Source organism: Lepeophtheirus salmonis, chromosome 6 (genome assembly GCF_016086655.4).
Source record: "Lepeophtheirus salmonis chromosome 6, UVic_Lsal_1.4, whole genome shotgun sequence".
NCBI classification, from domain to species: Eukaryota; Metazoa; Arthropoda; class Copepoda; order Siphonostomatoida; family Caligidae; genus Lepeophtheirus; species Lepeophtheirus salmonis.
In genome coordinates this window covers 5122624-5194712 of record NC_052136.2, presented here as the reverse complement: position 1 = coordinate 5194712, position 72089 = coordinate 5122624, and the positions used below count along the sequence as shown (strand labels likewise).

At 30.5% G+C, this 72089-nt stretch overlaps 3 protein-coding genes and 1 long non-coding RNA gene across 7 annotated transcripts; 3 read left to right on the top strand and 1 right to left on the bottom strand.

Annotated features, from left to right (window-relative positions):
• The first annotated feature begins 26873 nt into the window (after positions 1–26873).
• On the top strand, positions 26874–29169 carry LOC139905809 (uncharacterized). The gene is made up of 3 exons (XR_011780877.1): positions 26874–26911; positions 28083–28397; positions 28556–29169. It is a non-coding gene; the product is annotated as an uncharacterized lncRNA (long non-coding RNA).
• Positions 29170–38610: 9441 nt separating this feature from the next.
• Positions 38611–41442, top strand: uri (unconventional prefoldin RPB5 interactor). Of its 4 annotated transcripts, none has more exons than XM_071889778.1 (3): positions 38633–39163; positions 40171–40406; positions 40464–41442. In XM_071889778.1, the coding sequence occupies exons 2-3, from the start codon at positions 40178–40180 to the stop codon at positions 41345–41347; spliced, it is 1113 nt and encodes a 370-aa protein (XP_071745879.1). In that variant the 5' UTR covers positions 38633–39163; positions 40171–40177; the 3' UTR covers positions 41348–41442. The 4 variants fall into 4 exon arrangements, with proteins under 4 accessions (XP_071745877.1, XP_071745878.1, XP_071745879.1 ...); XM_071889779.1 differs by having other exon boundaries at positions 38684–39570; XM_071889776.1 differs by having other exon boundaries at positions 38611–39163; positions 40171–41442.
• LOC121119724 (tRNA-specific adenosine deaminase 2) lies at positions 38652–39161 on the top strand. Its single transcript, XM_040714487.2, has one exon. The coding sequence runs from the start codon at positions 38652–38654 to the stop codon at positions 39159–39161; it is 510 nt and encodes a 169-aa protein (XP_040570421.1).
• A 2433-nt stretch (positions 41443–43875) lies between the features above and the next one.
• On the bottom strand, positions 43876–54421 carry mwh (multiple wing hairs). The gene is made up of 3 exons (XM_040714991.2): positions 52686–54421; positions 46817–46980; positions 43876–45011 (listed from the first exon to the last, which is right to left on the bottom strand). The coding sequence occupies exons 1-3, from the start codon at positions 54291–54293 to the stop codon at positions 43979–43981; spliced, it is 2805 nt and encodes a 934-aa protein (XP_040570925.1). The 5' UTR covers positions 54294–54421; the 3' UTR covers positions 43876–43978.
• Between the last annotated feature and the right edge of the window lie 17668 nt (positions 54422–72089).

Genomic DNA, 72089 nt, shown 5'->3' with positions numbered 1-72089 from the left:
CAAACATTTTACATTTAATTTTACAAATTGCTTTAGAATAGTTAAAGACAGACAATCTACAAAAGCATGGACTGTGTCATGAAATATTTTACCACAGTCCTTACAAGGCCTTAAGAAAAAAATACAATTAGTGGAAATCTGTAATTGGACTGTTAATTTTTTTCCATCATTTATTACTCTCAACGATGACTTGATTCTGCTCTTCCAGTTTTCAGGGAGACTCAATCGTCTTCTAAGTAGATAACATGGTATATCCATCTCACCTTCAAAATTAGGAAGAGTGAAGACTCCTCTATATGAACCATTCCTAGTAATAAAAAAAAAAACACCAAAAATGTTTGGTAACCAAATAGGACAGTTACTATTATACGAGGAAGAGTTCTTCAATTTAATGTCTTAAAGACAACTGATGTCAGGATCTAATGACATCAAATGATTCATAAGTGCATGTATGGATCTTTATCCCCTCAGGTATTCAGAGAAATTATCCGGTTAATGCCCATATTTAATTATAATTCATTGGAAATTCTGACGGGAAAGAAGTCCAAAATTTTGCTTTGTATTTTTCTATTTTGAATGGGAGGCTTCATTTTAATATATAGGTTAATGCATAACTGAACAAGCTCATTTATTTTACTCCTACTACTAAATAATATACCTTTTATTTACAAGACATGTTGTGTGCCCATTTCTGATACATCTTCCGAGTCTTCTTTGGATCTCTTTTCAATTGAATCTTCAACTGGACTTGATGATCTTTTTGTAAATTTTTTAATCAGTGGTTTTGGACTTGAAGTAGGCTTTTGGACCTCCTCTTTTCGATTTCTTAGTACCCTTTTCCAGTCATCTCTCAGACATATAGCGTTTGTAGATTTGGAAATTGAATAAGTTGCTTCCTCCTGTATATTTGAATAGTATTTTGTATTCTCTTTTTCAGGCCAAACTATAATTTGTTCTTGAATATGAGTTAATTCGTTTGTTTCACTTGATTCAGTGGAGCCAACTATATCTAGGTTTTCCGTTGACTTATTGGATCCCTCAGGCTGCTCAGCGTCCAACACATCTGTAATAGGAGCTTCATGGCTTTGTTGTCCAGACTGTGTCTCTGGATCATCTTTTGTGGATGTTTCGTTTGGGAGTGGTTCTTCCCTACCAGTAGGATTTACAACGGCGATACAGGCTCCACATTCCCTTGAGTATTACATTTTTAAGTTTTTCTACAAGAAATCGTTTGTATTCAATTATTTGGAGTCTTTTCCCATGCACTTAAGTCGAAAATGACCAAATCTGAAACACCTTTGGCATTTTTGTCATACTCCGGGAAAAATGAGATTAGTAAGATTCTTGTTGACTGGAATTATTTGGGGAATGTTAAACAGGTCACCCACAACCTCAAATATATAATTCGAGGTCCTCCATAAGTTTTTGTAGCTCTTGAAACATATTTCTGCTTCCAAGTCTTCTGGATTAGGTTTAGGGTAGGAGTCAGCGATCTCAACAAAAAATTTTATCCATTCCTTTAACTTAGATTCATCAACCCTCTTAAAAGTGTGGATTGCTGTTACTTTAAACGTTTTCTTATTCCCCAATTCAAAATTATCGATGTTTTTAATCTTCATGTCAATAGGCATCATGTCTCTTTTAGGTCCTTTAACTTCAGTAATGTATGTTTTTTTCAAGTGTTCCAATCTCGGGTAAATGTCCATGGGGACTTTTGTGTAAAAAGGTGAGTAGCCGTACCTATACAGAGCTTGATCTCCTACAATTTCATCTTCAGTAAACCCAAAGTGGAGGTCTGCTCTGTATAATATCAATTGCTTCATATTCACGTTATTGAATGCACGATTGTTATCAAACTCTGTTAGAGTAAGGATAAATATTTCCTACCTGTATTTTGAGCTCAAGTCAATTTTTCCCACGGCTTCTTTGACCTTTTTCTCTCTTAAGTGCAGGTCATTTTCTTTTTATTTCCAGTTTGATTAAGCTCAGGGGGTCGATCCGTAGGGGATCCTTCCATCTCAATATAAAGTAAGGAAGAGGATGGACGAAGAATAAAAATATCTTACAGGCAGTTTGTCGATGTCACTCACAGCCTGAATGTCGGAGAAAGAGAGCGCTTCAAGATGAAATGAAGAGGAAGATCCCTATATAAAGGGATCCTTTAATTGGATGATGAAATCACTAATTAAGGTCCAATAATAGCACTTAACACTATGAAAAGACACTTAAATAAACACTTGTTGTTTCACTAGACATTAAAGATCGATTCCAATGTTAAAAATAATCTCTAATCTTCCTAATTCTAATTTATTTTTTTTGCAACGAAGAAAATAACTTATTGTTTAACATATAATAAGGATGAGGCATAGTACATTTTAATCTACTAAAATAAAAAAGAAATACTTAATTTAAATTATAAGTACAAGTATTATACTTATTTTTTGGAGCTATTTAAGTAACTTACACGTATGTACCTGCAGTGTATTTAAGTAAAAATGTAAGTACATTGAAAAATATATAGATTTACTTTTTTTTATCCCATTTTATGAGTAAGGGTACTTTTGTAGGTTATAAATTACTAGAAATTAGCTTAGAAATTCCTTGCAAAGAAAATAATTCATCGTCCTAAATGGGGAAAATATGCATAATCTTAAACTGTGAATTTCATCTTGTTATATCGTCAGATTGAAGCCGTTCTTCAAATTTCAAAAAATCGATAGCAATTGTAGATTTTCTAAACCATGCAGCTAAATAGTAGGTTCAGATTCAAAGACTCCCTATATCAATATATATTACTTTAGAGTACATATCAGGATTGATAAAAATATTATGTGATTTGTAAAATATTTTTAAACAAAATAATTATTTTTTTATATATTTATATAATTGTCTGGCGTAAGTACAAAAGTATTTAGAAATACTACTTTTTAAATCAATTATCATTTGTCGTGTTTGATGAATACTTCAGTTTAGTACTCAAATATAGGATATACAGATACTTAAATACGAATGAACTGGGCTCCATCCTTCTGATACCCCAAAATTCCAACCGGACATAGAAATTTATCCAATTACAAATACTCTTGCAATAAAGTACAAGGACAGGAAGGATTATTGGCTTTAAGACTTTATGGGTGAAACAGTTCTAGCATGTTTGAGAAACCTTGTCTTAATTATATACATATAGATATACAAATATCTCATTTTTAAATTGGTTTCCTGCAAAATATCGGTTCATATTAATTCATCATTTATATTAAGGGTTTTCATCTTATCGCAACAATTTCAAATATTAATATTTTACCACTCGAAAATAGAAATATTAATATTGTAGTTTACATGATTGTACGTAAATTTAAAATTTAAAACAACAATAATAGATCATATGCAACAATCAAAATATCTACTCAATGCAAAGTATTATAGGATAATACTTCAGTGTGAAGTAAAAACTGCATAAAATCTGTTAATACTAATGAGGTTCAATACTATGCAAACATACTTCTTTCTGAACTTTTTTTGAATGATAAAAAAATCAAATGAGTATTAATTAATAAATGCATAGAATCTCTTGCATAATAAAGTAAAAATGATATTATTTATGTGCATATAATTATTCCAATTGCCTATTGCTCAAAATAATATTTTCAAAATAAATAGGAAAATAATTAATCGTGTATCTGATACCGAGTGGTCCATTAAAATCTAATCACTTTGAATTGAATTTTAAACTTCAACAAGATATACATAGTTTATTAATTACTAATAGAATTTCAAGAAAATTAATATTTTTAATGGATGTCTGTCTGAGCTCTCCCAATCATTGATGTAGCCTTTTTAAGCGGAAATTATGGCTTCCAGGCTGCAGTAGAGGGCATGGCACCCGCTGGGTATATGTTCTTCTGTCATGGTGTCCCAGTTCTGGCTGGCAGTGGCTTTGAGGATACTGATGTTCGGATAACAGACACTGCAAGCATTTCCCTCGACATGCACTCAAATGTAGTCAAAGGGGTTTTTATCAGGACTATACAGGGTCCAAATGTGTCAAAAAAGATTTCAAAATAACTTAAAACACTCATTCAAAATAGTCCTGCCACGGAGGAGATGGGTTTCTTAGATAGTTGACGTTAAAAGTTGCCTCTCCACCATCACAAGGCTATTTTCACTCACATTTTTTTATATCTTTCTAGACAGTCTGGTTTGAAACCCCGAGATCTCATGCATAGGCCCTCGTGGACTTGAGAAGATTGGCCTTGGCTGTTTTTGAAGTCCTCCACATCCAGTTTGGCCTTTTTGATAGAGTTTTTCTTCATCTTCAACGTTTCGGACTTGCTGAAGGCGTAGACAGTGGTCTTGGAGACGTCCAACTGCTTGGAGCGTTGGGCGAATGTACATTCATGAGTCATATTCTCAACTTATACGTAAGATAGAGAGCTCAGGTTAGTTCAGTTTTGAAACTAATTGTTTATGGTTTAATATATCGAAATATCAATTGATTCCCAGACTCAAACATAATTGATTATTGAATTAGTGTACAGAGAGCTATTAAAACAAGAATTAGAAAAAGCCCTATGATGACGGAAAAGCCGCTTTTAACACCAACAATGTAAAAACCCAATTTGCTTCTTTGCAAGACTCTATTCAATGAGTCTTTTGAATTTTAATTTTATTTTATTACAACATCCACATCAGGTACTTCCTTCTGCTGCCACAGCTAGGAAGCAATCATTTCCACTAAGGGCGCCTAGAATTACATCTATTTATAGTATTAAGTTTGTTGAAATTCTATTGTTAATAAATTAAATTTTAAAAGTCAACTACTTTAAAGTTTCCAACCGTACAAATTTTAATGGAAAAATATATAGGTCTAACAAAGGATTTTTAGTATTTTCATTAATTGTACATTAATTATAAATTAAATATTAACAGTCGATTGCTAAATTTAAGGAAAATCTGAGGAATTTGACAAGATTGGTGACTTTTTATTAAAGGATTCTGACATACAAATTAGTTTATATGGATTAAATTTTTTTATCTAGGGAGGAAGGAGACTCCTGGTAGAGTTTTATTTATCATTTGTATCGCAGTACACATACTGAATTAACGTCATCAAACATTCTTACGATTTACAACTTCACATATAAGTATACTTCTTTGTATTCCACCAAAAAGGTTCTCATGAATGAATTATTTGTATGAAATACTATCTTTTCTGTAGTAAAATAATATTTTCCATTTTATATGAAATAATATAAGTCAAATCTATATGCAATAGGCATAAAATATATATACAAGTTTTATTAAAAAATGGTTTATGCATTATATTAAATATTACCATCAATAATAGTTTACCATCTTTTGTTATATCCCCCTACAGGGCTCAGCTTTATTTTTCATCTATTTTCCTCGTCAGAGTTTTTATTATGATGAATTATATTTACAAAAAATCTATCAGAATAAACTAAAACAGCAAAATCATTTGAACATATCTCTAAACGTAGAAAACTAAAAGCATTTTGTATTGAAAGAAAAACTTTTCTTTTTCAGCATTTATTATTATTTATTTCTCAAAAAAAAAAAAAAAAATCATCACAATATGTAATCAAATATCAAATCTAAAATGTATTTTAATGCAAAAACTTAAACGTCATATATCAATTTGGTGTTTTAAATTTACTAATTGTATTCTTCTTTTTTTATTTTGTTAATTAAGTAATCTAAATTAGAACAAAAACTTCTCTAATATCTTTTTTTGTATTTTTTTCTTGGCCTTTATTAGGATACATTTTCTATGTATCCTAATAAAGGCCGAGAAAATGTTACAAACAAAAACAACGAAATCAAATCAAATATATCATAATAAAACATATCAGGTAGAAAGTTAAAAGCAATATTAAATTAATATTTCAAGTTGAATACAATTTAAAGTACTCGAGTACAAAGTTGAAAAAGGAATTATTCAATTTAGATAATTGTCTTTTATCGTACTTAGCTTATATCAAATATACTGTGGCTTGGTGATCATGGCGTCGATTTTAGCGCTTTTACTGGTTGTCAGAAAGTCGATCCTTCCAAGTTTCTTACCATGTCACTCTTCAATGAGTTGGATAATACCCATGTAGGTCAAATGTAGTTGGATGCATTCCCACATGATGTGATCTATCGTTTCAGGCATTTCTTTCCAGAAGTAGCATAAATTTCGCTCGTCTATGAAAAACTTGTCAGCCACTTTATGTGTGCCTGTTAGTAAACGATATTTTAACCATTTTTCATGAGAACCTAGGAATTTAATTCTTATAGGATTTATACAATCTGATGGGCTTCGTTGGGATATATTTCTTCTTTTTAAATAATTTTGGGAGGGCAGAAGGAAGGAGTTTTGGAAATGTTCCTTAGGAAGGCCGTTGAAATTGATGAAATTCTTAACCTAAAAGGCACAATTGGTCTTTGGAAATTTACATAAGAGCTGAAAATTGAAGATAAGTGTTTAGAGGCAATTTGATTGATCAAGGACTTAGACAATACCTGCAATATCGGAACATATGGTTGTTGCTTCCGCAGCTTCAATAAATTTGAAGGAAGAGATAATAGACAAGAGAGGTTTTGTAGCTCGAGGCTTAGAAAAAACCTGAATTAAATTTTTAGTCACGGCTTCATTTAACTTGATGTTAAAATCTTCTCCCAGAACAACCGCTCTGTGAGATAATATTGACACAAGCATGGTTTTGAAAAACTTTGGATCATCAATATTTGGCCCATACAGCCCAATTACATCATAATTATCTTCAACTGTTTCACATCGCGCTTTCACAATATTTCCTTGTGAGCATTTAAACTCAATTTTTGGATTTAGTGATTTTTTAATCAATAATGCTACACTTCTTTTAGGATTTAAGAGGTATTTATTTAAAGCCGTATAAGACACATAGCAGTCTGAGAATGTAATGAGTAATGAAAAGTGGTTATCCAAGTTGAATCTTGTATCACATAGCATCAGGGTAGTTCATGAATTTTAGCAATTTCGAGAGACGATATTTCCTCTCCAAGGTTTGAAAGGAAATAAAATTTAAATATGAAAATCAAATTATAGTTGCTTAGACTGTTTATGGGGTTTTTATTCGCCGTTTTTTTCTTGTGTCAGTTCAGATTCAGGTCTTTTGGGATTGGAAGAAGATCTTGATCTTACTATATTTTCAGTAGAAATGCCACATAGGTTCCTTTTTTGATTTTCTACGTGACAAAGGACTCCTAAAAAAAAATTCCCCCGTCATTCATTCTCAATCCAACTGTTTGGTTTGTTTCAATTGCATGTTCCTTGATCATCCTTTGATTCAAGTCTTCCTGTAAATTTTCGTTTTCAGCATTAATTATTAAAAAATAAAAAAACATAATATGTAATCAAATATCGAATCTAAAATGTATTTTAATAAAAAAAACCTTGAACGTCATATATCTATTTTGCATTTTAAATTTACCAATTGTCATATTTTTTTTTCTTTTTTTAATTAGTCTAAATTTAATAAAATACCTCTTCAATAATTATTTTTGTATTCATAGTATTCTTATAAAATCATTTTTTAATTCGTTTTTTGGATTATGTTTATATATTTTTTTTTTCTTTTTTCATCAAATAACGTTTCATAAATTATTTGTTGTTCCAGAAAATTGATTTTAATTGATCACAATCAAAGTTAAAGGTGTCATAATTAAATCATGTCAAAAAAACGGGTATTAGTTATATGAACTAAAAAAGTTATACTCTTTACTAACATTACTTAAATAAGTTTGCTTTTAGAAAAAGAATCAAAAATGCACAAATTGTTCGTCCAATTTCAAAAATAAATAAGTGTATGTAGATTAAGTTCCGCATTGTTGGACTTTCCAAATTATCAGACATAAGGGTTACTTTGCAAAAATTCTTTAGTACTTAAACCAAGGATATCAAACAGATTGTTATGTAAATCTTCACACATTTCTAAATAATCCTGTAAATTTTCAAATCGATTGATGATATTTGTTTTTGAGAAACAAATTTTTAAAATTCGAACTGTAATTTTAAAATTGCAGTTAAAATATAACAATGCTATATTTTCTGGTGTGTGATAATGTAAGTATATTTTGTCTCCATTTGGTTATGTGAGAACAAAATTGTCATGTTTGAGTTCAGTAGGAGTTTTGACATAAGTTTTTTATTTACTAGATGAATTTTTGTCATATTTTTTGCAGAATAATCATTGTCTGATAAAAATATAAACTAAATAGTTGAAAAAATTATATTATCAGACAATATCTGTAATTGAAAAAATAACAAATAGCTAACTAAATAGACAAATAAATATCTATATACCAAAAAGAGAAAATCATTCAAGGTCCTTCAGGGAGGAGTAGACACACGGTATATAAAATAGAATGAGAACACACACGGTACATTAAATAGAACAAGAACACTTCCTCACGCCTCACCCTCAATCAAATTAATACAAGTGATAATATTTATATCCGTGCATCCAACTCCGTCTCACGAAGGAATATAACAAATCCAATTCGGCAAGATAATGTAATGTAATGGATACCTCCAATATTTGATTGGCGGTTAAAACTCTCTCTGAATGAGAACTCTAGCGAAGTATCGTATGGAGTCTCTTCGAGCTGTAGTCCCTTCACTTCAACTCATCATCTTGAGGAATAATCAAGATTTCGTGCACAAGCATAAATGATTTTTTTGGATCCACTAACAGATAACCATAGCAATAACATTAAGTCTAACTGAATTAACAAGACGATTTCACTTGAAGCAATATCAATGTGTGGAGTAGAATCTTGAAGTCATTTAAATAAATACTTTTTATTAAAACAGAAGACTATTTATTAAGATTCAATATTATGATCCACCTCTCACAATGGCTTATTAGCCAATCAAGGCGATATATTCGAAATAATTAGTCAATTAAGAACTCAAATTAATTCATATATGAATTGTATATTGTAGTATTAAATTTATTGATTAATAAAACTATAAATTATACAATTATAAATAAAATCTTAAAATATCGAATCAATGAGAAATTGAATTTAGCAATTACAGAGTGTTAAATTGTAAGTTGTTAGTTCCTAAATCTTGGAAGATCTATGGATTTTGTATTCTTAATAACATTATGAGCAGTCGAGGGGCGAGTCACTTATTCCAAAGAAATCTCTTGACTTGCTTCCTTTTTAATAAGTCGAATCAAATCGAACATGAATCTTCAAAGTTAGTGAATGAAGCTTTTCCCAACAACGAGGATCACTTGGATTTTTTAGAACGGTAATGAAAAGATGTCTAAAGGAGACAGGGATATCTTTGGTAATTACTCCTTATTGTTAATAAATGAAACCAAAGAATGTAAAAGGCCAGAACATCAATATCATCTATCGGAATACAATGATAACTCTTGATTGTTGGAGTAAATGAAAAATTTAGAATTGGAGACAATTTCTCTTCAGAAGTGATCCAACATAATTTCAGGATAGCATAAATTTTGACATGAAATTTTGAGTCTCAATGAAATTTAGCATCATTTTGGAGATGATGATTCAACTTTCTGGGGTTGACGATAAGAGCAAACAAGATCCGAGAATTATAGCACATCTTTGAAAAATTGATAATTTCCAAAGGTTCCATGAATTTAAGTGAAGCAACTCGGAGAGACCCCAAACAATATTTGGCTAGAGTTAGAGTCCAAGTAGAGAATTAACATTGAATGGGATATTGGAGCTAGCCATGGAATACATGGCATCAAATCGCAGAACTGGGTCCATTACATTCCTTCCTGAGACGGAGTTGGAAACAGATATGTGATCCTATATAAATTATTTTAAAGGGTGAAGGAGGTTTTTTCTACTTTATGTCCCGTGTATCTGTTCCTCCTTTTCTTCTTTCTCATAAAAAAATATGTGATAATTCATCTCAAGCATTGCCAAATAATCAGCGTAGGTACGGTGTATATTGAACTTTATCCACCCAAGAGATAAGTATTCAAAGCAGCATTTACACTCGTGTTTATGTTAGGTTGTTTCTTATTTTTGTTTTGTTGAAATATCCGGGTCCCACATCAAAATCCCTTCCTTTTGACAAAAAATATACAACTAGCAAAGTCTAAGAAAAATTGAACAGTGTTTAGAGGTAACTCAACGATGCCAAAGTTTTGAAAATTGCCCATTTAAAAAAAAAAAATGACTTATTTCTAGCGTATCGTGAAACAGTTAAGGACTCAGCTTTTTCTTCGTTTATAACTTTTTCAAGATGACTTAATTTACTCTAAGAAATGATAAAGTTGTTTTGAGAATAAAAATATTGATAATATTAATTACAATACAAAATAATTGAAAACAAATCTACTACATATATAACGTGTTGCGCACAATGTTTTTGCATTTTTTCAGATTAAGAAATTTATATTCATTCGGTATAAGGCTATCCTCGTACTGCAGTTATTATCGAGTTTTGGAGGAAAAGCTTGCTTGTGAGATACACCTTCTATATAGGTTCTATACTTTAAAAGATTCCGAAATAGGTGGCAAACGACACTAGTTATGGCCTGGAATTGTAAATTGTGAAATAGTATGTCAAACTGTAAATAAACTACAATAAATTATCAATTTTTATGCTAACAGACATTAACGAAATGAAGAGCACAGGGGTAATTTTTGTAATATCATCTTCTTTTTTTTTTACTTTGTCAGAGAACTCGACATAACCATTAGAAATTTGAGAATTAAGATTCGCGCTCTTAATGGATAAAAGTGAATATAGAATAATTCCATCTCATATTACACAAAAAGGCAATTTTACACCTTCATTCTCTCGAAGGTCATTGATATTCGGTGACCATAAGAAATTTTATCCAAAAAACTTTAAAATTGAGTGATTAGTTATAAAGTTACTTTTTTGTGATCTTAGTTAAAACTATGTTTAAATCGTTGTTACCTCAGCCCTGTCAATTAGCAAAAATTTGGTTCAGCAAGGTTTTGCTGACGTTAGACCTCAGATCGTTGACAATCCGTTTGCCAAAAAATATTGCCTGACACCACGGAATTATTTTAGAATGTGTGGTCATTAAATAACATTATGCATTAAAGGATTAATGTCACAAATATGAATAACCCTTTTGTGTTATGAATTATAGTTTAACATCCAATATATCAAAGAAAAAAGGAAAGAACGGTCGGTTTTAAAAACAAGCGTAGTAAGCAATATTGAGTTTATGGTATACCCCTGGCTGAGAGAGGATAAAGGTTTTATTTATCAATATGAACAATATGTATCCTATTAATAATTTTGCACACATTTGGTATTGTACATAACAATCAATGTTCATAATGTATCGAATTTGGGGATAATCGGATATTGATGTGAAAAATCAATACTTTATTATTTAAGGCTAAATTAAAAAGTTCGGAAGTAATTATATTCATATTTCTTCATTCATAGTATTAATTTTCGTCGATAAATTATTATGCTCCCTTTACTCATTTATAAAATTGGATGTCTTTATAAAAAAAATATACCAAACGTCTGATTCATCATTAAATTTCTTAATTTTTCATATTTTTATACCCATAATGAAATAATAAAATGCATACAATTACTGTTAAATAGATGATTTTTTATTTATTTTATATGTTAGTATCATATGTACATTAATAATGCATTTCTAAAAAATATCGATTTAGCTTAGTCCACACTGCAAATAAAAAAAAATTCGATAACACGTAAATATTTTTTTCTCTTTTTTGCAAATATGAAACGTATTAACATTGACATATTTCATGTAATATTCTATAAAAAGTTATCTGTCTACTGTCTCATATTTTTTTATTACAAAGAACAATTTGAAAACATTTGGCCAAAACATGACATTTAATTAAATGATATATGCAATACATATATCATTTAATTTAAAGAGGAATAATATGTATTGCTGTAAAGCTCTTAACTTAATTTGCTATAGAATAAAGAGTGGTCTTTTGCTGAATAACATTTTTTAATTAATTACACTCATAAAGGATGTTTATATAAACAAAATACAGAAATATGTGGTTTGAATGCAGTTCAATTCCTTTATCTTTAATACTTTAAATACATTGTTTAATATGTTACTTTATAATCAGTAGCGTCACAACCAGCGAGGACATTTGTATCTCACTTTCTTGGACTAAGTATAATATTTAGATAATAAAATTATAAGGTTGCATGACTCTGAGGTAAACATTTTGTATATTCTTCTCTGCAACTGAATCCTTATTAAAATCACAAACCATTATAGTCCAAGGAATAAATACGAAAATGAAGAGCTATAATCCTTTATAGTTAACTTTATTTTCTCCCACCTACCGAAAAAGTTACTTAAGTAGCAATTGGATTTAAGTTTTATTCAACTGTGTTGTGTTTTTATCATGATCTTTAATGAATATAATTAATAAACAATATTATTCTTTTCTTACGGTGAAAATGTGTAACAAAATCAATTAAAGGTTAGATTTCCTTTTTTTCAAAAATTACTTATTCTAACTTATGAAACGTTATTCACTCTATGATTTTTTTCAACAAAAAAATAGCATTCAATGGTTTATTTAAAACTAAAATATAATTTTCATTTGGAAGATATTTTATTTATAAAATAAGCATAGGTACTCTTTGCAAGCTGCGGAATGTATGAAACCCAAATGGGAAAGTAAGTTGTCAAGCATCAATAAATGTGTACAAATCTCAAACGTATTGTTTATGAAAGTACCAAAGTTTGACTCGACTAACAAGGGTATTTTTAGACTGATACCGATGCCAAGTTTTTTGGGGGAAAACAATAACTCATTCATTAGCCAATTACTTTCATAATTATTCATTAAAAGTCACTTGACTATATAATTACAACTAAGTCCATGCATGTCAGAATTTTCTGCTTTTTCTAAATTAGAATCCGTTTCTATTCATAAGAAATAAAATTATTCTTTTTTAAAATCAATAAAAATCGAAGATTTCTAATTTTTTTTTAAATCACGATTTTTGATTTTTGGTTAGAAATCAATAAACTTTTTTTAATTAGACGTAACTAACTGAACGTTGTTGCTGATATTATAAAAAAATTATTTTTTTGGTTTTAGCTCATTTTGGATGAGGAAATACGTTTGGTGCACTAGAAGGTACAAGTAATAAGTAAAAAATTAGCATTGATTATTTATTTTAAATTGTACCTATGAAGTTTTGTTGGCAAAAATGGTCAAACTTCTCAAATTGATGATTCCTAATCTTATGTATCAAATATTATGATAAAAGGATAAACATTGTGTTATAAGCTTAAAAATAGTCAAGCAAAAGTTCAAGGTATGGCCATTTGGTCAAGAAACTAATTACAGATATTTTATTTTATTAATAGGATACCAGATATTTATAGATATTTTTATTCTATGGCCAATAAATGATCAAATATGATTTTAAAAAATTATATATTTTTTTTAATCTAATGGCTTTCAAAAATGAAAAGAAATGACCCCCTTTATAAAATACAATTTGATGGCAATAAAAACAGTAATATTTTAATAGTATCAAAGTTATAGATAGGTAGTGAAAATTGCTTTGACATAGCTTAATGTATTCAAATAATAATGGATTAGTAATCCGAAATGTGTCATTATCCGTGAAAAATATCTAACTCTACCAAAAGCAATAAATAATTTATTGGCTACAAAATATGAATGCAAATGTTGGATCATGTAATGACATATTTCTTTATACATATTACGACCTGGGGTATAATTAGGAACAGATTATATTTTTGATAGACAGTGAAAGCCTTTATTTTTGTTGATAAAATTATAACACCCAAATACTGAACAATAACACAAATCAATATTTTACTTTATAAAAAAGAAGAGTTTATATTATTATAAAGTTTTGGTTATTTTACCTTCAAGATGGCCGACTTCCACAATAATCACATCACGTGAAAACGGCCCTATTATACACGCATGAAAAAAAAAGATAGTTATTTTCTTTTGAAATATTACTATACCGCCTCTTAAGGTGTATCCCTATTTTCATTTTTCGGAACTAAATAAGGGAAACCTCATATACTGAATTTGAAAGACATTTCAGATGTAGAAATACTTATTTTATTTATTTTTGTTATAGGTAACAATTATTTAGTTTGAATGAAAGACTTCTATTAATTTTGAATTTTAATATATTCGGTCACAAATTAAAGACATATTTCTCCAAACATTTTCTATCAAATGCAGAAGAGGGAAATTAATTTAATTCATATTCTTATGTTTCAAGTATATGCTCCTCCATTTTAAGTGGTATTACAAAAAAAATAAAACCAACCATCACCCTACCAGATACGTGTTTGTTTTTAATTTAATTCCCATAATACGTCCTACTGACTTCTGACATAACTTCGACATTAATTGCTCGTTATAAGATGTTGAGTATATACAATATATTATTATTTGTTAATTTTGAGTGGTTTGTTTTCAAAATTGGGACCAAATTAGTTTGATACTATAGATGAATCTCCCTTAAGTAAAATACCAAAGGGTCCACAAAATTAATCCAACGGAACAGAAAAGTTTGTTTCTTAAATTGATTATATTAATTATAGACTTATATAAATGTCCACTATAAAAGAATATCCGTAGTACGTGTTGACACTTTTACCGGATTCTACTGTAATTCATACAAATTACTTTTAAAAATAGTTTAATTGAAGAAATAAATCGTGGTGTAACTAGGGCTTTTAATAGTCTAAAACACAGGCTGACGAACGGTTACTCTTATTTCAAGGAATTTCTGTTATTTCGTAATAATGTAGAATTATAAATTCAACATTTTATTTGGGTAATTTTTTCTTTTTAGAGGATAGAACAAAAATGTAAAAAAATACCATATATATAAATCCCTGCTATGGGGTTTTTAATTGATACATTTTCCTTCGTTTTGATCCAACTTATTCTTCCAAATATTATTCCTATAATGGGTTGCTACTGGGTTTTTTTTTGTATTAGTTATACCTATTATATGGTACATTTTTCTATGAATTATTAAACTACTCTTGTATAAAACATTTTCTAATTCTACATGGTCCAACTGTTGTATGATCCTAATAAATCATGCAGACTATGAGTTACTTACAAAAAAATATTATGCACACTCCAAGAAAAAACAAAAGTTGTAGCAACACATAAATAAACAAAAATTATTAGGTATAGTTTGAAGTAAGTAGATCATGCATCGTTCCTTAGAAAACAAGTTCTGCTATATTAATCTTTTCTGCCATATGTTTATAAAATATATTTACATTCTGTCAAAAAAATACCAGGAAAGTTTAAATAAAACACAAATTTCAAAACCTGACACCATTATGAAAAACAGTGCAGCCGACCTGGAAAAAAATAATTTTTGAAATCCCTTCCGCGCAGGCAATTTAAATTAACAATTCTTGGTACTTTTTCGAGAGAATGTAAAACATAATTAGCCTGGTGCGTAATTGAAAACTAGACATTTTAACAAGTTTAATTTCGACAACTATGTAAGCTTCTAGTTAATTAACTAAACTTTGTATATATGTTGCCATTTCTAATCTTTAATGTAGACTCCATAGACTTTGGTAATGACATTTATGCCCCAATGGAAGCTCTGACAGGTTGGTAACACTGTAATTGGGGCTCAAGGAGTTCCAATACTCATTAACTGAAGCCTCTAAAGCTTCGAGATTCGGCTTCCATTTCCGGCAGGCCCTGGCCTCGACATCCAGAAGACAGTTTGGGTGGTTTGGTATCTACAAAGTATGGTGGACACATTGTTTTTGGACAGAACTGAATATTGGTATCCAAAAAGGACTGTGTAACCTTTACTGGGTGTACCCATTTACTATCTTGCTGAAGTTCATCTCGATCTAAATATCTTCATTAATGACCTTTTTTACATTGGAAATGGGTACCTGCTTGCGTAAGTGATGTTTTGAATCTATTTTGTTGTGTGTTCCATGTGAAGGTGAGCAGCAGTCTCGATTAAATTGTCTTTTTGGGAGATTATTTTCCAATTTATTGTGTGCTTCTTTTTTGTTTAATTTTTTCAAGAAGGAGTCGATATACACAGTTTGTTAGGTGATGGGAGGAATTATCAATTCTTCTCATGTGCTTTTCTTATTCTTCCATTTTATAAGTACCCAGATTTCAACTACGCATCCGTTATGTAGAGCTACTGCACCTCATAATTTCATAGTCTAAAACTTCCAGTGCCGTAACGACTAGAGAGCCGTGCTCCTCTTTCCAACTGAAATAAATATAAAGATGGTTTATATTTTATTCTATTAAAACTGCAGTGTTAACCACAATTTAAATTTTTATTTGTTTTTAAATTTGCCCAGAGACCTGTGACACCTGAGGGTTGTAATAATAAACGTTAAATATATTTATTTTTTTAAATAAAAAAGCAATTTAAAAAAATTAAAGAAAAAACAAATAAAAATGTCATCTCAAGATATTCGATCCTTTAAGGAAAAACCTAGTTACGGTCCCAGCCCCTCCAAGAATTTGAAGTGCCTCCCCTTGTGTCTTGCTAAGGGATTTAATAACTTCCGATTATTTGGACACATGTTATCAGCTACAAATTGATACTATATTAAGTGATTTTTGGGTCCTGTATTTAGTAGTAATAATAAATCTATATCAAATTCAGTTTTTTTAAATTTTATAAAGTTAAAAAATATCAAATATAAAATTTCTAGCGCAGCAGCAATATCAATTTGATTTTTTTTTCTTTATCTTTTTGAAGCAGAAATTTATTGAGGTTAAGAGTTGAATTTTTTTAAATTTTCTTATGTGTAAAAAAAAATCAATCCAAATTTAAACAATGGAGGTTTTTATACTTCATCAACCTGTGATTGATTATTTCTTTTTATAAAAATCCTATCAATATTGCAGTTAAAATAAACCTTCTAGAATCAAATATTATTTTGTAAATGAAACCATTATTATTCATGCTTAAAGAAAAAAGAAATTGAAAAACCTGTTGTTTCTTTTTAAACAAAAACCTTAGAAAAATATAGTTTTTTAACCTTTAGTTTAAATTTTTGGAGCGTTTTGCAAAGTTGAATGGGGACATTTAAAACGTAAGCAAATATCTAGAATAAACATTAAATTTTACAATGACTAAATTAATTTATGTGATAATTATATATTTTTTTTAATTTCAAAAGTTGACTCAAATCTATAAAAAGTGTAAAAACACTCCAAAAATTTAATCTAAAAATTCTCAAAAAACAATTTGATACAAAAAAAAAAATAACAGATTTGTGATTATCGCTTCAAGTACTGTTAATATATTTTTTTCAAGAGCACTCTGGACCGATATTTTGTCCCATATTTAAATCGTAGACCTATTTTTTTAATCCTTTAAACATATTTTTTTTTAGGATCGAGTATATTGTATAGACCGAATTTTACTATTCCTTAGTGATTTTTCTCACTTTCAATTAGGTTTTTGAAAGATAGTGCAAAGAAGTTAGTTTAAATCATATTATATCATCTAAAAATTTGTCAGTAAAAAAATATATTTAGTAATGTTTCTTTGCCGCGTTAATTCTCCTTGGTTGTCTACGTTACACGTATGAATTACAGAAAAGTTATATTTATGATTCAATCTAATGGGGGCTATGCTTCAAAACAATTATTAAATGAGTCTAATAAGGAGTATGAGATGAATTTCAAATACAGGCTGTGACAACATAACTTCCTTTTTTATAATGCATGGCAATCAGGCTATATAAGTACTAGCGAATCGAACGTGGTTTCATTCTAGAGGTGAGATTATAAAATTTTCTTTATAATATAGTAAGTCAACATCTATCATGCCTGGGGGTGCGTTTGCCGTCAAAAATAAATATTACCAAAAACCAGTTTGACAGAATAATTTATAAAATTTAACTAATAGTAATTTAGCACCTAAATGTTTATTTGTGCGATTTATAGAAATCAATTAGTTGCTTTAATTTATAATATTAAAAAAAAACACATTTTTTTTCAATTTATTTTCATAATTTGAATTTTACAAAATTATTTGAACACAAATAAAATCACGAATAGGGATGTTAGAGAGCTATAATAGTTGTAATCAGATTTGGTGTCAAGCAAGAATTCAAAATTTGAACAGTTTGTTCAAATCAGGGAACAGATTTATTTCTGAAAACAAACCATTTTAAGATCTTTGCAAAATCACCAATTTTTTATTATTTAATCAACTAATCATACACAACTACAAGTAAGAGATTTTGTTAATTTAATTTTACATCAATTTGAAAAGGATAAATTTCCTTTTAAAACATCTAAATGAAAAGTTATTTAAAGAGTAGAAAAAAAAATCATCGGGTATTAAAATATACAAAATTTTGGTTTATTCAACAATAGGAGCAAAATCGGAGAAAATGAGTAATATAGTTGTAAAACTTAAATAAAACTTTTTTGAATTATAAAACTTGTTCTTTTGCCTTTTGGAAAAAGGAGATTATGTTGCCGCAATTTGTAAATGCATTTTTTTAAATATGTTTTTAGACAGTACGTTATGTAGGCAATTATAACCTGTTTACATATTTTTTAAGATTTATTAATCATGGTACAAAATCAGTCAATTAAGATTCAATTTTGGTGACATAAGCCTATTTATAAGTGTACATACAATTAGCACACTAAATTGGATTCTATATTTAGAATAATCTTCTTCTTTTTTTTCAAGGAGTAGAATATTTATTATAATGTAGGGATTAAGTAAAAGTTACTCTTGATAGCAAGGAATAGGCAGTTTCTTATATTTAAAGAGGTATGTAATTTAATAATTCGGTTCAAAAAATTATTATTATTATTTTTTCAAGTAATCTATTTCAACGAAGAAACTGAATGTTACAGTGAAATAATTTGTTAAATATCAACATTTTAGACATGGGTAAAATAATACATATTGCAAAACAGGATCTGCTTTAAATTAAGAACTCAATAAAATTATGAAACCATTGGTACACAGATTTCTTAAGAACAAATAACTCATCAAAAAATGAAAACGAGTCATTCTTCGTGATATAAAACAATGCATCAGCCCATGGCTGTAATAAATGAAGTTTTCTATTTATTTAAAAAAAAAATGTTTATAGATGGTCAACCAATCAATTTTAAATGTGCTGTGGTATATTTCCTTCATTTTGTTGATTCAGACTTTAGATAGAATTTTGAATCGTCAGAAGGGTTGTTTGAGTGGAAGCTTCTAGTATCTGCCGTGGATAATTATCCATAATCTTTGCTGAATGCTATTTTTAAACATATTCTATGTAAATATATCAAACTGGGTACTGACCTTTAAATTAAATTTCCTTAGTTTATCTCTTGATTTTAAAGTTGACAAAATGTATCCGTGTCTTTGGTTATACCCGTAAACCTAACAAGAATCCTCTGAAACTAGTTTCAACGCCCTTTATACAGATTGGGAATGGCATGAATATTTCTCTAATTTCAAAGGCTCATTCTTTGCTTTCATAAGATATTTATCTGACCAATATAGTAAGATTGAAAGAACTGAAATTACTATGTTAAACCAATCAATCATATTCATGAAATGATTTGATTCATAGTTCATTTTATTATGAATTGCCTATGGATTCATATAAAATTTTTGCATTCAAGACTTTGTTCAATGCAAATATACGTACTTCTGAACCTTCATTTACCAATATAACTTCATCAATTTGTTTAACTTTTCCAACAACAGGCCTGAAATTGACGACTGACATTTTTTGTAAATCTTCATTTATTGATTTTCCAATTGAACCCTATAAATACTTGGCCCTTAGTGACTACCATCAATTTGTTTGAATGCCTCCTTCAATGTCAATTAATCATGTGAAGTTGACACACCAGCCATTGAAGGAGTCTTTTGAGGGGAAAGTTCAAGTCTCCTTACAATGCCAGATCAAATTCCTACAGTTGTGTTCCAACCATCCATAGCATCTATGGATTTTAAGCTTTCATGATCTTCTAGAACCGATAATATTTCTTTAGCTTGATACTTTGCTTCCCCACTTCTTGGTGAAACATGGTCAATGTATTCATTTTGGGGTTCTTAAATAGGGGAAAGGCCAACATTAATTTGTTTGTATAATTTCAAAAAAGAATAAGAATGTTTATTCATGTTAATTTAAATTTTTAGTTTCAAATCATGAAAGTTACAATTCCCCAGTCCAATATATTTTATACGAATAAAAATTAAAACAATTTCATGTTAGAGTACCTTTAATAATGACTATACGCTCCTGTTTTTCTGTGCAAAATATATTTTTTGGTAGGAAGCTGTAATTGCTTGTCTCTTGATGTTCAATACTTTTAACCATTTTGGTAAGGGGAACCTTGCCATCAAGACCAATGCATTTGATTTTCATTGATTCTTCTTTTGAAGATTTTGCATGAATTTTCCTGTACTTCAGTCTTTCCCTTCTAACTTTTTGCCTATCTAGTTCTATGTTCTAAAAGAAAATTACATATAGCAGCTACTGCTGCATCTGACAACCTATATCTGTCGACCATTATTGCAAGATTAGGGTAACTCCCCTTATTATGCTCAGATTTTTTGAATTGCCTCACAGATTCTTTTTCAAAGTCCAAATTTTAAGGACTGATTATAAGAATTTTGGTCCATCAGACGTTTCTCTTTCTTATTCTCAGGCTCAATTTGACATTATCTCTTGCTGGCAGTATCCGAATTCGTTCTGGTGGTAACACATTCAATAGGTCCTAACATCCCCATCTTATTTTTGGATCAATATATGCCTGCCACTCTTGAAGGGGATCTTTCTTTGACATTTGCATTTATCTCTTAGAATTTTAGTATCATAGCATTGACATGAAGCAATACCAAACATTTCTTCACATTCATCAAATAACTTTTTGACCCAAAGATTATCAGTTGTCAACCAATTTTGAGAAATCCTGTCAACTTTTTTGTCTATTTTTTTAACTTTACCAGCAACAAAGTATATTTCATTGCAGTAACACTGAATTGCTCCCATATTGACAAAACTAAATCAGCAGTTGTTAAATAAGCCTCTCTTTTAAATCCTTTACCAGGACGAGTTTTGATTAAAGTCTTGCTTTACAATTAAAAGGGAGTTATAGACATCCTTTATAGATGTGAGAATTACTGGATTTAGATCATGGTACTAAACAAAAAGGAAATACAGAGTTAAACTTCTTGTAGCCATTGTTGTTTCTGCTTGAATACTACTTTGTGAAAAATCACTTGCATCACATTTATAATTAAATGGTTCGATTTGAAGTTGTTGTATATAATAATTCTATTTTTCAAAGAAGTAATAATAAAGAATGTTAAATTTTGATTTCTGTTCCAAATGTACAAAGTAAATTTACTTTACAAACATTTAGCATTTATGCTATCCAAATTATTATACACTAACTTATATAGAATAGAAAAAATAAGATATTGTCTGAATTTTCTCCTTTTCATAAGTAATTTTTATCTTTTTGGTCTATTTTCGTACTAAATCCGGGGGAGGGGGCGCTACGTTTATCTGGCTGTAGAAGTAAGGGATTTAATTTTAACAAAAATTACATATGGTGCAATATCATTTTTTAAGCACATAAAGTTTTTTTATAAATAATAAAAAAAAAAAAATTATAATTTTTTTTTACTTCATACAGAAACCTTTCCGGACAAAAAAGGGGATGGGGTAAATTTTTTTGTACGGTTTTTTTATTATTAGTAAAACAGATTTCTATTTACCATCTGCAACTTTTGAGGGCTCAGAATGCGTGATAGCTCAATTTCGGGCTCCCGTGATACCCCTTAATGCATACCCATTTATTTCCAACATCTCATCTATTGGGTTAAGTGAGACTGTGTTTGATGAATTGAAACGTATGGGCTACAAAGGAGACAAGTCTGTTTAAAAAACCACCCATGCTATTCATGCTTGGGACTAATTAAGTTTGATAAGGATATTACTCTAGATAGTGAAATAGTTGAATATAAATTTTGCTTGTAGACTTAAAAGGATTTTATAAATTTTATTAATATACTTTTTTTATCCAGCGGACTGAATATATATTGCTACCATACATTCAGTAAAATTATAAATGGATATATTTAATGACGATTTATCATCATTTTTATTTATTTCCTTTCAAAAATTGTCGGATGTTTTCTCTCAACTTTTTATCATAAGAACAATAAGGCATCCGAATTTTTGTTCCTTATTAAACCAGTTTTGAGGAGTAATTTTCTATTTTTTGTCCATAAATATCAACAACCATTTTTAATATGACAATGAAAATGATAATATCTCATCAGAGTGATATTATTTACTACAGCTAAAAACATTCAGGTAGTCTCAACTGCACTTCAATTAATAAAAATAGCAAGGACTTCAAATTATGACTCAGCAACAAGTTCTAAAGATTACTTTCCATCGTATATGAGCACACACGAATGTTAAAACAGGTTTTGAATATAACGGAATGTAATAAAAAAGAAAAATCACTACTTAGAAGTTAAAATATAGTGACAACGGCTGAGGAAAAGAAATTTCATTCTTAAGTTCGCCAATCAAAAAAAAAAACAAAAAAACAGTCTACTTGAAAAATACATCGGATAATGAAAACGAGTTATGAAACTTTATATTTAGATGCTCTATCTTCAAGAATTAAATAATAAGATTAATAATAAGAATAATGTATTTCACCCCACCCCCAAATCAAAATCTTAGCTCCGGCCCTGAGGGATTGCAATTTATTGGCATCAAGGCAAACATTAAAGACAAGACTCTGCGCTAATATGTTTTAAACGATCGACACAAAATAAAAGGGAAGATCTAAAATATGATTTCTTAAAAAATATATAAATAATATATGATTTATTTTTCTTGGAATAATCACCTTAAATTTGTATTGTAAGTAGAGCACTTTTACTTGGTTTTATCGTTTTTAAATTCGGCCATCTTGGAGGCACATTTTTTAGAATTTTTTTTTAAAGACATTTTGCAATCCTAAAACCGTATGTACTCGTTATTGTATCTCCCAACTTTTCTTCAAAAATAGGAAAAAAAAAATTATTCCATAACAATCATTACCTTATGAGATCATTCATAAACTACGTGATTACTTTTCACATAATTATATGACGCCCCCGCGTGGACTAACATGATTTTTGTTCAGCACCCCTCCCCAAAATCAAGTGTGTTTTTTTCTTTTTTTTTTTTTTTTTTGCTCCCTCTCCCTAAAAAATTTAATTTTTCCCATATTTATTTTAACGACTTTTTTTTTATAAATAAAATGTTGTATTTTATTTCTAAACTGAACTTTTTCCAGATAAAGCTATACCTTCTAATGGCCTTATAAAAAGGTGTACCATATTTCATTGAATGACGGGTTTTTTAAACATTTTTATAAAGTTTTTGTCTCATCTTCCCTATGACGTAATTTATGCCATTTTCTACCTTGTTTTTAGTTACAACTTCTCCCTCTCAACAAAGGTTTTAAGCAGAATCCCCCTTCCTATGTGGCCACGTGGTTTGTTAAATGATCCTTAGTATAGAATTGTTACTGTATTAAATAGAAATTATTCAAGTTTCAGCAATCAACTTTCTAAATATTAATAAGGAGCAGGCTTGTAAGCGTTCCACTTTTTCGGCATTCCGTTCAGTTTATTTTTAATGGTCATCCGTGGTTCCATTCATAAAATAGAAATAATAACTTGGAGTTTCAAGTTATTTTTAAGGCTGAATAAGTAAATTGAATTATTCACGTCTATAAAAATTAGTGAAATAAAATTATACAGCTAATAATAAGTTTTTATTTTAGGAAAAGTCGTAGTTTGTGATGAATTTGGAATTATCCAAACAAATCCTAGTTATATAATTTTATCAAGGGAACCAATAAATTAACTTCGATTCATTTGGTTAAAATAGGGTGTTAGGAATATGGAATCATGCTTCTAGTTCGAATGTTAATCGATAATTAAAGTTCCTAATCAAACTCCAGCAAATATATTTTTAACACCACTTCAATGCAGTTGTTCCAGTTTAGCGTTCAACTACTTTGTGAAAAAAAACAATATTAACAGACTAAATATAGTCCTGCTTTCAAAGATATGAAGTCAGATAATATTTTGCAGCAACTTCGTTACCATAAAATTATATAGTTCATTTTGTTGTCAACTGTCGATAAGGGTGCCAATAAAATGATATTTTTCGAAAAAGTAAAAAATTGAGTGTTCAAATGTGTTCCTTTTGATTAAAAAAATACGAGTCACAAAGTTTGAACAATTTCTATGAATATTTAGAGGTAGCTGAACGGCCCTAAAGCCTTCAAATCTTACTTATTTTTTTTGGGGGGGGGAAAACGTGATCTTGTTGTAATATCATCTGTATACTACACACTACAGCTTGTTAGTCAAATTAAAAAACTTAATTAAGTTAAACTTCTATAAAAAGTTTTCCATAAATAGTTGTGATAAATTTATTTTTAAGTCTCTAAAAGAATTATAAAAATATTTAAATGAAACGTAGCCTCTATGCCTATCTGTCTTTTCCTCTGTGTATCACAGCCAGTGAGCTGCTATTGATAACTATAAAAATTTGCAATCACGTTTTTTTAAATTAAATTCACAAAAAAAGTGTAAATTTGGATGACCTTAACCTGGATGACCTTTTTGAGGAAAAACACCGATATAACTTTATTTTAGTTTATTAAATCAAAAAATTGTGTCTAATAAAAAAATATGGCAATAAAAATTTAGTAGGAACTAATTTTGCAAAAAACAAAGGACCACCAAGGTCATTTGAGGCCGAGAACAAGGACGCATCCATAAAATTTCCAATGGAGTGGTCAATTGTCATCTTAACTTCATTTACATTGTCAATCAAAATGGCTGTGAGTAATTTGATTATTAAACAATTCTTTGCAAGCAATTTGATCATTAAGGATTTGATTAAAATGTAATTTCATTGCAAGCAATTTCATAATTTAGTATAGGGATGTCCAACCTGTGGATAGGTGGTTTCTCTTATAAAAAAGTTTATCTGGGGGATAAGACTCCACAACGCCCTCTAAAAAGAATCAATATGACTTAAAATTAGATAATAAAAAATATTATTTATTCCACACGAAATCATCATAAAAACTATAGCCTTTTAATATCATTCCGCTACAAAATTTCTATGAGACTTGGTATAAAATACCATACCCCGTGAGATTACACTTTGGGGATATTGGTTTATTGAAAAGGAGACATTTCAGATATATTTTTTGTAAAACCATGGATCATCTATAAAAAATGATGGTATGAGTTTTATTTTTAGAAAATAAATCCCCATGTATACAAGAATTAAAATAAATTTGATTACGTCAATCGATTACGATATGCCTATCGATATGGGTTTTTTTTGTTTTTTTTAAGTGGACATTCACTAGATATTACATTTGTTCTTGCGACGTATCTGGATAATACTTGTTCCTGCAACATCAAAATAAAAAATACCTTCATATTACTCGCTAAACCAGATATAATACGTATAATTACTCGCTGGGGTGTAAAATTTGTTTATTTATTTGTTAGTGAGTATCTGTTTTTACCTGAGTTATTTGTCATATATCATATATACAAAAAGAAATCCATCTTACTCCTCCATTTTTGCTGCCTAGTAACAGTTTTTGTTTTCTTCTGCTCTCTACTATTAAAAATAAGAAGGGAAGAGAAGATTGTATAAGCCAGTTAGTTTGTCTTGGATGAAGACTTCTGAGAATTCCATCTCTACAATAATTTTTCAGGTAGTAACATGAAAGGAGATTGCATTAGCCAAATAATTCGTCTTTGATTTCTGCAATTCGAATGAACAATTATGTGCATTCTATTGAAAAATTGGATATTACGCAGGATACTAATTTATTTGGAGTAAAGTCATTTTGTAGTTGGTGCATGTATTAAGCTAAGTTAAAATAATAAACTTGTTATTTATGATAAAGAAAAAATATAAACAAAAAAAATCAAAAAAATATTAAATATAAATTTGGTTTATCTACATATTGAGAGGAGTGTTACATAGAAATCTGTTGATTTTTTAATGTCTACTGTTTCTTGAGTATTTGATTTACCGAACTTTACCAATTTGTATCTCGGCATTTTCACTTTTAAAGTGGTTCACGTTGTTTGGTCATATTCAAAGCAGGCATATCTGTGGAAGTATTGTCGTACCCAATACCCGTTCAGGAATAATTCTGAAGAACTTAAACTTTTTTTTAACAAACCAAGGAAGCCACCACGCAAAATTTTTAAATTGGGTTTTACTGATAAATATATTCAGGTTTTCGGGTCTTTTAATTATTCTTCTGGAATAAATTAGGTACTTCTACATTCGATTTAAATAAAGTAACATAAATTATAAATAACATTTTTTATTTGAATTTTTAAATCATTTGATAGACTAAACCAGCATTTTATGTCCACATCCGTCCCCTATGCCTCCATGCTAGTCTTATATTATAAACTTATGAATCTTCCTACGCCTGCTGCTGTACAAATTTTATTATTAAAAATTAGAAGGGAAGATTGCATTAACCAGTTATTTCGTCTTGGATTATTATTGCAATTCAAATGAACACTTATGAGATCTCAATCTATTCAATAATTTTTCAGGTTGTAACATGAAGGGGAGATTGCATTAACCAGTTAGTTCGTCTTGGATTGCTACAATTCAAATGAACATCTTATGAGAATTTAATCTGTTCAATAAAGCCAAATAGTGACATTGTATAACTAATATTATGAAGTGCGTATGGCCCATAAGCATTGGATATTAACAGGATACTAATTTATTTGGAGGTAAAGTAGCTTTTAAGTTGTTGTTTAGTTGGTGCATATATTAAGCGATCTTCACTTTAGGCAAGTTAGGAGTAGGTTAGTCTATTGACATGCGGTTGAACAGGTTTTCATTTACATAGGTTATTATAATAAACTTTTTATTTGTGATCATAAAAAAACATCAACAAAAAAATTATTAATCATAAATTAGGTTTTGCTATATACTGAGAGGATTGCTACGTAGAAATCTGTTGATTGTTTATGGTTAGTGATTATTTGATTTACCAAACTTAAGTAATTGGTATATTTACAATTTTTTTGGGTTTTCTTCAAAGCAGGCGTAACTGTGGGAGTATCACCGACACAATACCCGTTCCGGAGTAATTTTCACGAATTTCAACTTTTTTTTTAATCAAACCCAGGAGGCTACCTCCTAAAATTAACCGCTATTGTTATTTCCCCTAGTAATACTCCCCCGATTTTTATTATTTTTTACCTTACTTATTTTCTGGGTTTCACTGATAAATATTTTTGGGTTTTTTAATTATTTTTCTGGAATAAATTAGGTACTTTTACATTCGATTTAAATGGATAAACATAAGTTAGAAATAACATTATTAATTTAAATTTTAAATTATTTGACAGATAAAAACATACACCACTAGCATTTTGTGTCCAACTGTGTCCCCCACCCATGCCTCCATGGAACGGACTGGCTCATACTTGTACTTCTACATTTTTATAATCTTGTCCGCATTAATAACTATAAAAATTTGTAAATACGTTTTTTAAACTATATTAACAAAAAAAAAAAAGTGTAAATTTGGATGACCTTAACCTTGCTGACTTTTTGCGGAAAAACACCTATATAACTTTGGCAAAAAAATTTGTCTTATAAAAAAATAAGGTAATGAAAATTTTACAAAAAAAATGACCACCAAGGTCTAGGAACAAGTTAGCAATAAAATATATATTTTTAATAAATAAGCAATATTGTAATGTTAATTTTCGTTTTATTTAGCAGGTCCATCGTACACAGAATCAATTTTAGTAATTTTATTCCAACAAAAAAAAAATCAAATCAAATATTATTGATTGGACATGTGGGCAGATAGGGGTTTTAATTAATTCTTTAGATTTAATATATGACTTTCTACTATAAATTATAATTTTTTTTTTATATATTTTCCAGGAAATTGAATTTCAACAAAAACCAGAATCACTACAGTCAAAGAAACGTAGTCATGATAGTGCTAGGTGTGACGTGGCCTCTTGTCCTCTTGTCCATCACCAGCTGATACATCCTATTATTATTTTCCAAAAGATCCTGCATTGCTCTCAAATTAGGTGAGGGCCCGCAAAAAAAAAAAAAAATTCAACCACAAAACATCTCGCATTTGCAGCAACCATTTGACCCAAGATTGTTATGAAATATATATCTCCCCCTAGAAGTTTTTAAGCATGCCACACGGAAAAAAAGGGAAATCAATTGGAAAATTTGATAAAAGTATAACTATTTAAATTGTTTTTTTTAATGTTCATTTAAATGGTTAGATGGAGTTGGACTGATTAAGTATAAGTAAACATTATAGTATTACAATTACTCCATCTACCCTAAAAATCTTTTGGTGAAACCATATACATAAAGTATATTTCTTTCTCTAGGAATCACTTGGGCGTAAACGTACACACATCAAGTTCAAGAGAATAACTCCCAATATCAATATATAAATTTTATATATTGATCCAAAATATTCCGAGTAAAAGAAAGGCGATAACTCATTTTCATATTATATGTAATATTAGGCACTAATTGCCCAAAAATAAGCAATGAATCAACATACCTGTCAACTTTTTTTTTGCACTTCTTTCTCGATCCTTCTCTCTATATCAGTTCATTATATTATTCAATATAAAGTAAGAGTGTTATTAATTATTTTGAAAATTCAAACAGATTGCAAGTATTTATATTAAAATATTTTTTTAATTTTTGACAGATGTCGTCTATCAAACTTGCCAACATACGAGTATACTTTTCAATAAATATACTTTTCGATTTACACTTCCGAGGATTTATACAACCTTCATACCCCTAATTATTACTTCATATTAAATTATAAGAAAAAAGATGAAACTAGTACAGACAAAAGAATCGAGAAAGAAGAGCCAAAAAAAAGTTAAATCATTATTAATGCTTCGTATGCTAATTGATTGAGAACCAAGGTTGTGCCTTTATCGGTCTAGCTGATCAAGCGGGCTGGGTCTTGAACCGCTAGGACCGGAATCGAGAACGCAATATATATATTTTTTTCGGTCTTAGTTCTTGTGCTTTTGTTCCTATATAGAATATATATTATAAAAAATAAATTAGCTTCAATCAATAAGTCAATTTTATGAGTTGTTTTTTTGTGCAATTGCAGTGTTTTTCACCAGGGTATACAATTGTATCTGAGTTCCAAATAAGTAAATGCTTCTAATGGATATGTAAAAATGTTTGTATCTAATATCATTTCCTGGGCCCGAATTTTCCAGCTACGCCTCTTATTTTAAGTGCCGTTACTAAACTGAGCCTGTAAAAAAAAAAAGAAGAAGAAGAAACGAGACGATAAAGCTGGAATGAGATCGAAGCAGTTGAAATGAAAGAACTGGGATGATAAAACTGCTGAACGTAATCCGGTCACATCCTTGTTTAGAGCTCGTAAGACGTAAGGAAATAAATATTAAATATAAGTACTTGAGAGAAAAAACGAAGATCAGCATTGAAGAAGCAGAAGGACGCATATATTGATCGTGTAAAAGTTAGGTGCCTATTGTGTGACAGAGAGTTGAGCAAGGATCGGAGACTAAAGCACAATAAATGACTCCATTATTATTACGTAATACAATCCAAACTTATTCCCTATAAAGTGATTGACAATAGTTGACGTGGGACAACTTAACATTTGTACTTCTCTACAACTGCGATCTAGCTTTTCAAATAAAAAGTCGTGTTTCACTTCTAATGGAGACTATTGACCTTTTAGATTCGGTTGAATTGAATACTGTTGTCTTTACTCATAATCATCATTGTTCTATGAGTGTATCAACAACCCTTGGCTCTTTTCTTCATGTCAAAGAAGTATCTAATTCTCTTGTGCAACTACTGAAATCGGAAGCCATTAGTTATTTTTTAGTCTCACGATTGCAAATATTTCTTATATTTTAATCGAGTATTCAACTCGTCCTTTTTCTTTGTAAGTAAGGTATTGATTCTCGAGTCCGAATCAGATGAAGGTGACGATGTAGTGGGTGGCGTCGTGACATGCATTGCTGCTCTCGAACGCCTTTTGCAGGATATGGATGAAACATCACACATATTGACCAAAATTAAGTCCTCAGCATTACTTAACACTCAAAAAGTACCTAGTTAAATGAGATATATCAGCAAACTTATTTGTTGCATTTCAAAAGCTTTTCTCATGTCTTACGAGAAAAAACATAGATCTTCACGACTCACAACATACTTAAAATAAATAGCTTAGACAATCTTTGCTGCTATCAGAATTTGGATCCTCATTTACACCCACAATAGTTAAGTGATGCCCCGCCCATATTTGATATCTAAAGTGCTATATCAACCAAAACTCGAGACATTCTATAAGAACAATACAATTTCTACACATAAAAAAACAAAAAAATTCTGTTCTATGGTACAACGATTTTCCGATCATAGAATATAGATCAATAACGATGCTGCATGTTGTTTTGCTCTCTCTTTCAGCTGCATTATAGCGAAAATGCAAGGGAGATAAATAGTGTATCATCCTGTCGAAGAAAAAAAAAGTGTCGGGAAGCAAAAGAAAGACAAATTAAGTTTGCACTTCTTATCCACCGATCATTGAGAAGCCATGTCTAATCTCGCACAGTTTTCAGATCCGTTATACCCCGTTGATGAACCCCTTGATAAGTCTTGCCGTAACCTACAGATTCAAGAAGAAGTAGTTGAACTTGAGAATACTAAAGCTAGAAATAACATCCCCTATCGTGGAAATGGTCCATATGAATCTAATGGGCACTTCAACCAAATTGTAAGTCTTTTATATCGGCATTGTCCGACGGTGAAACAATGGTTAGAAAACAGAATATGTCAAGTCAATCCCAGAACGAGATGATATACATTTTGGGTACTGAAGTAAGGTGGATGATTATAAACGAGATTATTGTTGCAGGAATGTTCGGATTATCTGCTGACACAACACTTGATATATCTTGTTATGATCAAATGACTATTGTTGGGAGATACGACACCTTATGAACTTTTGTTGGCTCATAAATATATCGTTTCGTTACAAAAACGACAAACCTTGCAACATCTTTACTTGGTAATTTGCGGAGCGTCGACTTAGTTATTTCACTGATTTTCATGAAAAATATTATGCATAGGATACACCAGATGACTGAAATATTACAAATGGAACGTCCAAATCTGTTACTTCATCATCAATTGGTTTAAATACTTATCTGTCGCTCTATATCTTGTGAGTTGTATGGAATCATTGTATACTTCTATAAGCTCTGAAGATAAGTTTAATCAAGGTGAAAATAATATTGGAATGAAATGTACAGTGAGGAGCAAAGAGAATTATCATTCTTCACCCACAGCTCTCCCATTGAAACTCCTTCCAAGGTCTACTCTATTTCGTCTCCTAGTATTATCAGAAAACTCTTTCATTGATTTGAGTCCTTAAGTGTCAAAGATGTACATAACAAACAAACAACTCATATATATTACACTGAGCCAATTTATAAGGCTCTATTATTTATGTAATTATAAAGAAACTTCATCCTTGCTTCTGATTCCATTATTCCACAAACAAATATGTTTAGATATTTGTCATAAATAATATATAGCGAATTTATAATGTGTTATTATACATCATGAAGATTGAACAAAATACGTGCAATTTTCCTCTAGTGCAGTTTTCCACGCACGCCGCCAAACATATTCCATTCTCCTTTTATGAAATATGAATTATGAATAAATAGTTCCTAGGAATCTTACGTGATAAATATTAGTGATCTGTCACGAGCAAAACTCGTAAGTTGGTACTCAAGTTTTATGAAGTAAATATAAGGAATTAAATTATGTTCTAATCATAACGTAGTACCAGGATTGTGTTATATATATACACTATCACACTCGTTAAATGAAGTTGCTCAGTTTTTAATAATATGGTGTTAAAATACCGTTGCTATTCTCTATGACGTCAAAATCTGTCTGTCTTGCTCAGCAGTCTGTACGGTACATCAAATTGAAAATTCTAGCAAGTCCGAATGCATGATGGTTTAGCATTGTATTTATATTAAATTTGACAATATTACAAATTTATGGGTTCTATTTCAACAGTTTCGGTTATAAGAGTTCAAGAATAAAGAATTGGAACAGCTATCTAATTGCCGTTAAAAATTGTCAATTTTGATTGATTTTTGGTTAATTTAGCTTTAAATACTTATTAAGGAATTTTCATTAAATAAGCTGGTTTGGTTTCTTTGAATACAGATTACAATAATATTTTTGGGGGAAAAATTAGAAATTTTCATGAGTTGTATTCATTTTTTATTAAATGAAGTCAAGATAAAGTAATAATTTATTCATTTTTTAAATGATAAATGTTTGTATCTATTTTTTAAATACTTTGATTTTCATCTATATAGCCCTTTAAGTTAAAATATGGCACTGAATCATAGTTATACCCTTAAAACTTGATTTTAAAAAAAAGGCTTCGAAGGCCAAACCTGTAGAGTTTGAAAGTTTTATTGGTTATTGTCGTGTTGTGCGGCTTAAATAACAATTATGGGTTTAGCATGCGGGCATTCCAATAGTTTCATGAAGTGTGTAATGAAAATTTGTATTTATTTATGAGCTTCATTGATTTAAGTTTATATTGTAATTTTGTCTTACCTGCTTAGCCTTATAACAATATATATATTAAATGTGAATGTCTCTCTATATGTGCATATACATATATATATAATATACATGGTCGTACGAAAAAGATGTACCACTATTAAAGAATAATTTTGGGAGGGTTAGTGATTTTAATTAGTAATTTTCCGATGTTTCACGCGACAGCTGACTTTTTAAACTTTCGAATGAGAATTTCGAATGTAACCAAAAGTTTAAACAAAAAGAAATTAGCTTGTTGCTTTGATTTGCAACGCCCACAGCACACTTGAAATTATTAAGATTGCTGGGATCGAGAGGTACACTATCTATAGGGTCAGAAAGCTCATGAAAGAGGAAAAACGCCTTAAAATCTAGCCTATTAATGGAAGGGGACCCAACTGACCCCAGAAGTGGCTAAGAAGGCGTTTGAGGCCAAGCTCACCATGTCCATGGCCAAATTTGCAAAAAAAAAGTTAGTGGATCCCTCCACCGTGTCCAGGGCGATCAAGGCCGCCGGGGGAAAGCCCAAGAGGTACGTGGAAAGACAATAAATGACTGGACAGCAACGCCGTGTGGGCGCGGGTCAAACGCCTCCTTAACGACCTGAAGCATAAGACAACCATGTGATCTTGGATAAAAAAAATATTCACTGTCGACCTGTCTTCAACAAGCAGAAGAACAATCGGGTTGTTTGCTTTGAACACTCTTCTGAATACCTCCGCCAACTATCCAAGATAAAACATCCGGCCTCTGTGATTATGCTTATGATTGTAGCTTCGACCGGAGAGAAAGTTCGACCGATTTGGGTCAAGACTGGGTACAGGTCGACGACAGCCCCCTACTTGAAGATCTTGACAACCAAGGTACTCCCGTAGCTCCTCAAGATTACCAAGAAGTTGGGCAAGGTGCCCTACGTCTTCCAGCAGGATGGTGCACCTCCTCACACAGCCAATGTCTTGCAAGCCTGTAGTTTGAGAAGTAGTGGAAACTCATGAGAAGTGACTACATTGCTAGAGTGTGCTCCACCCTCCGTGGCCGCTTGAAGGCAGTCATTAAGATCAATTGAGTTCAAATTCATAAATAATATATATCATTGTGTGCTTCATAAATGGCTTTAAGTAGTCTATCATGTCTGACTTAATTGAGACTCAGGAGGAGCAAAAGTTTGCTCACGTTGATTAGCGGTACATTCATTTCGCACGAACTGGTATATATATAAATGACATGTGTACATCTATCATGGCCAAATTAATGATTGGATTTTCCTGAAATTTTTCATTTAGGTTCTTATGACTCCAGAACCGGTTCTGGTCATATTTTAGTTTGTCTTTAAGGCCATGGCGGCCTTTATATTGGCATATTTTAGCACTTCAGCTCTACAACTTGAGAGCCAGGGTTATAATAATCACGGTTTATTTATGCTCAGGGAAGCGGCGGTGGAAGAATTTAATCTGCCTCAAGGACTAGCTGCCACCAATCCTTTGGCGGGGGTGTATTCTAATATATTAGAAGGGGTCTTTGTGCTTAGGAATGCTTCGGCGGTGTAGTTTAAACTGCCTTCACGTCCAGTACTTCATCTGCACAACCTGAGAGCTAAGTTTGTATATTGAGATATTAAGAGGGTTCCTTGATGTTCAGGAAAGGGGCGGCGGATAAATTTAACTACCTTCAGACTCAGCATTCACCTGCACAACCCATGGGCTAGGTTATACTATAAAATACTGGAAGTGTCATTGGTAACTTGAAACTCGGCAGTGGTTGAGTTTAAACTGTATTTTGTTCCAGCAGTTTCCCTATACCACCCGAGGGCCGGGGTTTATTTGGGATATTAGAAGGGTTCTATGATACTTAGAAAAACGGCAGTGGAAGAATTTAACCTGTGCAAATGTGTTTGAATAAAAAAATTGCTTTAAGTCAGTAATTGTTACCCATTTATAACTGATATATGTATTTAATAAAGATAGATAATTTTATGACCAAAATTGGTATCTTATTTTCTAGAAAATCAAAGGTTTGAAATTATAAAACATATATTCAGAAATTGGTAAAATATCTAACAAACATTCGTATAAGGAGTCATCCATAAGTAGCAATAATTAATAACATGTAAAATATATCCCAATGGAATATTAGTATAAGTATTTTTCCTCCTTCTCAACTTTTATTCCACGGATTACTCAATGGTGAACCTCCTTTAAAATGACTTATATACTACTGCTTTTATCGTTAAATATAGATAGAAAGTTGCTCTCAATGATCTAAGGACAACATTTACTCTAGATACTGCTACAACAGTGGCGGTAGTCACTCTATTTTGGTAATAGCTCTATGATAAATACCCTAATATATATTTTGGAATAATTTTTACCATCGATCAAGTCTTAGACTCCATCTGTTGTTTCAATACCAAAAAATTGGAGATTAGATAATTATAAAGTGTCCTGTCCATATGACTCAACCAAACTTCTTACTTATATGGATACATATTTGACATTATATCGAACATTAGTAAATTAATAATTATGTACGTACAATACAATATAAATCAGGGTCAAGGTAAATGAGTTAGAAGATGGACGACTACGTATTGAAATAATTTTGATTCAATCATATCCGTCTAAGTTTTTTAACATTATAAGAAATTCAAACACATACATGAGTATTTTCAGAAAAGCAGAATGGATATTTGACTAACCCATATTATAATAAATTTTGAAAGTTCCAAAATTTTTGAGTTTTAATTTAGACCATATTATGTAAGAGATAATTAAAAGTTAGATCTTGTAACAAAATTACCAATTTATGTGAATATCATTAATAAGATCTCTTTATACACAAAAATGACTATAGATCTATCAAAACTCAAAAAGAATAATAAATGTAAAATGAATATTAATTTTATAACAGTTAAGGATATTTTTGAGTTTCTTAATTTGCAATTCTAACTGAAAAATTTGATTTGAAACTATTTAGATATTTTTCTCTTATTATATTAAATTTGAAATAATTAAAATGGACTTCTTGAGCCGAATCCCAATTATGAAAGTCCTAGTCTTAGAATGTGAGCACACAAATTAATAGTTTTTCTCGTACAACGGGGGGTGTATTGAGTTGTGAATCCCAAACACAACAGCGTACCTTTTATAACTTTGTCGTTGAGTCACTATTAAAAAGGTGTCTCACTCTCCAGTTACAAATCCCCGAATGGAAGAGGCCAAGAAAAAAAAACTTCAGAAAATAAACTAAGCTATCAAAAAATTAAATATGGAGCTCACTTCCCTCACTCGCAGTGTGGAGAGAAGGAAGTCCCACTAAAAAATTATTTGAATTAAATTTGAGTATAATAATAGACCTCTCTAAAGAGAGCAGACTGAAGAAAAAGTCTTCAAAAGCCCACCCTCTATTCAGAAGAAAGTGATCCAAAGTGTTTAACTGTCTCTTAACAACTGGCGATATTTTAAACTTGAATATTTTTTTTTCTTTACATTTTCTACAAATAATAATTTTTAATTTTTTTTTTTACTATTTATTTTCTAATACTTAACTACATAATAATTAGAATGCATATACAATAAAACTTATGTGTAAAGAGATCGGATTTATATAAATATATATTTAGTATATTACCCATGGGTCATGGCATATATAGGTATGTGCAATATACTAACAAATATATATGTAGCTTCATCCAAGTCCTACTACTAATCAAAACACATACTTTTAGAGTTGATCTCAAAGCAAATTTGATATATTATAAATGATTGCATTTACATTTAATAGGATATAATAATGGTATACAGTATTGAGTCTTAACTTTCGTCCGCTGGTCAGGAGTCTGAGATAATTTCAAGTAAAATATGGATTTGATTGAAAGTAAAGTCTCGAGTCCAAGTCCTCATCTTTGTCTGTTAGTATGAATCGTAACCGAATCCAAATCTAATGATCGCCAAGTGTTTGTCATAAATTATTATCTGCAACTCAAGCAAATTTCATCTGCACTTCATCATCATTGGAGAGCATTAACACTAACCAGGTTGGGTTATGAAATGATCAGCATCGGGTGTCACGCAGAAACTGTCTTATGTGATTACATGCAATTCCATACATTTGGTTGATGTGATTGGTTGTACGAAATGCTCTAAGAAATATGTCGATCAACCCAAACAAGGTTAAAAGATCGGATAAGTGATCGCATGAGATATGTTGATAAATGTTTGGAAGCCACAAGAGAACATCTTAAATTCAAAAAGACATGAGAAATCGAATATGAAAGTACAGGTGCTAGAACAAGTCCAGCCTATAAGACCGATGCTGATATAATACAATTACTTTTGGTTCGACAAAAATGGTGGATCAATCAATTTCAGTCAAAAACATACACTGGAATGAATATACATTAAATTGGATATTCATTAATTTACTGAAAAACAGTTTCGAATTTTAAAAAAATCCCATTTTTTAAACTATAATTATGAATTTATGTAAGGTTACGATCCTGTAAACGAAAAATATTTCGATATTTTATTATTAATACAACTAAGAATTTAAGAATATTGTTATATTATTATTTCTGAAGTGGTCTCCAATGCAGGCGAAATCGATTAAATGTTACTGATCCTATAAACATCCATATGTTGTTGAGTCAAGTCTGTCTTATATAAAGTTTTATGAATCGTTTATTGTACAATATCATTCTATCTCTTGCTAATTTATCAGCACCAAAGAATCAAGGCGAAGTAATACACACGTCTAAAAATTAATTATTCTTAACTAATAGTTTGGTATCAAATTTTGTTATCTTGGCTCAAAGTCTAACCATTTGAATTATGGGACTCTAAACCAATTTGACTCAAAGTGTAAATACACTCGACTCTAACGACTTTTTGAATTAATCACATTATTATCCAAGATCAATGGAAGAAGAATATTTATTATTAAGTAATTATTTGAATGAAAATTACTACTTCGATTTTGAATTGTAATATTCAGTCAAGTTTTAATTTTTTTGCTCAAGAACAATTTTTTATTATTTCGAATATTATTCCGAAATACAATACCAAGTGATGTTAAGATATAACTACGAAAAATATTATAGCCTAATAATTCTACAAAGTTCATATGAGTTAATTCACCAAGTGAAATTTATCATCAAAAATTATCTTTTCACCCCAACAGGTTGAGTAGCTGGAGGTTGTGCTCCTCCAAATAGTATTACAAATCATTCGTAGGACAAGTCAAGGAATACTAAAGAAGTAATTGAATCAGTCTATCTCTGATCTTATGTTCTTATTTCAGTATTATAATTTTGATGATTTGGTAGGGATACATATTATACCACGTGACTTATAAATAAGAAAGAGACAATTATTTATTTATATATTAAATTGTACATATTGACTAAGAAACTGCTACTTAATTTTGCCTTAAAATGTTATTAAATCCACCGATGAGGCTAAGTTGTAGATCTAGGTACAATTCCAGATATTTGTAGAATTAGCTTCATGAAAATGACTACATATTTCCAAGCTTTATAGAAATACATTGTATCTTTCCATTAAATAATCGTAATATTTTTATTCAAAACAACGCAACCTCGTATACTGTTAAAAAATTTATAAACATTAATAGTTTTATTAATTAATGAAGTGTGATAACTTATTTTATATTATTATCCTTATGTCGGGTTGTTTATTTGTATAAGTGCATATTATTGTAGCACACTATTATATTTTTTATAGTTCATATAATAATGTAATATAGTCGTTACATGTATATGGCAACAATGAATGGAGAGGAAAGAAAGAAGAACATGCATTAGTGTTATATAACAGTCACATGGCGCAAGAGGAGAAAAATGAAATAAAACAGGATTTCAAGCCTGAGTATTTAGAAATTGCGTTTTCTTTAGCAAAAGAGGCCTTAGACGCTGGTGAAGTCCCTGTGGGGTGTGTTTTTGTTCGGAATAACAAAGAGATTGTCGCTCAAGGAAGAAACGAGGTGAATGCCACACGAAATGCTACACGACACGCAGAGCTTGTAGCTATAGACACTGTGGATCTCTCGGACGCTTCAGACCTCTATCTTTATGTGAATGTGGAGCCATGTATTATGTGTGCCTCTGCTCTTCAGCAATTAAATATTAAAAAGATATTTTTCGGGTGTTATAATGAAAGATTCGGTGGCTGTGGCTCAGTGATTGATATTTTTAAGATTTTTTCTCATTTAAAAATACCTATTCAAGGTGGATTCCAGGAAGAAAGGGCTGTATCCTTACTCAAGGAGTTTTATAATCAAGAAAATACCAACGCGCCTCCAGAAAAGCGAAAGAAAAAATATCATTCGTAAAGGTGTGCCCTTTTTGGATTATACATTTATTTGATAATTATTAATTAGACATGTCGAACAAGAGTTATTATTAATTAATACATTTGAAAGATACATGGCCTTCGATTCAGAATGTTTCTTTGTCACTTTAGGTAACATGAAGCTAATTTTAGCTACTTTTTCGAACAATTTAGTAGTTTATTCAATAGAAATACAATTCCCTCAATACGTGACTAAAATAATTAGACTTTCAACGATTATTAATTTAGATTTAATGTTGAGTGACAGAGATGAAAGTGCGAATAACTCGAGCCTTTAATCATTTTGTTCCACACATGACACATACCAAAAAACACCTATTATTATTTATATAATATTCAACAAATTTGTGGAAACTTCAACTTTTCTAACACTAGCAACAACCCTGTTGGTAAGTGTGTGTAGATATTATGTTGCCTCAGAAAACTTGTTTAATAGGAAACGAGTTATTAGAAAAAATATTTATTTTCCAAAAATCCGTTTTTCTTACTTCTGTTATCAAAAACATTTTTACTTGATAACATTATTTTAAGCCAAAAAAAAAACAAGCATATAAGGGCTAAAATTGTTGTAATGATAATTAATTTATTCACTAATAAATTGGTTTTCTTTTTTCTACTAAACTATTCATAGCAAGTGTTGTGTCAGTTCCTATTAGGGGTCAAGACTGCAGTCCGTCCAGTTCAGTCCTGCTTATCAGTTCTAAAACTTAAAACGTTCGGTCCAACTTTACTTCTTTTAAATCAGTTCTAGTACTGGTCCCAAGGAATTTTAAGACTAGATTGGCTCAAATAAATAAGGACAGATACAATACTATTTATAGCCCCTGTTCTAGGGATCTATATATTATTAAAGGATATATTAATGTGTCATAATGATTCTACTAATTTATTTGGTTATTAGTGATTTTTTATATAGTTTTGGAAGTTGATACTGTCTGTTGCACTTAAATATAATTTAATTTTTAATTAATGAAATAAATCTATTTAAGGATAAAAATGGAGGCGTCAAACTCTGGTGAGAATGTGGTCAAACCAGGAATGCATCAATTCGCAGATCCTAATGCGTTCGAAACTTTGAATAAACACCAAGAGTCTAAAATTTCTGACAATCTTGAAAGAGGCAAAAAATGGACAGTTCACAAGGAGGACTATGAAGCTTTATATAAACGTATGGATAATCTTTGTGACCAAACTCAGTATCAAGCCATGATTCCAATTGCTGGCAGTAAAGCGTTCATGCCGGGTCGATTAGAGAATACTAATGAAATGATGGTACTTTTAGGTGATAATTGGTTTGCTGATCGTTCTGTAAAACAGGCTCGTGCTATATGTAAAAGAAGAATGGATAAGTGTGACTCAATGCTCAAAGATTTGGAGACTGAGAAGAATTTATTTCAAAATTGGCGTAAAGAGACTATGAATCTTCAAAACTCTACTGAAGACGGAGCAACTGAAATACGTGAGCCATATGACGAGGCAGAAGAACTTAAGTGGAAAGAGGAGCATAGACACAAGGTGAGAGAACATAAATTAAACAAGAAAAATAACGACACTGACGAAAACGATGAAGATGCTGAGCATTGGCGACGCTTGGATGAGCTTGAGATTCAAGAAGAATTGGAAGCAAATGATGTATCTGAAAGTGAGGAAGAGAGCGAAGATTTTTCGCATTCTCCACCTCTTTCGGATGATTCTGAATCAAACGAAATTGTCGTTCAAGATCCATCTTTTAAGCCTCCCCCAATGCAACGAAGGGTTTCCTTTGGTGGTGTGACTCAGGTTGATATTGGCGACTCGACACAACCTATAGCATCTCTTTTAACAACAAATACTGATTTCATTAATTTTTCCCATACTCCTTGTCAATCTCAAAATCAAAATTCTAATGAACTTGATCCTGGACATTTAAAGGAAATCTTTGATAAGCCTAATACAAAATCAATTCTCAAACCTTTTGAGGCCTCCTCTATTCCAATTGCCCCAGAGGGGCATGAACTACCTGAACCTTCTGATTTCAAAAGTGTGAGGGAACCCTTTATTGATCCAGTTCTGGACAAAATTGTCGAAAAAGATAATTATCAGGATTCTATAAAGGATGTATCATCTGAAGTTGCTCAATCCTCAGAACGAAAAGTAAGTCGTTTCAAACTCTCAAGACTGGCTTAGTTAGGAAAACCATCTAATGTCTTATAATCAAGCAATTTAAGAATATTGTATTTATTAACTATGATAAAAGATAAAAATATATTTTCATTTTATTATTATTGTCATTATCATTTTAAGAAAACTTAATTTCGATTCATATTCAAATATGTGGCCCGTCAACATAAAATGAAGCAACAATGATTTTTTCTAAAAATTGAAAGTGGACTTCACTTGTATTTTTTTACGAATATTGTCAATTTCTATCAAGAGATTATTCTTATGAACCTTTTGGAAATACCGCAAATTGTACTTAACCATTTCTCATTTTACAATATCTTGAGTATAAAAAATATACCCCAAAAAAAAAAATAATATAATTTAAAAAATGTTAAAAATTAACACAATGTAAATAAAACAATAATTATATATAATATTTAAGTTCGAAATGCATTTATTACTAATTTAGAATGCTACTAAGAATTTCATTTCATAAAACACAGTTTTTATTATTATTCTAGTACTTACAATTTCCTATACATAATTATATATAGGTTATTGAAACTGAAAGAATTAAGACAATCGTGAAATAGGTAAACTCCAATACTTCCGATGCTAAAATGCATGAATTTTTATCCCTAAACACATTAAGTTAAACTATAGCGAAAATTCTTGGGTATCTAAAATTATACCACAGTTTTGAATACAACCCCTTTAGTTTACTCAAAAATCTATGTCTATGAAGTATTGGGATGTATTTTTGTATATATAGGATTTTCTCCTTTTTTAAATCTTTGTTCAAGATTGTTTTTATGTTAAAGCCGTCAAATACTTAAAATTTTCATTAATGAGGGACTTATGACTAGAAAATGTTTTCAAAGACAATTATATACCTATGTTTATTGATGAAATATTACTTAACTACTTATATTAGGTAAAGTACTATATTTATGAGTATTGACCTAAATATTCATTAATATTATTGTACTAACATAGCATAGTTAATCATATTAAATACACTTTGCTTAAAAGCACAAATCATGTTGATAGTCTGTTATACGTGACCATGCACTGTTCAAAATAAATTACAGCTTTACATCAGGAATTGGTAATCTTCCTCTCCTCTTTTTCCTGATCCTCAGATGACAAATGATAAAATATATACTTTTTTTCTTTGTTTATCATGTATAAAAAAGAAGATTCGAGTAAAGGCAGAGGAAAAAATTGATATCAATTCTATGTATGATATATAAAGTAGATAATACTTTGCACAATACAAAATATATTTTGTACCATGGATAAGTCAAAGGGAGTCTTATGATGATCGTTACAAGTCTCATCCTATTTAATTTAAAATTTCAAACCAAAAATTTATTAATACGCAATATAGTATTACAAATACTCACAGTATATGTTAAAATGTTTAACAACTTCTTGAATAAAAGACTAAGAACATGAAAAATTAAATTCCTCCCTGTAGCAACACTTACTATGTTTATGTTCATTCAAAATTATTTATTTGTGTTCCTTCTTCCTCTTTTCCCTCAAATTAAGTACACCGGTAAAAAAACGGTTCGAATTCATTGTATTAAAAAACAACAATTGTTTCATATTAATTACTCAAATGCCATAATTTCATAAATAATTACAAAGAACTTCAAGTTGAAGTAAAGTAAGACCTTAAATTATATGTGGAAGATACATTTACGTTATAATATATGTAATATATAAACTTCCGCAGGGTGAAACTGCACAGGGTGTCACTACCGGCCACACCTTCATACTTATATTCAGTCCCCCAAAATGACGATGTACATTATTTGGGGTGCATAAGGAGCACCAAAGCGATGGTTAAAAAAAACTCGTTGGGGTCAGTCTCATGTTACATGATGGACTCTTTGATGTACAAGAATGGCCACTATGGCGCCCTCTATCCAATCAAAACCTCTCATGATCTCAAATTGTCAACAAAAAATTAAGTCAGATTTTCTGTGGAAAAATTCAGATTACTCCTGGGCAAATATAACTTTGCTTCGAGCATAAATTTTTGATAATTATTGTTTAAAATTAATGTCTTGCCACGGTTCTACCACCATGCATCAGTTGACAAGACGTGCCATTCTTATACATCAAACAGTCCCTATATGTCTGCAAATCCCTCAAAAACTAGTTAGCTTCGTCTCTGTATATATTTTACAATACATTTTATTTCGCAATATATCAATTAATTATCTTAAGATAAAATTGATTTGTATGTAATTTGAGAGATTAAGCCATGATTACAATAGAAATACTGGAAATCACAAACAAATACCTTTCTAAAATTAGTGACATTTTCTTATTATTTATGTCTGGAAGTAAGATTTTGAAGAATAAATCTAAATGATGATAAAATTATTAAATAGTAGAGTACTCTAATAATTCTTGAATTTTGATAATAAAAAGTTATTTGAGTAATTTTATTTGGTTGAACTACGAATGTTCTACATAAATTATTTGTATTAATTGGAGGAAAATAATTAAAAAACCCTTTTAAATAGTTAACACAAAACGAATTTCAAGTTTTTTATTTCTAATCCCCATATTCATTGTATAATTTATAATAATTGATTACTAAACAATAAGAATTAAACTTAATTTACAAGCATCAGTCATTTAGTAAAGCCCCGAAGGCATATCCAAGATGTTTCTTGCTTGTTGCGAAGCAGAGTTTCCTGATTTTGAAGATGAAAAACTTCCATCAATATTATTAGAACTATTTCCAACATAGTCTGGAGAAGGTATCTCCGGTTCTTCATCCGTTAACTCGGTAATTTCTAAACGATCAGCTAAGTCAGTAGTGGATTCTTCAAAGGCATAAGATGCGGGTTGTTGTCTGTAATCTGATGGATGAAATAAATTGGGCAAGGGAAACTTTCTATTTGGATTTCCTTGCATCATCCAGCCATTGCGAAAAGCTGGAGAAGAGGGCGGTAACCAGTCATCCATTGGTGGAGGAGGTGGAACTGAGGGTGGGGGTGGAGGGACTTGACTATTACTATTTTTCTTATTCCAGAAGGGCGTGTCTTGTCTCCAATCATAACTACAATTTCTTGATGAGTTTTCCCTATTTAGATTCGAAACATAATCAGAGGATCTGTATGAGGGTATGGCAGACCAAAACCCTGGATGTTGTTGACATAGGTTGCTATTTGAATGACTCGAAGCGGAATTGCTTTTATTATTCTTGGATTTAACGGACGAGGGTTTCCGTGAGAGTAGCTTAGCCTTTAGAAACTCCATGGATTTAGATTTACTTAAACTTGACTTCTTAGGCGGTGAAGCTGCGGCAGCTGCTGCCGCAGTGGCAGCTGATAAATGCCGTTGAAAATTATTTGGGTGAAATGGATCATCGCTTAATCGTTCCACACTATAAGATCTCCCTTGATGAAAGCTCTCGGAGCGTCTCATTACATCTTTGGGTTTGCCATGCCTTGTACGAGGTTTGGAACCATTGAAAAATGATTTGTGTCGTCTTACACCTACTGCTTCATTGGTGATAGAAGGTCGTACAAAACAGCCGAAGCTTCTTGCTGATACAGTTTCGAGGGTGTTATCATTGCTTTTAACCTGATGTTCAGGGTCGTAAATTGATTCCTCTTTCTCATCAGACGATTCATCTGAGCTCAAAGATGACGATCGATGATGACTATGGAATAAAGGTAAAAAAAAAATTAATAGTAATATAGATGTAGCCAATTAATCCACAAGGTATAGTTATTATAATATAAGGGCACATTATGTACTTACGAAGAAAAAAAAAGAAATTATTTTTTTTTTAAAGAAAAAGTAAAATAATTATATTTAAATAGATTTTTCGAACGGTTCTTTTTAGAGAATAAGAAACATATGGTGTTTTAATATAACCTATTTATTTCATGATATTTTTCTCCGTTTTATACATAGTTCTAAATAATTATCAATTCCAAAATTATATCAAAGTAATTAAAATATTTTACATTTAAAATTTGCTTCAAAAATAAATGCATTGTCTTCACTTCTTGCAGAAAATTGCAATTAGAGTATAATTTTACTTTAATGATTTAGGATCTGACTATCGAATAAGTTATGTTCCATGAATGAAACTATTCATGGTAATCAGTAGATATGTGAAAATGTGCTTATTGTGTATATAAAATTTTATAAAAATATATTTTCATTTTTTTAAAACAAAACCTGCTAAATATGTGAAATGTTGTATCAAGACAAAAAAAATCGGCCTCAAGCCCGCTCACGATAAAACCGAACTTGGTCATACTTATCAGTTTAATTAAGCTATTTATAAGCTTTAAGTATCTGCATCAGATAATAATTACAAGTGATTATCCTCAAATAAAGATTTTATTTCCTTGGTTTTTCGTTGTTATAACTTTTTAAATATTTAATCATATGAAAAAGGCATTGCACAAAGTTATTAGGATGACTCGGAGAAATTCATTTATGTGCGTTGAAAATTATGCAATTGTCATTCCGTCAAAGAAAAGTTAATTATTAGGTTATCCCTTTTCATTTATTTACGATGAAGGAAAATGGCGTATTTTTGTTACGAGGGACAAGAACAAACCGCACGCACAATTATCTTATAATTTGTATGCTTAAAAGTAGAAAAAACAGTTAGGACTTGTAAATAAAATTAACTAATGTGGTCATTTTTTTCCTTCATTTCCTTTGTGGTTATTCAAAATCAACTTTGAAATAAGCAAATATCGTTAAGGGAACTTTTTTTGTCTGTGTGTGTGTGTTCATTTATATCAGTGTTTCTTATATATATAAAGGATTTTATTTTTCAAAATTTTGATGATATATTTGTTCCAAATTATAGTAATTTTGTGCTTTGTCGGAAAAATATATCATACAATATTATAACTTTGATTGAAGATATAAATTATGGTATCCATTTTGGCTGGTTCTGTTAAAAATTATCCTACTTATAATGACATTAACTGATCAAAGTCTGATATTTATCTGAAGGTGAAAACTCTAATAAACTGTTGGTCAAACCACAACCTATATTCGTCTTGGTAAATATTTTTTTATTGCCCTCCAATGAAGTGTTGTAAATGTAATTTAGATCAAGTTTCTACATTTAAGTAGTTTAAATATAAATTAATAAAACACATAGCAATTTTTACAGCTAAAAGAGTTAAAAATGACTCATTCAATCAACGTTCAGAATACAAATAGGAGCTAAGAGAAGTAGAATATCGACAGTTGACGAAAAAACCTGTGTTTTTGATGATCTGAGAATATCATTATGAAAATCAATTTTATTTTTCATATAACTATTCTATTTTGGCATTTTTACAGATTACATACTTTAATTAATGTAACCTTTACAAATGTGTTTTTCTGTCTTTTAAAAATACAATTTCCTTATTACGGCTCTTTCACTAAAACGTTTGCCCACCCTTGTTCTATTATATACACATATTTATTTTAAAAGAGTGCGTTTACCTTTTACCAACGTCCCAATTCTCTTTAAAGGATTTCGAATCCTTTCGGCCATCAGTGACTAAGCTTGCGTTAATGTTAGTATTGGAAGAGGATTTGGTTTTCCTTGATCGACTTGGAGGATGGGGAGTTTGGAGAGGTACTCCGAAGGAGTCAATATCTCCTGCCTGTAAATAATGATTTCCGATCAGTATTATTAATAGATAAATATACATCAACAATTCAAGTACTCCAAAGGAGGATATAAATTATAACGTAATGAATACTGATTTTTTGGGTTTTTACAACTACGAGAAATACTCAAAGACAACAATATTTCACAATAAAATGAATTTTGCATACTTGATTACAAAGCTCAACAAAATTTTAGTCTTTTAAATTTTATATTCAATTCCAGCAATCTAACTTGAAGCACTGGTTACGAATCCGTAATTAGTTATTTTCGTATGAAATATGATTTTTCAGCATTTTGATTTTCACTTTATGAATATTTCTACTTCTTTATAGGTTTGATGCAACTGGTGACTCTTGGTTATTTAATAGCTCGTCCCAGAATTTTCCAGGATCTTAAAATTTGAAAATTAGTCGCCCAGGATCTTGTTGAAAGAAAATTTACAGGAAAAAAAAGAAACTTGAATACGATATATGTATAGTTAGAGATGTCATTTTTGGAGAGCACGAGGAAAAGTCCAGAGCAAGGGTTATGACATTACTAAATTAAGGCTCTCTTTAACATCCATCACCTGTCTGTTTTATGATTTTGTGAGATAAAATGATTTACTGATATAAAGATGAGAACTTGTTTTTTGATATCATCAATATAATCAATTTCAGATGTTAAGGTTTGTTCTTAATCCCTTTCTTCTTTTCATTATTCTTGCTATGTGAATACTTATTCACTCTTCTTAAAAAATAATCTCACGTCATGACGTCTCAGTATCTTTTATGATGAGTGTTACCAAATAACTGATTTTTATTAGGTTCCGTTAACCTTAAATACCCCGGCTCCCAAGGTCTTTATCACTTTTTTGAATTAATATAAGTTATAGTAAACGGATATGTTTATCATACTGTCGCAATATTGAGAAAAAGTATCCCAGCTTGCTTTTATGTTATCGCCCACATACATTGATGCATTTAAAACACTAACAACAAGAATGAGAGATATTTCTTCTTATAAAAGCAATATGAGAACAACACGACGATCTCTTAAATAATGAAAAATAGAGAAAAAGAGCACACACACAAACTGTACTTTTCTAATCGCTAACCTATATTTTTTCTCTACAAAAATCCCTTGTATGAAATATTAGCTGTAGAGTAGAGTAGTTTGTAATAAAAAATGTACCTTTAAAAATTAGAAAAGGAAAAATATATTATGGCTTGTTCCTTATTGTTCATTATTTAATCGGTCTTCGTGGTGTTAACTTCTCCCTTTGAAGTTCGCATTATTGTTTATCTTTGGTGTAAGTTGCTTATAAAATAAATATATATGAATTTAAATATAGTTGTAATATTTTCCCTCCACAAATGTGGTTCTCCTCTTTAGAGCAGGAATTCATTTTCTCCTCCCAAAGTCATATAATAGACAGATGATATTAACAAAGATTTTATTTCAAGTGCACCATGCGTCTTGCTCTCCCTATTCCTCGTGCTTTTTCCCCCATCAATAAAACCACACAACTCTAATTATAAGTAGCTACTAAAAGGGACGCTCAATGACATTTTTTTTTTTCATTTTTCAATATGTACCTACTCATTCAAGGTGAAAACGCTAAAGGATCGAGGATGAAGTTCCTTCCCCCTAGTCTTTCAATACTCTTACGAATCACAATCAATCATAATTATGTACTACCTAAGGTTTTTTTTGTAGTCATGAGGGGAACTATGTACATAGTTGTGTTGTGTAGGTCAACGATCCTTGACGATTCAAATATCCTCTACCTACAATATGATCGAATGGATTGATTCTACGATCACATGTGTAGCTGTGTAGCCTTAGTATATGTACATAAATACATGCTTATATAGCTACGTATACCATATAATATAACACTAACCACAGTTTTTACTTCCTGTAGATGGAAACACATTGCTTAGGTTGAATTTTCTTTTCTTAGACCACAAAGAATAAGTAAGGGAAATATTTTATTTTATAAAAATACATTGGTTTTGATTTCATGAAGGAATTAAATTTATATAATTCGAGAAATCAGAGGATCTAACTATAAAAAATAACATACCCATGAAATGAAAAATATGAATAAAAGGGCTTATTCTGAAGCGCTTCAAAAAAAAGTTTTTCAAAATAAATTTTTAATATAACTTCTGCATTAATACAAATATCTGCGTACTTGGCTTTTGTATTTTTTTTTCCAAATATTAGAGGACATAATCCAAAAAAGTTCCTCTTGGTAAAAAAATGAAGAAATGTAGGAGTTGATTCATACTGATCAATGTATTGAGATTATCTATAAAATATGCATCTTCACTTTGAAAAAGTAAAGATTTTAATTTATTAATATATGGGGGAAAAAAATTTAAATAATAAGTGCGCACTATACACAGTACAAAAAATGATTTTTCATTTTTAAGAAATATTCATTTTATCATTTTATGGAGAAAATATAAAAGTATGATTTTAAAGATTGTTTACTTATCTGAAATTGTCATTTTTTTATTAATTGCTATATTTTGACTTACTTTTCCTTAAAAAAAAAAAGATATGATAGGTTTAAAAACAAAACAACAAAATTAGGACATTTATAAACTTGAAGGGCGATCTGCAACCTATAAACATTGAGCAATATGGCTCAAACGTATTACTTATTCATTTATTACCGAAAATAACATTTTTGGACTATCTTTTCTCAACATTTTAAGAAAACAAACAAATTTCTTTGTCGTACATATTTACAAATGGTTGAAGTACAGTGCCAGAACCCTTAAATTGAGATAAAATATCCATAAACGATGAATATAAACTTTCAATTATTTAAAGATGTACAGTCTTTATAGGCCTGTCACGAGAACACATTTTTCAGTGCGATTAATTGCCCCATAAATTATTATGATTAACGATAATATCACCGTTTTGACACCAATTTCAACTTATATAAAATTATTGGCATACTAATGCAAGTACACCCTTTCCAAGATCAATAAACTTTTAATTTTAAAGAACACTGGAACTAGACATCTGGAGGACATTTAAAATATCCAAAATTAATTAAACTCTCTAAAAACAATAAACAAAATTATTTTAAGCAAAAAGGCTCCTGAATAAAAATCAAACACAACCAAAAACAATAAATACAAAACTAAATAAAAAGAATGTAAACCAGATTGCAATTCAACAAATAATAAGCATTAGGCTCATACATACAGGCAAAACTGCCAATTAGGACCTTTACGCAAAAAAAGTGCAAACTAACAACAAAAAATATGACTGAAAGCGATCATATGCAAATCTGTAGGTTCTTGATTTTTGTAAATTCCGAGCAAGAAATACCAAACCGAATTAAAAACTTTTGACATCCCGTTACTTTAAAGGGTGTGGATGGGATTTATTATAGTCTGCAAAAAATCATCGCTCATTTTAATTTATTTCGCAATTAATCGATTTATTGTATATCGCAACAGGCCTAATTCGACATTATCATTACCGTATCATGTAAAAAACATTTATAGAAATCTATGTAAATATAGGATTGAAACATCCCTTTTAACAACTCTACTCCCCTTCTATGAGCCACACCATATTTAAATTATAAAATATTTACATATGTATACATGTAGGAAAAGTTTCTCTCAGCAACAGATACAGTATGTGATTACATCTGTTATTGTACAGTAATAACAATTTCATAGTCTATGTATTTTATATTAATATTATATTTCTACTCCACCTTCTATTGTTAATAATGAAACATTAACCGGAAAAAATCGTATCCACCAGTATATCTTTTCAAATGTCTTACTTAATTATAAGTAAATGTGCACTAAAAGTTCTCTCCCGGGATCCCGTCTATCTTGGTTTTCTCAGGCTTTTACACCCATGGAAAATTTCTGAGAAATCCTGTAGTTAATTATTTCATAATATAATTATGTATAATTAATTTGAGAAAAAGTTGAATAAATATTAAATAAAAAATCATATGATTTAAAGTTTTTACGATTTAAGCTTTAAAAAACTAATCCGTCCACTATTAGTGATAATGGTATTATTGAAGAAAATGAGAATTGAGAATATATGGGACGCCGTTACTTTTATTGTATCACGCAATCTTCCCTCCAAGGGAACAGGATGAAATGCATAAAATCCGTTAGTAGTTAATCAATTTTTTTTCCAACTAAGGAACTATTGCGCAATCATTGTTCGCAGCTGAACAATAGCTAATTATAATTCAACCCATTTCATGTTCAGGGCACCCATTAGGAAAAAAGAAGCCCAAACATCAAAGCTGACAACAAAAAAACAGTGTACATTTTTGTGTTGGTAAAATAACCCCGCGATGTGTTAGACTAGCTAAAAATTTATTCCTTCATGTATAAAAAGAAATACTTAAATTTCATAGCGTTTATTATTTACAAACGGGATCCCGAAATTAAAAAAAATAAATATTTCCTGGGAAATAAGAAATCTTTTTGTCCACTAATGTAATAAATATTATTATATTGTGTAACTTGGCATCGACACACTCAACATATATATATTATTTTTACTAACATAAATAACATTCAATGTCCTTTTGCTCTTATGTATATGTAGTCTGTTACTATTACATTTGGTAACCATATAATTAAGCATATGCTTGGATAATTTGGGGTTATATATAAAATAAATTGGAGTGTTTTTTTCTCCACTGACCATGACATATTTTTAAAGGAAAAAAACAGTTAACTTTTATGAGAGAATTCAAAATAGAAGTTGGACGTTCTACAAATGTGTTTGATATGTGCCACAGCGTATAAGAAAGAACATTTTTATTAGACTTTAAATACAAAATCTCTTCAGCCTACACAGCTCACTATTTTTTCACACGATCAAATCATATTCATACATACATTGTGAGTCACACAAAAATACAAGCAAAAAAAAAAAAAAAAAAAAAATAGAAAAAGTAGAAATCTACTTATGATCTCTAAGGAGATCGTCATGAAGTACAAAAGCATTTGGCCTATCAATAAAAAACCAAGCTGTAATTATCTTTCTCAAAATAGAGTCTGGATTACATTTATATTCTTCGACGAATTATTCTGAATAATAATAATTTTGGATGTGTTGAAAATTGCACTTAAAGTTGTAAAAATCCACCGTTTCAATGAAATAATCAAAAATATATAGATTATATTTGAAAGGCCATGTCGATCCCAAATTAAGTCACATCAAATCAAATGAAGATTTTCAATTATAGCTAACATCCTCAAATACCTCAACCTATCCCAGAAATTTGAGTACAAATTGAAATATTGGGCTGTTTGTATATATTATGTAAAAATAAAATGGACCTTTTTCCTTTCCTTGATTTTTGTTCCAGATTGTTTTTATGTTAACTCACCACACAATATTTAAGTTGTCAAAGGATTTCTTTGAAAGTCATTACATTGGCAATCCTTGTATATATAACTTTTTTTTTATGTAAAAAGTGATAGGGCTATTCTTTTAATATGACGTTTATCTACCTACGCCAGACAACATATGGATGTGTATTGTATGTACAACAAAAAAAAATCATAAAAAACCTATTTTTTTCCCCTCCTCTGGTACATAGATTGTGTATGTGTTTATGGTTATAAAAAACACTTTCACCTGAGCAATGAATCCAGGGATGATAAATTTATATTGAATGATGATAGAATATATTAATACCTTAATAGTTTCTCCAATGCATCTAGGAGGAGGACTTGGAGTACGTGTAAAGGAGTTGGGAGTAGTTTCCACGACTACTCGATCCACTCTGTTATTTGCAACGTCATTGCGACTCCTAATTGCAGCTTCTCGATTAAATTTAGATATTGTCTTTTTTACGTTCACACGAATGTTCTCGGACTGGAGAGAAGGGTTCTCTAGAGTGTTGGGACTTAAGTCATCCTCTTCTTCTGTGGTTTCTTTTTGATGTGAGGAAGAGTCATCTGAAAGTGACTTGGTTTCCTCATGAGTGGAGGAATTCGATGATAAACCAGAATCTGGCACTATTTTTGGAGAATTCGAAGGTGATACCGATGAAGATGAAGAACAAGTGATGATTGTACGATTATCTTCTGTGACTACGTTTGAATTTAAAATTGTGACAAGGGAGGAGGGTCTCCGGAGACGAGTATTTTCCTCTACGTCATAACTCGGAAATTTGACGTTTTCATTCATTTCAAATTTGAGGACTGTATTGTCATTTAACTCACTTTGAAGTCTATTATAATCGGACTTCAATTCCTCTCTCTCTGTCTCCATGTGTCGGTTCTTTTCCTTGAGAACTGCAATCTCCTCTCTCAACTTGCGATTCGCTCTCTCTGCATCTAATAACTTCTTTACGAGGCCGTTTACATCAACATAGTTCTGGGACCAACGGTTGAGCTCTTCTTTAAGTAGGTCAGACCGTGAAACGGAATTACTTGCAATCAATTTCTTCAAGGGACATGTATCAAATCCAGCCTCTTCTAGCTCAGTTTGAATCAAAATCTTTTCTCGAGAGTCTTTTGATGTTTCAATGAATCGATTCAAGAATCGAAGGCAAGATATTTGAAAGGCTGAAGAGTTGTATGAATTGAGCATTCCTACTAGGAATTTGAAGCGAACAGGCTCTCCAAAACGGAGTCTAAGCATGGAAATAGAGTCTGAAACCTGTTTATGCCCTCCTTGTGCATCACAGAGTCTGGCTAGAAGTTGCAAACTTAGAACCCGTGACTTAGAATAATTACTCATAACACAAACTGCTATGGTAAAGAGACCGGATGGATGCTCTGCTAATCGTTGAACTCCATCATCGGATCGTGAACATATTTTGAGACAAACAAGAATTTCAAATTCATCATTCAGAGCCCGTTTAAACATAACATGGTTTGCTCTAGAGCCTAATTGATTCAAACTACCAGTTATGTTAGATTGTGAGAGTTGAATAGCTTTTAGAGCTTCCAGAAGTAAAGTCACTCCATCATTCGATGAACCAATAAACTCTCGAATAAAACTCGGAAAACTTAAATTTAAATCCCCTTTTAATTTCGCCAGCAGTTCCGAAATATTAGAGAATTGTCGAAGGCCCATTTCAGTGCTGTTGTTCGTTGATAGAGGGGAACTTGTTTTAATGGTGATCTTTGATCCATTTTGAAGTTCCTCCTCTTCCTCTTCCCCAAGGTAGAGTTGAAGACCTGTTAATTTACAAAACTTTTTTAGACCAGCAACGTAGTCTTCAGAATTATACACAGGTGGACGACGCTCCTGCTGCTCTTGCATCTCCTCTCTTTTACGTCCATGCCAATCCATGACTTGATAAAAACTTACATTCAGGACACTTAAACTTTAATTATTATATTTGTTGGTTTTTAATAATAGTTGGATAAATATATCCGAACACTCTAGCGTTGAAGTCACTACTGCTTCATGCGTTAAAGTCTTTTCCTTGCATGTACTCCCTCCCTCTGCAGAAGGAACAAAATAAAAGTGAGAGCGTCATTCTATATATTCTACGTGCGTGTATTTTAACAAAGAGTTCGTATCAGGGATAACTTTCATTTTGTTCAGAACGACCTATGCAAGAAGGGATTCAAACAAGAGCTCCTTGTTAAGTGACTTGTATTATTTAAATATACATATTTACTTCACCCGTTATGTTTCTCAGCTTTGCTTCCATATACATACAATCCCATATTGGTGCAGTCAGCTTTTATTTCCCATGTTTGCTGCATGCATAATTTATCAAACGTCACATTTTTTTGTATTCATTATACTAAGAAAAACTTAAAAAAATTCAAATGAGTATCTGCCAAATTTTCACTTCTGTGTAAAATAAGATATTGATCTTCCCTCTTAAAAGGAGCTAAGATAATGAATGCATTTAACTCCATATTACTACTATTATACACTTCCATTAAAAGGAAAAAGGATATGAATTCAAAAAATGATTCGTTTTGTATGCAATAACTGAGTTTGATAAAGTTATATTTGCAAACTTTTTAATAAAAATTTCTAGCTTTATTTTTACGAAAATCTTTTGTTATCTTGTACATAGAACATTTTTTCATTCTCCATTAGAATTACAATGATTCCTCAAAGAAACTGGGTAGTTAATTTCAAGGAAATATCGGATTGTTCGAGTCTGCCACTTCTAGGAACTAACATTTTAATATTTTTGCATATCAATGGTGTATTTTGTTGTGAGGGGCTGGAAACAAAAGACTGGACTCATCAAATCCAGACCAAATGGAGTATTTCTGTAATTGTTACAGCGTTGTATCATTTAAAAGATTTTTTATTTTTTATGATAACATAAAACAAAGCGATAGTACTTGAATCCAGACTTGGATTCAGGGCATTTTATGTACTTGTACTCTTGTTAGAATCAATACCATTCAGACTCGGTATCATGAGTACCCCCTAACATATCAGACTTAAATCCCGATTCAACTTTAAATATATATGAACTCAGAATTGTAGTTATTTATCATATAGAGTCAAAGTTGTCATTTAACACATATATTTCAAGATAAATTTACGCTTGTCTGGATTAAAGTATCTTTCACATACATACATATTTTCAAGGTGAAGCTTTGCTATTCAAAGGAGTTAGTTAAGCATGTACATTTAGTCCGAGAGCCTCCTACGGAGGATTTCGCCCCATAAGGTAAGGTTCTATCACCTAGAAAATTGAATTTTATTTTTTCAGCCTGGGTCTGGCCTCGGGACCCACTGAAAATAGCCTCTGGACGGTTTTTCGTAACCATAAGGTACATGGACAAAACTTGCACCAATGTATAGTACTATGTACGGACATCATAAAAAACAAAAACTCGAAAAAAATCGGTCGGAAACTTGAGCTCAGACCCCCCCACACACATGGTACTTCAAAAAACCCCTTAAATTTACATTTTTTTCAGGCCATAAAGGTACATAGACAACACTTGCATTAATATATGTTACTTTGTCAAGACATCATAAGAAACCAAATTTAATTTTCGGTAAATAAATATGGATTTTTGAAATTGTTTTCCAAAAAAATATTTCTATATGAATAGCTATGCATTTTTGCATTTTTTATGTGAATAACTGTGGATTTTATAAATTTAAAAAACAATTTAAAATTTGAAATTAATTTCCAAAAATTTAATTTATGTGAATATATGTAGATTTTTGAAACTGTTTTCCAAAAAATTTATTTCTTTGTAAATAGCTGTAGATTTTTGAAATTTTTTCCAAAAAATTTAATATTTTGTGAATAGCTCTAAAAAACGATTTTTTGCAAAAAAATTCCAAAAACCAAAAATATAAGATAATTATATATATATAATCCTGTGGAAGCTCCTGCTACGTTATGCTCTATCTACTCAGTCACAGAATATTCTAGTATGGAATCGGAACCTAATCGACTCGAATATAGATTTGGGCTAAGTTATGCGGCAGTTGAATATAAACATAGAGAAACAAGGAAAAATAATTAAAAAATTGGCAGCCAACACAGGCCACATTATTTTTTATACATATGGAGGTCAATTTTTTTACAAAAAGTACACAAACACTTTTGTTAGATTCACAAGTTGAGTATAATTTAAATTATAGTTGAGTATTTTACCATTGTTTTCTACAGTGTGATACTTATATAAACTTGGTTATGTTTTAATTAAATTATTGGTCCACAAAGGATGTTACATGGGCCTTCAAGTTACTGATATTGATTATATTTATATTACGGATATGTTCTGTGGAATAAACAGGAATTATAATTTATATTTTAAATAAATGCATATTTTGAGACTGGGACATAAAATACATATAAGATAATCAATCATAGAAAAAGAGGGAAAGAGTCAAAATAATGGAATGAAATATTAATTTTCTTCTTGACTTTATGGTTATATAGGTCAAGCTCAAATATTATAAATCTCTATTTAGAAATATGAATAGATACATAAATTTATACGGTGTTTTTTAAGTGTAAAAGAAAGCTACTAAATATTATTTTTTTAGCTTTTATAATATATACCAATTACATTTTTATGAGAGTTTCATATTTCCCAATAAATTATCCTTTAACGAGAACCCAGGAAATACATTTTTTTATTTCAAGGAAATGATTTTATTAATAATAAGTATCATGAAATTTAAGAAATTTATTTTACCATTTTACAATGAAAATATACATTTTAAACTAGTTGTGAAGGAACCAAAATTAACTTGTGTTTCTTAAGTATACTAGATAATTAATATATTATTAAATTAACATTTATAAGCTTGTTATAGATGCCTTTATGGGCATTATTTTCTAAATATATATAATTCATCATTTGCACTATAGTATTAATGGTTAAAAACTATATCATAAGTGATTTTTCGATACCTGACTGTACTTTTGCAACTTCAAACATTTGAACAAAATATTATTAAATGCTTTTGACATGAATTTACAGGAGCCATCATAGGTTTTTGTTTGGGATAGTAGACTAGATCAGAAATTGAATGTTTTTTTTTAATAGGGACAATTTTGTTGAGGGAGGGGGGAAATGGACCTGACTCAGAAATTTTTTGGAGTTACATCATTGGCAGGCTAATATTTATAGGCCCTTAATGACACTGCAAGTATTGTTTTAAAAGTTACAATCCTCCGGCAATAACTACATGTTGTACCCGTATACCGAACAACAACAGTATCTATGAATAAAAAAAAATAGATGTGTCTAACTTTTTTCTATCATTCATGCCCTAAAAATAAATCATTTTAAAATAAGAACTAGTATTTATTAATCTATAATTATCGATGTTGTAAAAGAAATTTAAAGGACAAATATCTATGTGTGTACATTGAACTTGCAGTCTCAAAGAAATTATTATATCCATGGTTATGTATGCTTGAATAAGTATAATAAAAAGTCTATATTCATTAAGTGAAGCATATGCATTTTTACATATTGAGTCTATTATTTGGCAGCTCTATTCAAACATCTAAAAGATTGTAAGACTTTTTTTTTCTTAGAGCTATCTTACAATATATTTTTTTCACGTGCAAATCCTTTAGATATTTGTTTTGTCTTTAAAAATACCAAGGGGGATTTTAACCTTTGTGGTGAGTTCACACAAAAACAATCTTTAAAAAAAAAACAAAGCAGAAATATCCAATCTATTTTTTTACGTAATATGTGCGAGTACAACACAATATTTTATGGACATACTTTGGTCAATGATATTCTTTGTATTCAATCTCGTAGGACATATTGATATAGCCAACAATGCTTACTATAGTTGAAAATAAATAATTGATTTATATGACAATATTTGGTCCCAATATAGTCTTTCAATCAATTTCATCATTTTACTTTAGTTTTTATGACAGTGGGCTTGTACAACCTTTATGAATAATTTGTACTGTCTTCATAGGATTTATCCGAATATTTTATTAACAGAAATAGAAGATAATTAGTTGAAAAATACAAATGTAATCCAGGCACAATTTGACGGATAAATATCTATAGCTTAATTTTGTATTGACCTATATATTAATAGGAAGTATTTATTTACTTATAGAATATAATCACACTGGTTGTGATACAGTGTCAAAAGATGAATGAAAATACAGGTAACAGGTCATCATTTTATTTAAAAAAAAATTAATATAGATCGTGGAAAAAAATTATTTTAAATTTCAGCATTTGTGTACAGTAGGCATGAGAAAGTTCTAAATTATTTTAATATCCTTGAATCGAACATAATTTGAAAATCTGAAAAGGTATGAGCTGTAGAACTCGAATCTAGACTAGGATCGAACTCATTTATCCATGGAATCAGCACCATAAGGGCTTGAACTTGACTTGAGATCTCTACCATTATGAATCTGATTTGACTTGGTCCTGCAACCATATGGACTCAAAATTGCAATCATTTGGCATTTTTCGGTGGGCAAGTAATATTTTGAACACAGTTCTAATTTGGAAAAGTAATTGTTTAACTCAATTATTTACCATTTTTTCGAAACCTAGATATAACAAATATTTATATTGCTCGATAGTATAAAAGAAAAAATATGCAAGAGTTTATCCAAATGCACATTTTACCATTACAACATTTCAACTATCTTTAAGTGACTACTTAAATGTATTTTTGTTTTGATTACAAACTCCATCTGTTGTTTGTGAAAAAGTGTTTTTTTTAAAACATTTGGATTATATAGATAATAATACTATTAATTAATATAATTATAATAAAAATGTTTCCTGACTATGTAATTAGCCGTAAATTTTGTATGATCATACAACACTGAATTTATCCATGAAAGAAACTACGTAGTTACACTTATTGTACCGTTAATTTGAATAGAAATCAGGAACCTTAACTGCTATAGGGAGCGTTGATATTCTGTAATTACTACCAAATGAATATTTATTAGCTCATAGGTACGTATACCTACAGAGAAAAAAACCTGAGAAAAGAGGAAGTGCCATATTGTTTTTATTGAGAAAATGTAGGGCATGGATTTGTGCCGATTAGGTTCTTTATCGTGTAAAATGTATTTATCTTTTTCATGCTTCTCACGATTTGTCATTGTTTGTTTAATAAATTAAGCTATACTAACATAAAGCTCTTAATAATACTTCAATGGCAATTGGTTCATTCCTTGCTATTTTGCACATTTTTTTATCCACAAACTTTATAAAAACAAAAAGGAAATGTGCATTCATTAATCAAATTGAAGGATAATTACTAATTCACAATCCCAAACACATTATTCATGGATTGCAAATGGTTATTCCTGCCAGAATTTTGGAACTCCCGTCATAAAAAGTTATATTCAACATATTATACACCAAAGTAATAATTCACAACATTTCATTGTAGAGTGTGCAGGTTGGGATTAAATGTGTACGAGTAAGAGCTTGTACCTCTTAAACACCTTATTTAATAATAATTATAGCACTAGCTATATAGAATATAATTCTAGTTAAATTACTTATACATTTTGCAAAATGCCCCATCTATAAAATTTCCAATAGAATAGTCAATGTTCATTCTAACCTCATTTAAATGTCCAGGTGAAATGGTTGTGGGTAGTTTGATCATTAAACAATTCATTGCTAAGCCATTTGATAATTAAGGATTTGATTAAGATAAGTTTAAGTTTATTTTCATTGAAACTTATATTGAATTCACACAATCAAACTATTTTATGATAAGAAATTGTAACAGTATACTCAATTCTATTTTGCAAAATATATCTTGACCAGCAGGTTATGCAGGTGGACAGCTGATCCCTAAGAGGGATCAAAACCTGTGGCCAACACTATACTAAAGATCAAGGTCCCTTTTCAATATATTATAATACACGCTGGCCCACGGGTTATGCAAGTGAATCGCTCTTCCACAAGGGAGATCAAAACAACTTTCTTAATATCCTATTATTAAAGATGGTCTGTTTGCTGAAATAAATTACTGTTTTGAGATTAGACAAGGAAAAAAGTTGGTAGATCTTACTTTTTTTCTTTCTTGTTTTTTCCTTCATTATTTATTATTATTTCTTGTTCAACATCTCCCTCTAATAAAGACTATGGTTTACCGCTTACCTTAATAATATTGAATATAATTAATTTTATTAGTCAAACGCCTTCAAAAGTTCCCTCTCCACCTGGATTGCATTTAATTGGATCTCCATCTATTCATTTTCCCATTTGGATATCCTAGCAACACGCCTTCTGATCCTCTCTTCATGTTCTGTTCAAGGGATCTCGTCTCTGTGTACCTCACTTGGTGGATCTCATTTTTCTTTAATGGAAGGATCGTTCATTGTGCAGATGCCCCTTCCCTTTCAAGGTCTGTGATAGTGACTTCTGGGCTCGAGAATCATTGCCTCTATGTTCAAAAATACATAAATTCCTTCAAATCTTCTACGAAATAATCTTATACTTCTATCAGAACTAGTTAGTTCCATAAAAATACAGAATAATCCACAGAAAGCTGAAAAGAGGAAATGAAAGATTTTTCATCGTTCATCCACTGCTCCTTATTTGAAATTAGGAAGTTATTTTGTTCTTAAGTCAACTCTGCCTCCTCTCTTACTCGAAGAAAGATATTTCATTTATAAGAATCATTCAGTTTCCTTGATGTATATAACGTAGATATAACTTTTCTTAATCACAATTTCATTTTGATGTATAATCTATATGGAAAACTACCTATATAACTTGGACCCTTGATTTTTGTTCATCTTTTGTCATTGGAAAACGAGTAGAAGATAATGTGTCTCTCTTTTCTCGATAGTTTTGTCTGCATTGCCAATACATATTCTATTCTGCTAATTAGTAAATTTATTTCTGTATAAAAACATCTCAATTTATTTCTGTATAAAAAAATATCTCAATTTATTTTGTATATGTATAGTGTCACTAATAATTTGTTTAATCTATTTGTTTTATTTTACATTAATAACTTTTATATCGTATCATTTGTCCTGTTAAATTTTTCTGATTCTCCGCTTATGACTTCTAGTTATAATTAATACAATTTTTTTTTTTAGTTGTATTTTTTTAAAACTTACCCCTACTAATTTAACTTACTGTTATAAGTATACGTTATACTACTTTAATTAATTGTCTTAATAATGTTCCCTGTTTCAACGTAACGATAAAGACGTCTTACTTACCGTGATTCGTACAAATTGAAATAAAGTAAATAATAATTATATTTGTAATATTGAAGTTCCCTACTCATCCTGAATGGATCTCTTCAATGTTGTAATCTTTTAATCTCCTTTGCAAGGAAGGAGTCGAATCTGCTCTCTTGAGATAGATGATCAAGTTAGAAATATCTTCCTTCGATTTCCTCTACCTGGCTTCGGTCCTATCTCTTGGAGAGCATATCTGAAGAGTTTTCGTATTCTTGTCTCATCAAAAATACAAGCCCTGTTTTTCGCAGTTGTAATTTAAGCTGTATCTGGATTTACAAACAACGAAGAACAACTGCCTGAATGGTTTCAAATGGGTCCAAGGTGTTTGTCTAACATCTGTTTCTTTCGGTGGATACTTAAGTATGCTCCATGGATTCGAACATGTAGATGTTGAATTTATTTCAGATAATTTAAAATCTTTTTAGTGTATTTGAAGTAGGATAGGATGAAGACGGATATTATTTCTAAGTGATAACCATTAGTTTTTGTTTACTAATTGTATAAAATAACATATTAGCGACTTTAAGGGAAGACATTTATTAGATCTCAATGTTGATAGATCCATAATATAGAAAGATGAAAGTTATTTTTAAGAGTTTCACGAAGTAAATCAAGTATTCCTGAATTTGAAAATTTCGACTACTTTTTATATTACCTGTTCTAGTACAATTTGAAATATAGAAGATTGTCATTTCTATAGTAGAATCACGTGATATTCTATCTTTCGAACCCGTAACTTTAATCAACTGTAACAAATGTCTCGCTCTCGCTTTTTGCATGCAATGGCTCGATGCCCATCCCTACCTATGATGCACCCCGACCCACGGGTAGTGTAAGTGGAGCACTTGTAAAGAAGGTGTAATATTAACCACTGCACTGCTTCCCTGAGCATCAATTACTCCTTCTGATATCCTATAATATAGCTCACTCACGGGTTGTGCAAAATAACTACAGGCTCAAGATGTGGATCATTACTCACCGGCACCATCATACTATAGTTTGATTGTCTGAAACAATATCAATTTCAATGGAAATATACTTGATCAGGTATGTCTAACCTTTCAATATCATGCGCCACATGGCCACTTGAAGTATTTTAATCGGCTGCAGAACCTATTTTGTTAAATTTCTTAAAAAATGGCTATACATATGAAATAAAACTATTAAATACTATATTTTTTAATTTTAGACCAAATAAAACAAAACAAAAAAAACAGAGCAAATCTGATTTTGTAAGGTCAAACTGATGAGGAAAGTAAATTGGTAACCCTGTTAGAATCTCAGAAAATACGAAATACCGTCAAATATTTTCCAATATTTTATGTATTTTGAGTGTTTTATGCGATTTGATGATATTGCGACAATTTTGCTAAAAAAATACTATTTGAAGTGAAAATGAGTAGTTAGCCTCAACTAAACATTAGGGAGATAGCAATCTGGCTAGCGCTCCACAAGCCTGGATATCACTGCACTAGATTATCAAATAATCAAATTACCCATAATCATTTCACCTGACAATGTATGTAAATGAAGTTAAAATGAACATTGACTCCTCTATTGAAAATTTTATATATTGCGCAAGTAATGTGAAAAATGTACGTATATAATGTACCTATGAGTTCTCGAAATCGATCTTGATCTCCTATTTCGGTCACCACTTGTCAAAGTCTTCTTTTCAGTGAAAAAAGCAAAACAAGTATTTAGATTAAAACTTTTATTAAAAAACAAGAACAATTGATTATTTTGGGGTTCAATTGGTCTATTTGCCTCAAATTTTGATCTTGTCTTCGTCTTGGTTGTTTTGACGTCATCCACACCCTATAAACGGATATATAGTATTGTATCGTCCTTATTTAGGACTGATGACTGCAGTCCCGTCCAGTTCAGTCTCGGCCCAGTTCAGTCCTAAAAATTATAAAGCTCAATTCTTGATGACGTACTCAACTTTATTTCTTTTTTTTATCGGTTCTAGCACAGACAGTCCGAAGGACTGACAGTCTTAAGAACCGGTCCCAAGCACTGATATGACCGGTATTAAGACTGGACCGAATAAATAAGTACTGCCACTACACTACTTATGTAGATGTGATGGAATTGTACTTAATGTGATGTATAATGTATATACATTTAATAATTTTACCTGTAAAATCAAATAAATTGGTTATTCTTTAATGGAATTTCAATCATTGTATCACAAGTAACTGTAAATTAGTCATCTCTTTTTTTTGGATGTAACTTGTGCAATTTAGCTTGTACAATTTGTAGACAGCATGTACTCACATATTAACCTAAAATATTCTACTTCATACTGAGTATGGTGTTTTTTTTTTACGACATAGTTTCTAAATCATATAAACTGTAAAAATGAAGTAATTTATTTTCCATTATAAGAAGAAAAGATAAATCTTTGTTATAGGGACTTTGCTACCCATTGTTTTTTGTTCATGTAGATAGCACATTGTTTGCACTCTAGCATAAATAGTTAAGAAAAGTATTTAAAGAGAATCTTTAATGATTAAGTATTCAAATTTTAATTTAATTGATAAAGGAAACTTACATTATGAAATAACACAACGGAATACTTTTGAGAGAGAGATTTTTTCTTGGGAAATTATCGTAAGGTGTAAAACCCCAATAAATTCCGGTAAAACAGGATCTCAAGAAGGAAAGTTAATAAATGAATATTAGTGTTGGTAACAATGATACTAATATTTTCGTACCGGATCCTGTACTAAACTAAGTATGAAAAGTTTTATACTTTTTCGGCTAAAAATTTAAGACAAAAATGTCGAGGTCATACATACAGGAGCGTTCGTAGTACAAAGTGCGACAGGGAAATTTTCCACATGAATAAAATTTTTTTTTTGCGTTAATTAAGGTTTCAGGTGAAATATCAAGCAAGATTCCGATAAATGTGTTTTTTTCTTGCACATTGTTTTGATTTGATCTAAACAGGACAAAAAATGAGTGAGTAGTAATCAAAAAGAAAAAGGGCTTCTGATATTATTGATTCGAATTTCAGACATTATATGCGTGCCCATGAGGACAGTGCGGATTATTAGGGTGGCGAAGGAGAATAGGAAAGGAGTCAAAAGGAAGGGTGGAAGTGAAGGAAATTATTTGAAGCGAGATGAAACATTTCTTTACTCCCTGGAGGCCAAGATAAAGGAATATCCAACAGCAACAATGCACCACTTGGCTGACTAATTCAACGTGGATTATATCACCATCAGAAAGGCAGTTTATGATGGCGTCGGCCTTAAGAGCTTTGTCAGGACTCCAAGACATATTATCGCAGACAGGTTGAAGGCTTTAAGGATTGAGAGATGCAAAAAGTCCTTTATTACTTCAAAAGTCATCTGTCGACTGTGAAGATCTTCTCAGACAATAAGATCTTCAGAGTTGATCAGGTTTTGAACTGCAGAATCGACAAATTTAAAGTAACATCACCTAAAGAAGTCCTAGACACCTTCAGGACAAAACATCCGGCCCAAACAATGTGCTTGGGAGTCGTGGCCTCTGATGGGAAGAAAATGGATCCCTTCTACTTCAAGCCCAATGAGAAATTCGGGGCTGAGGCCTACTATAAGGTCCTGTGGTGGAAAATTTTGCCCTGGCTAAAGGCAAACTATCCTGAGAAGGACTATGTGAGGAACGAAGGTGGAACCACCAGCAATACGGCCTTGAAGATACATAACTTCTGCAAGGATCACTTTCTGACTTATGGGACCAGACCTTCCAGCCTTCCACCAGTCTTGATTTAAATCCACACACCTTCAGTGTGTGAAGCGTCTTATAGAGCATGGTTGAGAGATCACCACACAGAAATGTGCAGGAGCCTGTCATAGTAAATAATTCCTGCAAAGATTATTGCTAGAAGTTTTTGTAATAACATTTTTCATTATACTTTTCTAATAAAAAGTTATTACGGTTTTTGTTGCTTGATCGCGGAAAATTTCCCTGTCACACTCTGTATTTTTGTTGATGGGGGTGAAGGGTGGTAATCTAACAAATGTGAGAATTTATTAAGAAAAAGACAATTTTCATTCAAGCTTTTTTTAGCAAGAATGATTTTGTTTGAAGGAGGGAATTTGAGGGGTTACCCATTCTTTTTAGAAGGTAATTACAATAAAGTTATTTGTTTCAATACCATTTAAGTATAAGGACTGTTTGATGTACGAAAATATCCACGAGGGATCTCTCTGTCTTCTAAGAGCAAGTCGGAATTTCTGTCTAAATATTTAAATTACTCAGTGGCAACATTTTCTTGTAATATAAAATTTGTTTTGAGCTTCAATTTTTCACATTTTTACATTGTCAACAAAATTAGCGGAAGTTATGCTTTTGCCTTTGTTTAATAGCAATCAGGATTACGACAAAAAGTTGGTAATCAATTTTAATCAAAATTCAAAATACGAGGCCATTCAATTTTGAGAGGTGAAGGTAACACAAAATGTAAAAATGTATAATCAAGCATAACTTTAGAAGAAATTGAGATATATATCTCAATTTGATTTTAGGCCGTGGTTTTGAGCTGTACAGAGCGCCAATTCTATTTAGATTTGATAATTTTTTCAGTCATAATCATCGTTCCAAATCCTATGAGGTTTTGCTGAGATACTAGCGCCTTGCATCACCTGATAATTTCCAACAAATTACTGGAACTGAAGGACGACGATGCTGTACAACCAAATGATCGATTTGGAACTGGTGCATGATAAACCTAAATTTCCAGCGTTGGAAAATGTCAAGCCCAGTGATCTAATTGATTGAGACTCATTGCTATTGTTCAGTTTGCTAGACATTGATTCCTCATTCATTCCTGTACCAGTGAAAAAATGATGTACTAACGACGTTTATCTTGAAGGAAAGGTTCGAATTAAAGCTTTAAATTGTGTGAATGTCTGTCTGGAGAGAGGCCGTTAAGCTCTGTACCGACTGTCTAGGTTCAGCAAAAACTGAAGAGAGATATCAAAACGTGCTACTAGAACTTGAAAAAGAGAGGAAAATTACACCTAGTCTTCGAAAAAGGACAACCCTAAAAAAACATAAAAAATAAACAAACAATTGCGCCAGTCTGCAAGACCATACCTTGTGTATTGTTAATTTGTGTGTTTCATTTTATATTTATTGAAAAAAATATGACTTTGACTACATGATGCTCGAGAGTTTTGAAGTTTTTTATTTATTATTTCCTTACAAATACAAGTAACAAAATGGTAAAGGGGAGAGACGATTCTGATTTTTTGTTTTTTTGTAAAAGTGCCATATCGTGTGCACCCTATTTTCTATTTATAAATCTTTTGGACAGACCAGATTGGTAGGCCAATGACATCTGAGACCTCCCAATTTTGAAATCTCTATATTGTCCTGGCCATTAAATCATTTTCACAACTCTGTTTCTCCTCTATAAATTAAAAATTCTTTGTTTCTGGAGCAGTTGTCCCCATGATACCCGAATTTCTGTTGGCAAAAAAACAACAAAAAAACGTCATTGGAGAGCTGCACCATAACAAAATTTCCCGTGCACCTAAGAACCGATTTGAACTTAACATCCTGTATACATGCATATTTATATATATATATATCTAGGTACATCAGAAGCCCTACTTTATGTTGATTACAGCTTAAATCAAATTCATACATTACACCTGCTATAAGTGATCTAATATTAGTAGACAAAAATATTAGTCCATTGGACAGTAAATAAAACTTCTTTTTCTTTGAAAAAAAGAGAGATTTTCAATTTTTATTAAGGAAAAATATAGATCTCGGACTTGTTCACATTAGCAATTATATGTACGAGTACATATATATGACATATATCTATCTCTCTATGCACAAAAGAAAATAGTATGAAGTACCTATACATATAATGTGTATCTCAATGCACTCGAAGCCAAATATATATACGAGAATGTTTGTAGATTCAAATTAATATTTTCACTTTTTATATTTTATTTTTTGCCTTAAGCAAATAAAGTTTTTTACTTTTTTTTAAAATAGGGTGAGAACTTTTTTTTCAACTTTTTGAAAAGAAGAAGAAACAATGTTTGTATTAATGTGACTCAATCTCTTTGATATAACAAATGGGACATTTAGATGGTTGAAAAATATGCAAAAATTATTTAATTTTTTACTTCATCTTTTCGTTATAATAGGTTGATAATAATTGCTCAAGTAAAGAAAAACCAAATTAGTTACATGAGTAAAGATTTAATTGCTTTAATAAGTGCCTTTTAAAACCCAAATACAAACAGTTTTTTTTGCTTCCTCAAAGAGTAAACAAACAAAAATGAAATTTCAAAACTAGCAATTTTGTTTGAGATCTTTATTGTGGTTCCCACGCTCTGCATGTGTGACTTGGGGATTATGGTCTTTAGCGTTACATTGAAATAAGATATAATGCTTATGGTTTAAAGGTTTTGTTCAAAATTTTAACATTATATTGACTTTCTATATTTGTGTTATTATCTTTTTTTGCAAATCAACACAGAATATTAACCACAATATCTTTTTTATGTGTTTTTTATTGTTATTGCAACTATTTCTCTAAAGAAAATTGCAAATTTACACGACATTGTAGTATTTCATTTCATTGGTAGTTTTGGGGTTCGGTCTGAAAATCCAAGGTTGGTCTGATATCTTTAGAATTTTTGTTTGACAGAACGAATTCGATCCTTAAAGAAAGTCCGGTCTCACAGAGAAATGCGGTCGATATTGTTTTGAAAGGAAACTTCGGTCTACATTGGCCCATAAACAAATCGGTCTCAGTTAAAATTTAGCATAGACCGATTTTATAGAAGGACTTCATATGTGTTTCCAAAATGTGAACATCTATACAATTATGTCCTATGAATTTTAAAGTTTTTCATATGTGCACAAAAAGTGGGGCTAAAATAGGTTCATAAGTTAGACTGAAGAAAAACCAAGCTTTGAAAACGATTACATTTCAGTCCCACTGCCTCAAACCGTGTTCTCCATTGCAATATCGATCCAAATTGATATAAAAAAATCGTTTAAGACTGAACTTAAAAAAGTAAGTTTCGGACCTAGTCGGAACACTAATATGTGTATGACTAATAAAAAACATCGAATTAAGTAAGGAAAGTTTAGAGTACTTCAAAGAATATATGTATAAAATTTGTTTAACTTATTACATTATTTAAATCAAAATTGATCGAAAAGTACCCCTTGCTGACCCCTTTCAATATGATATAAAAAAGTTTTTGATTTATAATTCTCCATTTATTTGTAAGTTTATAAGAGAAGTACTTAAGTTACTAAGCTGTAACTAAGGAGTGACGTCTGTATTTCTATTATTTTCTATTGTCAACTTACGCATAATGGGCATTCACATTAAAAATGAGTATGTTGACAAAAGGATGTTTTGACGTCTACAGATTAGTCTCAATTCTTAATGAAAGTTGAGCTTCAAATAATGCCCCCTATATATTAATATATAAATTCTATTAAGTGTGTTTTCTGATGTACTTCTAGAGTTGCTAACAAATAATCTGACGATATGTGAAAAAAAAAGACAAAAAAAATAAAAAAAACACCGAAAATTAACGTGGTATCTCTAAAAATTGCAAAGTTTATTTGAATTTTTGCAATGAGAGCATCTTTTATTTCTTAGAATCTGATCACCCATGTAATTAAGGCAGGGGTAGTCATTTATTAACTATTATAATTTTCATAATTAACTTATCCACAAAAAACTACAAACTTCCATTAAACCCAGGAACTGTCATTCATTAAAATAAAACTCGTTTGAAAATATACCAAAAATTTAAAAATTATGAGGATACCAATTAAATTTCTAAGAAACTTGGCAAATGAGCTGTTTTGATATAAGGAATATTCCATCTTGAACCATTTCATCCGTTCTTTTCTGAAAGATTTCCATTCAGACGCTTATTCTATGCCTATGATTAATTAACGTCCAACAAGTCAGTGATCCCTTTCGAAATAGACTCATACTCCCAAATCCGTGATTCCTTACTCTTTCTCAGTAGTTATAACATATAAACAGTACAAAATTACAGATTACTTCTTTATCATTATTCCTTTTTTCTTTTTCTCCTAGCTATATAATTAATCTGATCGAGATACAACAGTAAAGTTCGAACCAATAATAGAAAACATAAAAAGGTGGCAAAAATGTCATGCAACAAAATTTCTAGAATGAAAAATTACCGACGGAAGAAATGTTGTGGGGAAAATGCTAGAGACAAAAATACCGATCACAACTCAAGATTACTCTCCGTCTGCTATGAAAACAAATGTACTACCGGGTTCCGTATCAATAATACGTTGTATGAAGTAGAAAAGGAAATTAACTCCTCTACATTAAATAATAATGATACTAGCTTAAGAAAATAAAATTTACTATTCAGTTTGCCTACTACAAAAAAGGGACGAGCTAAAAAAATAACCCAATTTTCATCTCTATTTATGATACTCTTAGCGCCTTCCTAGCAGACAAAAAAAGTATTCTTGTAACCAACTCAATTTGAAAAAAAAGAAGATCACATGATTGTTGCTTTGCCTTTGGTTGTAGCTTTGGTCCTTTAGTAAAATATGTCTTTGAACAACAATACAAAAGAAGTAAAGAAATGACCACGTCATTACGGGAAAAAATCCGTAAATTGTTCGATTTCTTTACTGTTCAAGGGCTCCAAAGTGAGCAAAAAGCATGAATGATGCTCACTTTTCGCTCAATTTACAAGCTTGGGAAAATATACTAGCTATAGTTGTCTTGCTTGGGCTTTTCTCTTATATTTATAACAGGAATTGTAAGGGTTCATTTAAAAAAATAATAACTGACATCAGTTATAGGGTTTTTTTTAAATCAAAAAATCCATATTGGTCGGTTCCTTATTTTATACATCTTACATACAAGTTTACCAAAGTAATAATTATTTTACTACTAATGTTAGTATATTTGGCTTAAATAATTTAGATCTTTAATATCCTTACATATTAGATAAATTGTTTTATTATCTCCTTGACCATCATAACGAGTTGATTTCATGTTAAAACTCTATTTTCAATATATGTATATATATAAAAAATATAACTATATGTAGATTAAAAAATAAATTAAGCTAATATATATCCAAAACACTGATTATAAAATAATGTCAGAGACGAAAAATAAAATATTTATACACTGAAACACCTGTCTGTGACGGGACATCCCACAAAAAGTACCAACTTAGAGCATTCCAGATGGAACAGCATAACATTAGGATAATATTTGTGAATTAGGGGATGATATCCATATTTTAAGCTAGTTTAAGAATCAGGATAGGAACGGAGCTCGTCCAACCCACTCCCACAAATTCATACTTGCCAATAACTAGGGTTACAAATTTTGCTCTAATCCCTGTACAGGCCATCCTTTGATACCCTATCCGGGGACTTTTTTTATATAAAACAATGGAAATCAGTCTGGTTTTATGTGTTTTATCAATATCCTAACACTTCGTTAGTGAACTGGGATTTTCTGTACCACAAATTTGATAAAATTGCTTTAAATCTGTTCAAAATAGAGTTTATTGCTTGAGACTTCTGAAAACATCTTTCTGAATAAATCCAATTTTTGATGTAGCAAAAATGTATTTACTTGCAATTAAACGCAATTTTAATCAAGGATTGGTGAATTTGATTAATTTGTTGACCTTGAAGTCGTTCTTTTCCTTAGTCTTTCCAATTTTTTCAATTTAATAGATGATAGCAGCTAAATCCCTTATGTCACACTCAACCTCAACAAAGTTACTGAGAAAAATTATTATTAGCAAATATTCGAATCATCGAAAAGGAAATTAAAATAATCACCATATCCTGCCATCTAGGTATATCCTTAAATATTTTGTATCCATCAATCTATAATGGCTGATGAATGGGGAAGAAAAATATGTTAAAGGTCTTCTTCTTTTTGGAATTTCAAAGAACAAGGGTGGAACTTCTGAGGTAACAAGGGCTCTTAACTTTGCAATTCTTTATTGTAAAACAATCATTGCCAGCCGACTAACTAACTATCAGCCTATTTGGGAGGATGAGTTGAGAGTTATTATCACAATGGAAATTCCTAAACCAGGATGTGAGTCATGGAATTTTGCAGGGGAAGAAATCCGGTATCTTCCATCAACCTATCGGAATCATGGAAGTATTTTAAAATGGGTGTTAAAATATTTTAACAAATATTTATCATAATTGTTAATTTACATGTCTACCGTTGTTTTTTTAAAGATTGATTTTTAGAATATTAGTTGAAATTCTACCCCGGAGCATTAAGTATAAACTATAATGTTTATTTATGTACTTTTTACCCAATTATTCTAGTTTATTTTTATATATATGGTCTATGTAATATATAAACCAAATAAAAGATGTTGTAAAAATAAAAATTT

What these genes read in the sequence shown, in the direction of transcription:
- LOC121119724 (XM_040714487.2), top strand. Translation starts at nt 38,652, where the DNA reads ATGGCGCAAGAGGAGAAAAATGAAATAAAACAGGATTTCAAGCCTGAG.
- uri (XM_071889776.1), top strand. Translation starts at nt 40,178, where the DNA reads ATGGAGGCGTCAAACTCTGGTGAGAATGTGGTCAAACCAGGAATGCAT.
- mwh (XM_040714991.2), bottom strand. Translation starts at nt 54,293, where the DNA reads ATGGATTGGCATGGACGTAAAAGAGAGGAGATGCAAGAGCAGCAGGAG. An exon ending in GCATTGGAGAAACTATTAAG is followed by an intron (nt 46,981 to 52,685) that starts GTATTAATATAT and finishes CATTATTTACAG; the next exon opens with GCAGGAGATATTGACTCCTT. An exon ending in AATTGGGACGTTGGTAAAAG is followed by an intron (nt 45,012 to 46,816) that starts GTAAACGCACTC and finishes TTTATTCCATAG; the next exon opens with TCATCATCGATCGTCATCTT.